The following is a 72,089-nucleotide window of genomic DNA, read 5'->3' as shown; positions in this document are numbered from 1 at the left end:
TCAGTATGTGAAATGTGCCAACAGGGGGGAAAATACACATGACTGGGTGTATTCAAATATAAAGCATGCCTACAGGGTTGTGCCTTTCCCACATCTGGGCCTTTCAGACCACCTGTCACTCTTGCTTATTCCTGCGTATACCCCCTTAGGGGAACAGGACAACTAACAACAATGGTTTTTAAAATGTGACTCGAGGAGACGCTCTCTCAGCTGCAGGACTCTTTTTCACATACCAGGTGGGATCTATTCCAACATCAGGATGTGGAAACATTCACACAGACTGTTTTATGTTACAGTATCTACTGTTACAACACTGTGACTGTGGATAAACACATCAGTCTTTTCCTAATCAAAAAGAAAGGAAATCAAGTCACTTCTCAGATCTCATGATGCAGCCTTCAGGCTAGGAGATAGGCCTCAGTACACCATTGCCATGGCTGAATTGAGAAGAGGCATCAGGAAAGTTAAAGAAAGCACCAAACAACAAAGTGGAGGACCACTTTTCTTCTATAGAGCCAGGAGGAGTATGGCTGTGCATTCAGCACATTACCAACAATAAAGGCAGTGGCACTGTACACACAAATGCAAGCGCCTCCCTGGTAGAAGAACCGAACAGCTTTTTTGCTCATTTTGAGGCCAAAACATGTTGATTGGTGTCATCTAGCTTGACAGTCTGAATGACCAGTAAGCCAGTTGCAATGATAGCTATTATCATAAAGTGTTGTGAGAGACTTGTATTGAAACATCTCCTTTCAGACCTCCCCCTTAGCCTTCGATCACCACCAGTTTCCTTATAAACAGGGCAGATTGGCAGAGGATGCGATTGCCATAGTCATCCACGCAGCTCTCAACCATCTGGAACACAGTGGAAGCTATGCAAGAATGCTATTCATTGATTACAGCTCTGCATTTAATACGATCATCCCTTATATACTGATCAGCAAACTGTCTGACCTCAGTCTGCTCACTCTGACCTGCAACTGAATAAAACAGTTTGCCACAAGAAAACTGTTAAGCTTAGAGCCGTCTCTCCTCTGCCATCACAATCTACACCAGCTCACCCCAAGGCTGTGTGCTGAGCCCAACTCTGCATTCATTATACACATATGACTGCACACCAGCTCATACCACAAATGGCATCATCAAATTTGTGGATGACGCAACAGTAGAGGGGCTCAGCTCAGGAGATGAGGGGACGTATTGTAATAAGGTCCAGAGACTGGTGAGATGGTGTTCAGTCAACAACTTAACTTTAAATATAAAGACAACAAAGGAACTCATCATTGATTTAAAAAAAAAACAAGCAATGACGCCCCACAACTCTTCAGCAAGGATGAGTGTATAGAAAGGGTCAAAAGCTTTAAGTTCTTAGGGATTCATATATCTGACACCCTCACCTAGTCTACCAACACCATAGCAGCTGTAAAGAAGGCCCCAAAGACACCTGCATTTCCTGAGGCTGCTAATAACAAATGGTCTGCATCAACAGCTGCTGCTGGTATTGTACCGCTCTTTTGGTGTCCGGCGTCACAGTCTTGTTTGCTGGCTGTTCGGCTGCTCATAAAAAGGCACTGCAGAGGGTAATAACAACTGTTCAAAAAAATCATTGGTTATTCTCTTCCCTCCTTGGAAGAGATCGCTAACAGCTGCTATGTCAGGAGAGCATCATCCATTGTTAAGGACTGTAGTCACCCCGGTCATCACCTGGTCAACCTGCTGCCCTATGGAAGGGGATACAGAACAATGAAGACCTGGATCACACGATTTAACTTAAATCCAACAGCAATACTTGTACCACTAAGTGTTTTTCTTTCTTTTATCTTGTCTCTTTGCTATTTATTAATGACTTTATGGTTGTTTTTACATATATATTCATTTTAGTTGAGCACTTGAATAGACATTTTGTCGTCCTGTTTTTACCTGTATGAGAATAAAAGGCACTTTGACTTTGACTTTAGCTGCATTTAATGCGGTCCGAGAAATTTGTACCAGGATGGGGACTGAGGCAATCTTGGTCATACATGGTACTATCATTGTGGGAATATGCTGTTAATGTATAGAGCATAGTAAGGGCACAGGGGAGCATCTAAGGGACACAGAAAATAGCATGAAAAAAATCTGTTTGGTGAGCGTTAAAAGTGTGGCAGCGTCAGATCCATGGCGAACCATCAGAGTCCAGGCTAAACCCAAGAGTAATAAAAATAAAAGAAAAAGAAACTAATTAAATTCAGTCACTTTTATAAACTAAATTAAAATAATGCATGGCTTTCTTGTATGTAGTATAACGATGTACTACAAACTTGTACCCATGTCTTTTGTCGAAATGTGGAGTTGTTTTGTAGCAGGAAAAACATTGACCAATCAGAATTTGTTGTATGCAGTCTCTGAGTGGAGTTTCTTGTACACAGGGCATTCATTATGTGAATCAAAATCCCTAGACCCGAACAAATAAGAGCAAAATCTAGATAGACAGTTTGATCAACCAATCAGGTTTGGAGTTGAGGTCAGTGGGTGTGGTAGGTATTCTAGCCAACCCCACAGAGTTGAGCTAAAGCTGTTCTGATGCAGTTGGCTATGTTGAGGACGAAAACAAGTGGATCTGATTCTGTTGCAGAATTATAATCGGCAGGTTCTTTGAGACAACAGCTCAATAAAACAATGGACTTTGTTTGAAAAAGCCGCTCAACACTTGAACAGCTGGAGCTTTCTCACCCCTTGATTTGCCAGCTGTTTGGTTAGCAGCTGGGAATGGGAAAGGCTATGAGAACATTAGCTGTTTACCGGAAACACAACACAAACACAAGAGCACAGGAGATGATCTAATGTCAGCAATCACCACAAAAACTTTTGGAGAAACGAGGACAAATTATTCTGTTGTGTTTTGTTTTCAAGTGATCATCAACGATGAGTCAAACAGTTCATTTCTGGCTCATTTTGCTGCAGTGGATGATTCTTTACAATAGGTAGTAGTCACTTGTTCATTGCCACTTTGAACTGAAAATCTTCCACCTTAGTCTACCTTACTTGGTCTGCTTTGCTCATATAACTGTTGAAAGTGTGATGTGTTGAAATAAGCAAAAACTTAGCAGGTCTGGGTGTAATTGTGTTGTGAGCTCTCTGTACAGAAGTCAACAGGCTGTGTGTGTGGAGGGGGGGGTGGAAGGTTTGGTAAGGTAGAGGAGGCCCAGTTGTGACGGGCACACTTTGTCATTGGCCATGATTACCTTCAGGTTTTCCAGGTTTGCTGCAATCCAGCATCAATCTAATAGGTCATGGCAAGGGATCTTCATCCAGTTGGTAAGGGGGCCTCAGCTGGATAAGCCAATCATTTATCAAATTATTTTCTCTGAGTGATTTAGTTTTAGTGGTTTTGGTCTTGCTTCTGTTTTTATGTTTATGCAGAATCCCAAAAACCATTACTGGAGGGCCAAACAAGGACGGAGATCGAAAAGCACAGCAAACCCTCTGAAGTATGACGTTGCCACACAAAAATACTGCTGGGCTATGCCTTCATATGTTCAATTTACTGCAGCCTAATTTCTTTAACTATTTTTAAAGCATCTTGTATGGGTAAATGTGATTCCTTGTCAGTTTTGATTAAATGTGAGTGTAAGTGTGAGGCGTGAGAGGTAGGGGCAGAAAATAGCCCAGAGCGAGACGCCGCGGTCAGAAAGAGGGATTGGACACGAGTCGGTTGCTGCTCGTTTCACGTCCTTCGCCTCAGCTGATGACACATTTTGTTATTGTCTGCCGCGACACACAGAAAGAAAGAAGATTCTTCAAGCAGTTTTGCAGTCGCAAGTCTTCATTTTCAAACCCAAACAACTAGACCAAATCCAACTTTATTAATAATAAGGGCGCACAGCTCTCGTACTTAGCCTGGAGGTGCTTCTGTGTCACGATTAGTCTGTTCAGGTTTCCACAAAGCTGAACCATTTTACCAAACCTATTTTTGCCTACCTGTACTTACTGTGTACCATTTGCTGTGTTGTTCACAATAGCCCGACAAAAGGCACAGGGAGCTCATCTTTAATTCAAGGCAAGCTTTCTCACACAGAGATAAATCCTCTCCCCACTTATAGTGGGGGAAAAAAGCCTCCAAGTATTCATCTCTCTCCATTCAGCAATTATTTAGCCTACCTGTATCCTCTGCAATTTTTATAGACGGATTCAATTTTGTGTTTCCGTCGGCATTTAGCTGATGCGTTCACCCAGAGTGACACCAAGTGCTTGAGCTCATTTCTCCTCCGCAGCCCCAGTGATTCCAGCCTGCGACACATGGCCAACGCACACTTGTCATGTTCATCTCCAAACAATCACATCAGGCTCGCAGCAGGTTGCAACTTATTCCAATTAACACACCTGGAAACTAAACATTTTCATGTTTGTTTGGTTCTTTTGTGTGTGGCTATAATGCAATGTGATTTCATTAGAAAGCCATTTTTAGCCCACTGATTTCATTTACTCTCTCACATGTCAGCGTGAATGTTTGTAAAAGAAAAAAAAAAATGCCCCTCTCTCGGAAAACATAAAATGCCAGCTGAGTGCCTCTGCGCTGGTTTGACATAACCTGATCTAAGTCTGTGCAACAGACACAGTGCCGGTGTCATTGTAAATCTGTCCAAGTTTGCTTTCTCTGATCAAGTTGTTATTCCTTCGCGAGGATCTAACGGCATGAAAGGCCTGGTATTCTCTGCATGAATCATTTAGATGAAAGCCTGAGGAGGAGGAGGGGGAGGGGGGAAAGGAGCATGAGGCACCTGATGTCAACTTTAATTAGAATCCAGTTTGCTCTGCGTTACCTTGACTTTGAAATCCAAGAGTCCTGCAGGGGGAAAGTGAAGACAGTTCTCGGTTACAGGATGTGATTAGACTATGTAATTTTGGTCACTGCTTGATGCCAAAAGAAAACAACTATGAAAAGAGATTGACAGCCTTTACGCAGTTAAACGCTTTTTCCCTTGAATGTAAATATTCGACGCATGCAAAGCAGTCCTGCAGCTGATTTTTAAACTATTAGCGAAGAGGCCTTTTCAATATTGAGGTTTGCTCAGGCAGCGTGGGGAATTTTCTCCTGATAGGTTACTCCTTCACACTTAACACCTTATCAACTTATCCCCTCGCTCCAAGCTGATATTCATGAAAACAGAAAAAGCGCAGAGAGTGGTGCGTGGCAGGGCCGCTTGGGTGCGTCGAAGAAAAACGTGCCTTTTGAGCAAACCCATGGGAGCCTCAAATCTCTGGATGTCCCCAGTGCGTCATGAAAGGAAGTCAGGGCACATCACCGTCACTTGTGTCTTAAATCTCACGGCTGTGCAGTGTGATGTGAGACATCAGAGCCCCACAGCTGCAGCCCCCACAGAGTGGAAGACTGACAGGGAAAAAGGGAGACACTTCCATCTTCCACACATTTATACCCATTTAGCAGTCCCATGTTGGGGGAGAAGACACGATTCCAAATGCCCGTTAAAAGTGTGTAAGCCTGGAGGAAATAAAGCAAGATCTAAAATCCATGTTCACTAATTCATACAGAATTGTATAGCAACTACAGCCGCCTCTGTCGAGCGTTAGGATTTCAGCTCAGCAGATGATGGACAGTGTGCTGCAATTTGGCATCTGCCTGGCTGTATAATTTTCAGTGCAGATGCAGCCAGCAGACAACATGTCATGTGCAAAAGAAGGAAAAAAAAAAAGCTGCAGGGAACTGAATAGTGGATAAATGCCATTCGGATGTGATGGTATTGATCGCTAAAACTCCCACACCTGGAATTTTACAATAAAATATCCTCCTCATTAAAGCCAAACGTCTACGCTCATTAAAAGTCTTAACTGCATCCAATTCACACCTAGTCTGGGAAGGTGGCATCAATTAAAATGACTTTGTTAATAATTCAGCCATGTGTCTCACTGAGAGCTTTTTGTTCCAGCGTGGTGCCGCTCGACGGGTTTTCTTACACAGGAGAAATTTATTCTCTGTTTGTGTTTTTGATTTGTTCCCAAAAAGTAAAATCATTATTTTGTACCTCTTATACAGCAGCAGGTTGGACTTTCAAGGATATTATTTTAACCCTGCAATTGTATGTTGCCTGCCTGCGGCAAAAGAAGAAAAAGGAAACACAAATGGAATTTGTTTTTTGTGCTTTAGTCAATGCTGGTCATCTCTGTGGCTAGTGCAGCAGAGTGAACACTGATCCATTTTATTCTGGTCCTTTTTTTTGTTTGATCTTTGTAGATAAAACAAATATCTTAAAGATTACCCAAAACACCTTTTAAGTTTTAAGTTTCGTCCGTCTTTAGTTAAGGGCAAAAAAACATGACATATTGAAGGTGGTGCCTATCTGACTGACTGTTGGAAACTAGTTGGTGACTCAAAAGTATGAGATGATGCAAGAAAATAGGTGACGCCCGTGACAAAATTTAGATGGTTTGAGAAGCCATGACTCTATTTTGAGAGAAAATTTGTTGGGTAAATTTCTGAAACGTTCAAAATTCGAAAGGCAGGACTGCTCACCTCTGTGACATCCCACAAACATTTACAGATATTTAAGGTAGTATTATTATTGGTAGTTTCTCACAGCCCAGTGAGATACCACTAAAAGCATTGAAATACTAGTATCTCACTAATTTTGGTAGTATCTATTAAAGGTAGTATCTCACACTGCTATGTAAGCTAATACTTCAAAGGTAGTAAAGGTAGTATGTCATAATGTCTTTACTAATTACTGATATCTGTTGACTGATAGTAAGAAAAAGACATTTGTGAGGGAGTCTCAAAAATGTCTTGAAACGTTGGTGGGCGTTCTCAATTTCTTTGTGTGAGTTGCAGAGGCTAGCAGTCATGTTGCTTGAGGTTTGAACATGTTTAAAAATCTGTGCGACAAATTTTCAAAACAGTCATATGATCGTTGCGAGTGTCTTGGACTCATTTCCAACCCATTTCAAGAGCACTAGATGGATGTAGTTTGACTCCTGCACAGGAGCTCTCATCTGACAGAAAACATCTGAGGCAGGTACGCTAGAATACGGTTCTGTAAGCAGTGTACACAAAAATAGGCTGTGATTTTTAAAAACTGGCCTTGAAAAACAGCCCCATTGCTTTGCTGATCTCTTGGTCGCAGACACTCAGAATTCAGTGAGGCTGCAGCTGAAAACTTCTCTGTTTTCTTCTAATTTTCTCACAGTTTTGGGTCACCAACTAGTCTCCAACAGTCACAATCCAGTGAGATACTAACTTAACATAAAAGGTGAAGATGTCACGATAACAAAGGAAATCTTGAGTAACTTAAGGCAGAACAAAGTAATGTTGTGTTTTATCTCAGTTAAAAGGACAAAGTGTTCGTTCTTTCTTTGCTACCAGATACGATGTTAGATACGCCTTATAATGCATTTGCAACAAAGAAATCTGTCATTTCACACATGTTGTTAGAGAGCCTCTCGCAGCTTTTTGTTTCTGGCCCCAAAATTGTTGCTGCTGGCAGATCAAGGTTAGAGTTGGATGAGAGCAAATTATTTTTAGTTTCAAAAGCAGATAAAAATGAATCGAGTTTTGTCTTAGAAATTGAAGATCTGGTGCGTTTGAACAAGCAGACAAGCAAGGGCTTTAAAAGAGGCAGAGTCTGAATGAGCAGTGGAACATTAGAAAAGGGGAATAAAAAAGAAAGTTTCTATTTTTTTCCACAGATGGATGATACTCTACACGGAAGCTCCTCTGGGAGTAATTCCCAATGGGCTGCGGCAGTGAAAGCAACGGTCAGTATCCCACTGTGTGCTGCACTTACAAGAGTCCTGTAACACATTCGCCTGTGTGTGTAATCCTTCTAAAAGTCTCCCGTTTAAGCAGAGCGGCACCAATTAATGAAAGTGTGTCTGGCTTAAAGATGCGAGTGTGATGGGGTTAATAAGCTGTTTTTAGCTGTGATAACTAAAAGCAATAATTTGGCATTTTGGGAAGTAATGCTTAAACACTGTGTTTGCCACAGCTAGATGAGAAAATATGATAATTGTAAATGTGGCTGCTAATTACGAAGCAAGTGCAAGGAGCTGGTTAGCTTAGATGAGCCAAAAAGACTAAAAGGAGAAGCAAAGAAGCTCTGTCCAAACGTCAAAAAAAAAAGAGAAAATAAAGAAAAATCTCACTTCGAACAGTAAATAATAAAGGGAATGGTATGATCATTGTTACAAGACTGCAGAACAACCAACTCAAGCAGAGATAAAGTCCTGATCTGACATCACAGTAATATGTGGTGTTAAAAGTCGGTAAAATTTCTATACCAGCATGTCTTTATGTTTCCCCCCACTGAGCTGTAGCTCACAGTTCCTGGCAGGTCGTCCACTAATTGGACTGAGTCAAATATGTCAACGTGTTCTTGGTGAAAGTACAGAACAAATGTCTCTGATATGTCAACCCAAACTCACACCAGAAACTATAATAAGTACATTAGTCTACAGCATATTACTTAGAAGTTTCACAATAAAAACTCAAAACCTGTAAAAAAAAAAAAAAAAAAAACTGGTTGTTTTTCTCTTTTTAAACATCTTCTTGCTATGTGATGACTTGAATGTTCAGTTTTGCTGTATAATTTATCATCCCCAATCAAGATTTTATTTTTATTGACCACTATCCACAAGCAAAAAATGGGTGATAATGTTTTGCCTGTGGGTGTGCACAGTTAGTAGAATATTTCATGAACCACTGGACATATCTTAATGAAACTTAAAAAGTTATCATTGAGAATGTATTTAAAGCTAATTAACATTTGGTGTAAGCCTGATTCAAGATGTCACCAAATACGACCAGACCAAACTGTAGCTTAACACCTGACTTACAGCCATTATTTGTATTGGTTAAGGCCGATTAGCTGTGTATATGTGTATATCCAATTATTGAGGATTTCATTAAAATCCATCTTTTGGTTAGCTATTTTGCTAACAGTCAAACACACATACACAGGGAATTACATGATCACTTAACTTTGATGACTGGAAGGTGATAAAAATAAGCGGGAGTGCTGAAACACAGAAGAGGTCTGAGCATCAAAGTGGATAACAGGACGTTTGTATGATTGCAAAGAATCTGAGAGCATATGTAGGCTGAAGCTGAGCCTATTTGCACACAAGCAAAGACTTTTATGTTTAATGGCAAAGTTTCCAGTTAGAGGAGCACAACAGCTGAACATGAAAAGTTACATTTCTGGTCTCAAATTAAGATGTGCCTATAGTTAAAGACATTACTACCTCTCCTGGTTACTACATCACTGAGGTTTCACATCTTGTTACATGATGAGGAGGCAATTGGAGCCTTAGTTCACCAACTTTCTAACTAGTAACCTTTTTCAGTCCTACACATTCTTCCAGAGTCAGTTTGCTTTCCTCCTTTTCTCTCATATTTGAATCAAGATCAGGCATAATATTTGTGAAACTTCTCTCTGGTTGATTATTTCTTTGTCACTTTTTGACATTAAATCTTATACTGTTGTAAAGCCTGCTTATTTTTACCTTAAATTGTGCTACATTTGTTAAGAAAATACCTTTCTGGGTATGTGTGTTGCAGCCATGAAAAGGTTCTATGCCAGTGCCAAACAGCTTCTTCTGCTATTGACTCTTGTTTTGAGCTTCTGGTACCCCAGGTGATGACAATCAGGTCCCTGATTGGTGCCTGATTGTCAGCACCTGTGAGCAACCAGTGGCAATCCCATATCTCCACAGTCTGGGACTGAACGCTATCTTCCAAGATGAGGTTTATCAGAGACTACCTCCAGAATTTGGGAGAGGAAAGGATTGAGTGGCCTGCATGCAGTCCTGACCTCAACCCCACTGAACACCTATGGGATCAGTTTGGGCATTCTGTTCAGTCCAGAGTGACCGACACAACCATGATAGCTGAGTTGTGACAAATGCTGGTTGAGAATGGGATGCCATTCCACAGCAGTGTGTGACCAAGATGGTGATCAGCATGATGAGGAGATGCTAGGTTGTTGTGGCTGTATATGGTTCTTCCACATGCTACTGAGGCCATAGTTTGTTAAATGAATAAATTGTTAAATTGGCAACGTGTCTTGTTTCTTCAAACTTAAATCATCCAAGCCAATAAACAACGTCTAACATGAGTCAATAGCCAAATGAGCTGTTTGTCAGAGGAGATTTGCCAAGTTTTTCATGAGCGTAACCCTCAGACTCAACTCTGCTGCTCAACCCACAAATTCATTTTCTTACCAAATGTGGCTCCATCGAAGGGGAAATAAACAGGCTTTCCAACAGTACAAGATTTAATACTAAGAGTCATTGTTATAACAAAGAAATAATCAGCCAAACACAAATGTACTTACTTTTTGTGCTATGTTTATTAGCTGTCGCAGTTTGCAGTTTATCCATAAATATGCACATACAGTAACATTTTGCAGTTTGTTTTTAATACTTGTGAAAACCTAAAATGATAATAAATCTCAGGCAGTTTTGCATTGTAAAGGACATCTTTTGATATGATTAATAGGTGCATGTAAGGCTCTGTATACAAATATGTGTGTGTGTGTGTTTTTTTGGATATATATTTTTAGGCACAAACAAAGCTGTATTAAACTCTTCCTATCCTGATGTGTGAGGAGCACTGCTGTTAAAATATTTGTTTTATGTCTGTAGGTTCACATTTCACTGACTGACAAATTTCCAGGAACAATGACTTTAATGGAATCCAGCACATATCAATGAATGTCTTCGTATGTACAGTAACATCCTGTGAATGACTGAACATAAATAAGGCATTTCAAGTATTAAAAAGAACCTACTGATTTCACATTTCTGGTGAATTCATCAGTTCCAGGGTAGCTTAGATGTTACCGAGTTAGATTCACAAAGAAGGAATCAAAGGCATACAAGTACCCTACGAAGAAAATGTAAAATGTGTCAAGACACACAAGCTGTATTTTTTTTTTTTTTCTTTATAAAACGTTTTGTTCACAAAGTATCTGTTTCATCTTCACACCATATATTTTACCTCATCAACCTTTGGCCTTGTTGGGTTTTCTATGAGAGGGTTTACCAACAGCACAAATAAAGTTTTCATGTACACTGGAAAAGACAAACATTTTTTGCACATAATTTTTACATCTGGCAATAATAAAAAAAAGACAAAAAAAAAAAAAAAAATCCTGAGGGCTGTCGACTTCCGCACCTCCATGTCCTTTGATCACTTCCTTTCACGTTTGGTATTTTGCAGCACTTTTGTCTCACTAATCAGTCACTCTCCGAACATTAATCCAAACGCAGAAACAGCCGAGCTCCATTTCAAAGTTGGAAAAAAACAAAAAAAAAGGATGAAAATAGATTTATTACAAGGTTATGACGAAGTTCCTCGCAGGCTGCTTGGAGCATCGGTATTTTCGGGAGCTTCAAGGAAGATGTGCTTCATGTATTCTACATCTTTTTACACTTTGATTTGAAAGTGTTCACGTTTCTTGAAGCAACAATAGGCTCATTGTCTCTTGTGACAATTGGTCCAATGACAGTGCTAAAACAAGAAGCAGAAGTGTGAATATCACAGGATTTAGTCTGGATTGTCTGGTTTATACTTTGCAAAGCAGAGTAATTAGAAAAGGAGAGAGAGAAAAAAATATTACAGCAGTTTTCCAGCACATGTTGTATAAAATAGCTGACCTTTAAAGCCGAGGTATTCCCTTGCATCCTCTTCACCAAATGTTAATATGTTGATGTTGTATATGGCTGAGTGTTCTGACAGAAAAGAAGAAGAAAAAATAATCAAAACTGTTGTTAAAAAGTCAATCTGCAGTAAAATTCAGTTCGAACAGCTGCTGTTTTGTGATTCCGCATAATATATATTGATGCATGTTTGTCTTTATTCTGGCTTCAACATTATTTCTGTGAAGATTTCGCTATTCTGAATTGTTTTGTCTTGGATGATTCTGAGTCTGAATAGTTTCAGGTGCGTAGATTTGAGCAATGAAAGAACGGGAGAACGGAACGCCTCAAATTAAAGCAAACGGAGGTTATTGGGAAGCTTGATTACCGTTTCTTTTCTTACTTTTGGCTGGCAGTCAAAAATGGTGAAAGGCCCGATCAGGTTGCAGTGACAGCATCTTTCAGAACTGCACTTTACTTTGGGCGTCAAGAGGAACAAGGTGTCAACACAAACACTACTGAATAAGAGTCACAAGTTTCAAACTGCACCGTAAGAGGCGGTTCACCAAGGAAACAACAAGCAAGACGGAAGGAGATTAGTGGTTTGGGTTTCCTACTTTAAAGCTGTTCAACATACTGTATCTGTTGTCATCAGCACATTCCAGTCATAAATAACAGTTTCCTCTTTTCTGTATTTTTGCAGGCTTATCTTTGATTTTGCCAGCGAACAATGATTTTGAGATCCTTTTTTAACCACCTATATCTTAGCAATGTAATGTGCATTGCTTCTCATTGATTGTGTGTCCCACAGTTCATAACTGGCAACTAGTGAGTTAAGGATTCTTTGCTTGGGTTGATGTGAATTGTAACAAACAACTTCAGCGACAGCAAGAAAGTCTGAAACAAACTGCAGCTTGATAGTCTTACCTACATATTTACCATCTACAAACAGAATTGCACTGACTTTCGAACAGAATGTATAAGGAACACAGAGTTGAGGTTTTAAAGGAAAAGTTCAGATTTTTTTGCAGTGGATTTTTGTGGAGTGGTTATAAACGGTCAGTATCTTACTTGTTGTAGATGCAGTAGCTCTCTGAACAACCATCAGTTTGCAGGAACAGAGCGATATTTGAGCTATCAGCTAAGCAGAGTGGGTCCAAGATCAACGTGGGTTGTTGACATTTTGAAACTACTAGTTCCAGTATGTTTTATCGAAACACTATTATTAACAATGCACCATTGTCAATTTGTCAATTGCATTACAGAAAAGTCCATTAATAATTAAACTGAAGACCATGCAGTTCTGCAGTTTGTCACGTATAATGTTCAGTGTGGAAAGTGTTGCAGAACAACACATGTTAAATGTAAATTGGCAAAGAAACTATCTGATGCAGAGGTAATGTTGAGCAAAGTCGGTTTTACATTGACCAGTACTGGTAACAAATGGCAGAACTACACGATCTTCAGTGTAAATAAACATCAACTACTATGTAAAAACTGATGGCAGCGTAGTTTATAAAAATAGAGCTCACAAGATTTGCAATGGGATTTTTGAGCCTGGAGTTGTTTTTTAGATGTCAGCAGACCACTTTGGTCTTGGCACCACTCAGACTAGCTGTTAGCTTGTCAGTTTGGTAACAAATAAACTATTTTCTTCATGCTGAGATTGTTCAAAGAGTCGCCTACAACAAGTAAAATATTAATCATTCATAACCTTTCCACAGAACCCCATTAAAAAAAGAACTACACCATCAAGGGAAACTTGGAAGCACCGCTTGCCGGCAAGAAGCTCAAACAGGACTGTGTGGCTTCCTCCAGTTTGACTTAAATCCCTTGAAAAACATGAGATACAGAGAGGGAAGAATTTTGACCTGTATTCTGTAGTTGCTGATGTTGGGAAAAGCTCATTTTATTGATGCTTTGCTGGTATCATGAAGGTTAGAAGTTAGCAACTCCACACATTTCATTTCTGAATGAGGAGCAAAACGTCTTCATCAGAAAAAAGTCCAGTTGCCTTATTGTATTTTCCTGACAAGAATAACTTAAAAGCCTTCAATTTTTCTCAAAAAATGACAGTGCACCTTATAATCTGGAGCGCCTTATATATGTAAGAAGTTGTAATGTTTTAGTATGACTTTGGCTAAACTACAAAGCTGCATCGCTTGCATTTATACTTGACTCTTACGTCGGCGCAGTATTCTTCCGTGAGTTATGAACTGTTTGATTATCTTTGTGATGTTTCATAGAGGGATCATATAAATGCCTATACAGTCGAACCAGCTCGGCTAGAGCAGCAAAAGCGCAGCGCGCACGGTCCACGTGAAGTTACAAAAATCGGGAGGTGCGCCTTATAGCCCGGTGTGCTTTATATATGACAAAAGTTTGAAAAAAGACCATTCAATGGTGAATAATCTACACGAACAATGCCATATGTTCCAATCTGAGGGTCGATTACATTTTGGGTTGATTAAAAGCAGCTTCAGCTGTTCGACACTGACTTCCGTCCTAAACAGGTATAATTACTGATAAAGATCATGTTTGCTGTGTCTCTTCCCACAGTTTGCAGAGGTTATCTTACCCTTGTCGTTTTGATCTTGTTCCCGGCGTAGCACATCCAGCCTGAGTTGTCAGGGAGCGTTTTGCACTCCTCCCCCTCCAGACAAGGCTCCATCTCACACCACCACTTCCCAATTACGATGGATGCTGCAGGAAACAAAAAGAAGACAAACGGCAGAGGGGATATGTTTAACTTTAAACAAACGTAAATTGGTTAGAATACCTAAAAACTTTTTCTTGTCACCTTTTATTTTCTCTGGCACAATGGAAATGTCCAATGTAATTTATGTAAAACTGCGTCTTTGTGTTATTTTTTCAGTTCTGTTTAACGTCTGTATGACATTAACAGCAAAATCACAGATATACATCATTTCTACCTGGGCTCGTTAAACCTGCTTTTTTTAATTAGGCTAAAATAGCTGACCTCTCATAAAAGTGGCCTGTAATAATTCTACTTTCTCGGTTATAGAGAATTTCCTTTCACAAAGAAGACAACGAACACAATCAACTGCAATTCCAACAATATGCATTGAAATGTCTTTCTTTTCTGTATGCCATTAGACATAAATATGGAGGGTGAAACTTTGACTTTTCATTGAGTGAGGAGGCTGGTAGGTGGGACTCAGACTTGACTTTAATGCACACCACACACTTTCCATCACAAGAGAAAATTGCTTTAAATACAGGGTAAGTAGACAGTAAATGGTTTGTAATGTGAGACAGAGGGAAAGAATCTGTCAGAGCTGACACGGAGAGACCTCAAATTCCCCCGGTCCGCTCAGAGATTGAGGTAATGTTTGCACAAGGATTTAAGATAAAAGCTGCAGGTGAGAGGTTTCCTGGGAGCCAATGTGTTTTTTAGTTGTGTCTCACCCGAGCACCAAATCCATTTCTCGCAAAAGATTGAAGCTCGATTGCAGATATTTGTCAAAAAAATGCATGTAACCATCATGAAATATCTTCTGAGTGCATATGTAAACAACGGGGTTTTTTTTTTTTTTTTGCTTTGCTTCAATCTTTTTATGGTATTTTTTTTATTATTATTTTTTATTTACTCTTCCCTCGGGTGTGTTAAATTCTGCCGTTGTGTTTGTCTTGTTTTGGAGTAGAGTTTACCCTCGCAGACACATTCTCTTGTCAACAGAATGCGAATGTGACATTATCCTCGCTTGTTATCTTATTTGGGCAAAGGCGTTGCATGGTTGACTCCGTTTTTGGGAGAGATTGAACAAATCTATCTTTGGATAACATGGCTGGGTTTTACTTTTCGTATAACGTGTTTGATGGAATTAAACAAAAGACAAGGAATAAATTAATTCATTCTCCGCCTGCGAAGAAATGGCGAAAGCTTTTCCACTTGACACCATGATGGACAGTGTAAAAAACAAAAGGTGATATTCCTCCAGCTGGGGCATCAGAATTTTTTTTAAAAAATTAACATAATGGGAAAAAAAATTGTTATTTCCATAAATACAATACAATTTTTAGCTTTAATTTTACATGTGATTTTCTTTTCTGTTATTTTAGTTGTTGTTTTACAGTTAAATGATGGATTTTATTTTATTTTTTTACATGTAATAGCATTAAAATTACCAATGTATGTGATAAAAATATTAACATGTAGAAATCAGGCCTAACTTTCCCAAATGCCTGTGTTTAATATTTGTCTTTTATTTTAGATTTGAGAGAGTTTTGCATATGTAATAAGTACTTACTTTAACAAATAAATAATTTGATTTGCTGCCTAAAAAAATGACAAAACACCGTTGTAAAACTGGGTTTATAGTTACAAAAGCACATTCATCCATTCATCTGAGAACTGTGTTTCAGGTCACGGAGGGGTGGGGGGGTCACCAGGTGGGAGGTGGGGTCCACCTTGGACAGGTGGCCCATCGCAGGGCCTCATAGAAACAAACAACTACATGCCCAAGCTTCATTTAGAATCTCCCATTAATCTAACACACGTTTTTGGGCTGTGGGAGAAAACCAGAGGACTCAGAGAAAACCAACACGTGCACCAGGAGAACATGCAAACTCCACACGAAGGCTGCAACGGGGACTTGGATCCAGGACATTCTTGTTGTGAGCCAGCAGTGCTGATGAACTGCCTCCCTATGCAGCTGTGACATTATTTAGAGCTATTTTTCTAACTTAAATGTTGTATTTTGAAAGTTCACACATTTGAAAGTAAAAAAAAAATATATATATTACTGCTGTTCATAACAAAGCAACGTATTAGAGATGTGAAGGTTAATTAATTTGTACGGATTCACAGAATAAGTAATATGAATGGATAAATAGAGCACCAATGCATTGGCTCTCAATGCCTTTAAGGACCAATGTATCTTACAGGTTTTGGGTTAAATCTAGATCCATTTGTTACACATGTCTTTGTACCTATAAAATCCAATTTGTTTAATTATTAAGGAAAAAGTCGGTAAGCAGGTTTGTTTCTAAAGGCATCCACTTTCAAAAACAAAACAATGTAGGTATGTTTTTGTATGTACAACTCTCCTTCTGATGTTATTCCTGCTGTTTAGCAGTATTGTTGTCTCATTAGTGACACCTACTGTTCAAGAGGAGAACTGCAGCAGAGCTGATATAAACGGCTACAGACACTTTGAACATGTGCTTCACCCTGATCACAAAGATCAACTAATAGTCCAGAAAAAAAGGTTCACTTGTGTTTTAGCATTTATATAATAGGAAATGCATTTTGCTGCTCATTGCTGAGGTAATGAGTGTGTGTCAGGTTTTATGAACATGAATTGTCAATTTAAAACATTTCATTTTAAAACAAAAAATGTTTAGTTTCTTGTCATTTAGAGGTATCTTGGTTTCTTTGATCATTGCTCTATTCTGCGTTGTTCAGCTCCACTCATCAGTGTCTCTTTCTGTAATCAGCTCACCTGTCTCAACTCAGTAATCACTCCTCTCCGTAAGTGACCTACCAGGCGTGTTTCTTCCTCTGTCAGATCCTTTTGTTAGCCCCTGAGTATCCCTGTTTCTGTTGTTTCGTGCTTATTTTTGTTGCTGCCTGGGATTCTCGCTAGTGATGAGAGTTTAGGTTCTTGTCTGAGATCTGGAGCATTTAATTCGGATCACCAAAATGGCTCCCTCAGGGCAGTTATTGTCATCACTAATTCTTGAATTTCAGTTCAAAGATGACTAAAAAAAATCCTGATGTAATATCACTTAATCTAACTTTAGATTTGTACATAAATAACTACACTGGAACTTACAAGTTGGTATCATCAAATTCTAAATAAAATAATATATTTATTCATCTTTATGTTTAAAAAAAATTGGTTCAAAATGGAAATTTTACATTTATGCAGCTAGCTTTTTAGATTACTTATTACAGAACTAGATTGTAAATTAACAGTCTAGTTTTGTAGTTTAATGTATTTAAAATTCAGCTAAGACCTGTAATCTAGACTGAAACAGTAAAATTATTTTATTTTAAAGATACCTAACCTTTTAATGTTAAAACACTCACCGTCAACACACGAAGGCCTGTTTCTGGTGGTTCCAGCCACCTTCCCCGGCAGACAGGAACACTTCACCGTCTGAGACCGCTCCTCGATTCGATTCTTATTACAGCATCTGTGAGCAGCTATTACCTCGCAGGTGCCCCCCTCTGATAAGGAGAAAAACAAGCAAACGTCAGACTGCATTAAGTCAACATCTTCTTTCTGAACACATCACCATTAGTAAAGCTCTCCTCCTACAGTTTGAGGAAGTTTAATGTTGCTGTTTGGAGAATTTATATTTCAGGCTGTACTTTAGTCAGAAATATTGCCCTTTTTCTAAACAGTAAAGATGATTTGTTGAACTGAGCAGTATATTTTCTTTCAGACCAGCTTCTCCAGCAGCAAAGCCTTTTACTTTTTGCTCATTATAACAAAAAAAAACAAGTTTCTAATGATTCTGTCATGAACGGTGGAGATGACGGAGGCGAACCCAGAATGCAGACTCATTTTAAAGAAAGAGAAACTAATTTATTAAACTAAGAAAACGAACAAAAACAAAAAGATGACGTGGCAGCAAACAGATAAGAACTAAATAAAAATACATAAATGGAACAGAACTCAGAAAACCAGGAACACGGAGCAAAGCAAACAAGAGAGACAAACATCAAACAAACCTTAGACAATGGACCAGCGAGGTATGGAGAGAAATGACCGGGTTTTAAAGACTGGGGATAACGAGGTGAGTGGGAACAGGTGGACTGATTGCTGAGTCGGGACAGGTGAAGATGGGCGTGTCTGACAGAAAAGTGAATGACTGGGGGAGAGTGAAACATGAACATGAGACAAAAACGAAAAGTACAACCAAATAACACAAAAGAAACAAAACAAAAACCATAGAACTAAAATCAAAATAAAACAAAAACAAAACCCAGAAAAACGCCAAATCACCACTGATTCAGGAGTTTGGTTTTTTTTTTGCCCTTTATGAAGAACCTCTATTCCTTGTCAAATTCCTTTTTGCTGCTACAAAAACATTCATTGTTAGCTTCATTACATGATCCTCAAGAGATCCAATAGTTCTAGGTCTATAAACAAATATACATATATTTAACAAGCAAGAAATTTGACAGTAAAAATCTAAAAACATGTATTTCTGGGGGGGATCTTTAACTAAAAAGGTGTTTTATTTCTGATGTTTCACACGGATGTTTGAATGCTCAGTTGTGACAAACGTTCAGAACAATTAGTAAGTTTAGTTTTGGAATTGAGTTTTATAGAAGTAAAACAAACAAAAAGAAAACCAATCACGCTGGTTTTCCACCTGTAAAATGTTATGCTAATTTTGCAATTCGGCAAACTAAGACAAGGTCCATTAATATTGTCTTTTATGTGCTTAACCTACAGCGTCTGTTTTCATAAACTGTTCCTTTTACACACACACACAAACGTGACACAACATACAAGTTAAACCAGTAAACCAGAATATTTATTCTTGTGCTTTTCACTCTTTAAGCGAAGTCCCTGCAGCTTGTTGAAAGTAAGAAGATTATGAATAGAGGAGTTTGAGTGCATGGGGGGGGGACATGTAATGGCAGATGAAGACACCTGCTTAAAGCTTATTTTAATATTAACACTGGATCCACCGTGCAATTATCACCAGACTCCTGGTTGTGTCCTGGAGGATCAGAGGTCTAGACCTAATGAATGCAACCTGCCTTAACCGCTGGCCTCGACCACCCACTGCGCTCAGCCTCTCCACATATGAGAGCTGTGCAGTAAAGGACCATCTGACAATTACAGCCGTCAGCGTGACACGAGATCAAGGAGGCTGCGGAGAGCAGGAGTGCAGAGAGGCAGAGAGGTGGGGTGTGTGGCGGGTGTGTGTGTGTGTGGGGGGGGGGACATTTGGTATATTGCCAGCAAAGTGATTCAAAGTTATGTTTGACAATGAGCTGTGGGTTTGTGAAATGCGTCATGGCTAGATTTGCATATCGCTTTGCCACATTTGAATATTTTGGTTTGTCAGGTCCTCTTGACGCAGAGAGGTTTTCTGAGCAGCAAAAATCCATCCCTGCGCACAGCCTAAAGTGAAAACTTGTGTTTAGAAATGTAGACTGCACTTAATCTTTGTGGATGATCTGATAACGATCGGAAACTGCTGGTGGATTACTTGGTATTTGGAGAAGAGCCTGCACAGAAGATATGTTGCTACAAACTGAGACCCCGGTTCCCGAGCTCACCCTGCAAATCTCCAGTTTGCTTTCTGAAGTTAATATTAAAGGTCTAGCATTCCTTGAAGGATTACATATTACCCGATGCTACAGTTTTAGACTTGGATCATCCTATGTCTTCAGAGTTGTAGCTGTTTTGTTCAAACCTTGATCATAACATCAATCCACGATCTCATGTGATATTGGGAGTTCACGAGTGTGTTGAATGACTCTCAGCTACTACCACACCAAAATGAGCTCAATATCTCTAAAATTGACTGAGTTAGAGCCATTTTTGTGTAAGATAAAGTTGATTAGCTGTTGCAGCCATCTTAAACTGGGTTGACTCCAAATGCTAATGAGCTGTAGATGGAAATCCAATGATTACTTTCCAACAGTTTTCTTAAAATCCATCCAGTGGTTCATGAAATATTTTTGCTAACAGACAGACAGGGTTGATGCCAACTGTTAATGCCATACTAGTGCAAACAGATAGTACTCAAAACGTGTTAAAAATCACTCTCAGGTAACAGATCAAAGTTTTACAAAAGTAAAACGTATTAAAAACCAATGTTTCAGAGGTAAAATAATCATTTAGCTTCAATTTAAAGCTCAGTGATCTTTAAAGAAATAGTTCAGATCCTTTTAAAGTTGGTTTCTTAGGAAAACTTATGAACATTTATTATCTTACATGTTGAAGATAGCTCCCTGATCGACCTCAATATGGAGAAGTAATGTTTATTCTGACCAAAATAATGAGCTAACAGCTAGTCCAAGCAGAGCAAAAAGGTAGTTACTACTGATTTAAATCACCTTCACTCTAAAAAAATTAGGAGATCTTGCAAACACTGTTTTATAAATCTTTGTGCTACAGCTAGCTGCTGCTTGCAAACAGAATTCATTGTAAAAAACTGCGTAAAGCAAAACCGATGATAGTGTAAAGATTTATAAGATGACATTAGTATGGATAGCTTTGAATTTTTTGTGATTGGGGTTATTTTATGATGGTAGCAATCCACTTTGATCTTGGGCAGCTCAAACTAGATGTTAGCTCGTCAGTACCATTAAAAAACACCTTAATTCAACAATTAACAGGTGCGACCAAATACCTTTGTCTATACAGTGTTTTAATCATTCGTAGCCAATCCAAAAGGCCCTTTACCAAGACACGCCCTTTGAATTTACTACTGTGAGTCCAACCTGTTTCCATAATAACTTCTTAATTAGTTTAATAAAAAAAATGTTGTTAACACTGTTATTAATGTTATTTTTTTTAAAGTTGTATCTTTTGTAAATAATTTAAGAATGCTTAAATTTGTAATATATGGGTTTCTAAACACTTTACAAAGCATTAATAAGCATTCAAAAAACAAGTATAAAACTAGCAAGATCAAATGCTGGCCTTTAATTCAATCATGTAAATGTTTTTTTTTTTTTTGCTTGTTGCCTAGCTTACTTTAAAAAATAAAAAAATACCTTTAGATGTTAAAACAAACTCTACATCTACAAATGCACATAGTGCTAACATTCAGGCAACTTAATGACAAATGTTTGAAAGTAAGTACTAATAAGTAAGTAATATCACTGTTTGGCAAGTAAACAGTGAGAATAAAGTGAACAAGTAAAGGTTTTGCTTACATTTGGGCAAAATCTGACTCATATGTGCTTTTTTATCTAACGCCTTGTGACACCATAACAATGATTTATTAGGAGTTTACAGCTTAATTAATAACAGTATCAGTATCTACTCATTTATAATGTATAAGGTTTCCCTTATTGTAAAGTTGTACCTTTTGAAGTATTTAGTGTTTAAATAGCTTTTAACAAAATAAATACAGATGGTACTAGTCATGGATTACCAAAGTGTGAGTACATAAAAAATATATTTGATAGTTGTTGATCACTGTTGCGATCCCACCGCCTGTCTTTAAAGTACAAATCCAAATGGAAGTCACATTAAGTCTTAAAGTAGCTTAGGTCCAATGAAGAAAGAGAGAGCCTAGATTTGTGAGCCGTCATGTGAGCTCTGGTGGGGATTAATTAACACTGAGGCCCCTCCCCCCCTTGACCTTCTGGGTAGAAGCAGATCGCTCGGCTTGTCTGTCTTTAATTTTACTGCACTGAATTAGAGGTGATTAGATCATGATCAGGATGATTGAAATCCTCCCGGGGTTTTGTTTTGCTCCTGAGTTGTGGGTGGTGTGTGTGTGTTTAGTATATTTGTGGAGCCTGGCTGTAAGTCTGCTCATGCTGAAATAATTGACAAGCTCTAATAAACAGAACCACTGAGCTCCTGACGAAGGTTGAAATTGGATAAGGGAGTTTTAAGAATGTAAATTAAGAGTCAAATTATAATCCAAGGCGAAGGTTGGGGTTAGGAAATATTTGCGCCTTGACGTGTCTGTGAAGTTACCTGACTCCTGGCCCTGTGCTGCAGAAAACATCAACAGCCTTTGGTTTAAATGAAACAAAAATAAAAATAAAATCCTGATCTTGTAGTCGGTCTGCGGGAATGTTGCATATGCTGTCTGATGCACTCAACAAAAGGGCACAACATTAATCGTAACGTGCCAGTGGAAGCAGTGGGGCATCATTTGAAAACAACAGCCTACAGGGGTTTGTTCTTCTTAATGCATCTCCTTAATTGCATAAGACAGCCCCAGATTTCTTCTTTGATCTATTAAAAACACACTACTCAACAGAATTAACTTGCATTGCTTGTTGCTAGCAAACGAAGCGCAGAACGAGGATACTCTATATTTGGAAACCATCACCCCTGAAGAATATATTAAAATCAAATAAAAATGCAAATCAGTGTGGTATTTCCAGCCGGCAGGTGTAGCGGGTACCTTTACACAAAAGCAATGCAACACTGATTAGCGCTCTTCAAGTTCGCCCGCGATTCCAGCCCTGCGAGTGCAACACGCTTCATGCTCCCAGAGCCCGTCTTTGCATTCTAAATATTTCAGAGGGAGAGGAAGGATAACATGGATGGATTGGAACACTCTCCTCAGGTGAGAGCTGGAGCCATGCGAGGGTATAATTGTTTTCTGTATTTCCATTTCCCCCATTATCAGGGACATTGAACAAAGTCAGCCTCCCCGATAACAAACACCTTCTTGCGTGTGCACCAGTGTGTGTTTGTGTTGCCTTTCCAGCAATATTTTGACTGCCAGGGATCAGGGGTCACACACAAATTGTCTTTCATGAGGTCACAGGTCACAGGAAAGCAGGAGGTCACAACTGGAAGTGCCCTGTTTTCGTTGCTTCCTTTTTCTAGCCTCTTCATTACTCTGAGGCTGGAAACAGGCGCTGTCAGGCAGCAAGGTGACCACCACCACAATCTGCACCCAACGGAGCACTGCTCATTTTCTCTTCTGGCTGAGATGGAAAAATCATGACTTTGTGCTTTATGTAGCATCTCCTCTTTCATGGTTTTCTTTTCAAAAATGATTCATTTCATCCACTTAGTTCTTGCTTCTTGGTTCGATATGATAAAATACAATCCAAAGGACATTAAACGTCTGCTGTATTGATTGATGAAGTCCGAGGTCCCAGTGTCTTTGGTCTTTCATGCAGATGGTTTTAGGTTTTGATTAATTTTTGTGCCGCAGATGTCAAGCCCGAATTAGAAGGCTCCCAAATTACCAGAGAGATACGATCACAGAGGAGAAAAATGGCCTCACAGAGACACCGAATACCAGCAAAGCCATCTGAAAGAACAAACCAAGACATAAAAAACAAACACGAAGAGATTCAAAGAGACACGCATGACGCAAAACGACCAAAATGAAACGCAAAACACCCGTGATGAGATGCAATACGACCAAACTGACACATGAAAATATGGCCCAGAAGGAGCGGAGAGGAAAACCCTAAACTGAGCCACAAAACTAAATTTAAAACGATATAAAATGAGACACAAATACCCCAATGGAGCAGAAATCAAAATAGCACCAGGGTGACACCAATCTAAAAACATAAACTGCTAATATACCAACAGTGATACACATTGGCATGGTTAGTTGTTTATGTGTGTCTGTTTCAGTCAAGGTGTCTCGGTCCTGAGCAGGTTGAGTGGGATGTCTTTACACCCCCGGGGGGGTGGTTGTTGTTTCATAATCACTTCATTTCAGCATCCCAGAAAAGACAAACATATTTTACAGCCACAGAGAGGGAAGTAAAGTGAGCAAAGTGCACTCAGTATGTAAAATACTTTTACATGGAGAGGGAAAGAAAAACAGCCTTTCAGTTCCACGAGTTGCTTTAGTTCTCTCCAGATGTTCAGCTAAATCATTTTACTTTAGAACTTCATTTATAACCAAATTTTTCCTCTTTAAATACAAATAAAAAGTTTCTCTCTCAATATTTTTTGGGGTCTTGCAGTTTACTTTATAACCTGCCACCAAAAGGCAAATGTGGAAGATAATGTTTTTGCCCTGACTGTGTGTGTTTGTTTGTTTCTTTAAAATCATCTTATGTTGTTACCAAAAATACCTCTTTAACCATTAAAAGTAATTGGACGTACGTCTACAACTGATTAACATTTGGAGTCAACCTGATTTAAGATGGCTGCCACGGCTAACTGACCTTAAGAAACGCAGGAAAGATTTAAACTCAGTTAATTTTACAGATATTTAGCTAAAATTTGATGTGGCGGGAGCTGAGCGTCATTCACAACACATACTCCGAGCGTGACATGTTGCGATATTGCACGAGACTGCACATCATGTTCTTGTCAAGGTTTGATCAAAAAGCCGCAACTCTGTTATTTTTCAGCATGAGATGATCTTAGTCTAAAACGCTGACATGAAAGGCAGTGGGTGATATGAATTCCTTCAAGGAATACTAGGCCTTAATTTATTTCAAGAAATACTCTTAGATATGTGTCTAAGAAAATGTCAAATATTGAAATCTTTAACTTTTATTCAGTCAGCTCAGATCTCCATTTATGTCTTCAAATCGCAGACACTTTTGCTCTGCTTGTGAATAAAACTGTCCCAGACCTTTTGGTTTTGTGTCATCGTGTTCTTTCTTTCATTAGATTTGATTTGTTTTGTTGGTTGGGTTTTGGTAAGTTTATCTTTTATAGCTTTTTTTCTCTCCAGTTTTCATGTTTTGTATTAATGCCTGTCTTTCTCAGATGTTTATTTTTTATTTTTTGCTGCCATGTTTCATCTCTTACCTCACTCTCCTCTAAGTCCTCCTTATGTTTCCTTCACACAAGATGATGATCCTGCTACGTTCTCCAAGTCCTAGAACATGGCTGGATTCCAACATGTTTGGGGTATCTTCAGTGTGAAGGAAAGTACGACCCTGCTAAGTTCTTAGTTCTCGCCAAACAGGTTTTCCTGCTTTTTACTACGTCTCAGAGACGCCTTCCTGCAGCCTAACCACCTGCCCTGGCTCAGCTTTTTAAGACCCCATTAGAAAGCAGAAATGTCCTAGAACAGGGGTGTCCAATCCTGGTCCTCGAGGGCCACTATCCTGCATGTTTTCCTTGTTTTCCTGCTCCAACACACCTGGTTCAGTGGTTTAATTCCCTCTTCATGTTCTACAGAAGCCTGTTAATCACCCATTGATTCCAATCAGGTGTGTTGGAGCAGAGAAACAAGGAAAACCTGCAGGATGGTGGCCCTCGAGGACCAGGGTTGGACACCCCTGTCCTAGAAGAATGTCACACTACTGCCAGGGGTATCACGTCTGCGCTAAGTTGTTCCCATGACCATGATCATGGTTGTAACCAACATGAGACCAGCATGGTCAGTCGTGCTTTAAGCCTCCCGTGGCCTTCGGGTCAAATGGACCCGAAGTTACAACGGCTTCAGGAGGGTTAAATTCCAGCCGCACATCACTGATATGCTGCAACTGCTGCCACTATGCTCCACCCAGAACATTAAAACGCTACCACCATGATGGTAAACCACCCCAATCTCTCTACAGAAGTTCTGTGTATGCTCAAATCCACAACCTATCACACTAATCAAAACATAGTCTCACGAACATAAGAGCACATAAATATTGTTTTAAAGGTCGGAATTTTAAAGAAAATCTTGAAGCTTTCCTTTGTGCCTCCACCTGTTCTTTATACATACCTAAAGACCCTGCAAAACCCCGTAAAGATCAGCCACATTCAGCTATTTGTTTTTATGAACATAGCGGGGGTCATCATCCAGAGTGAGGGGGCCCTTATGCTTATCAGTGTTTATACAATTATAGCTTTTTTTCCCCCTAACAGTTTTTTGTCACCGTCTCGTTTCAGCTTATATTTTATGTTCTGTGTCACCGCAAAGACTCAGCATGACTTTATACCTTTTCAGTGCTTTATTTAGTTTAATAAAAGTTCATTTCTGTCATCCACCTGCCTCCAGACCCCCTCCCCACCTAAATACCACTGCACAACTTCCCATGACAGAATTTAAATTAAACTACCTCCAGCTGAACTGGTAATTATTACAGCGGTAATTGTTGTTTTTATTACTTTTACATTATCTAACCATGTTCCCTTTCCTGGAGATGTGAAATGCTTCAAGAGCTGTGTTGATTTTTTTTTTTAAACATGAATAACTCATCTGAGTTGACTGAAGGCTTCAGGGTTTTATTATGAGAGGCAGGATAAGAGTCTCAGTTAGGAAACTTCCGGTTCAGATTGGAGTTTTTTAGTTTCACAAAGCGGGTGCTCGTCTCACTGAGGTGTGTCGCCATGACAACCTATATCCTGGGAACCATGTATAACTTGCTCCAGAACAAGACAAGAGATCACCATGTGTGAACACATTACTTAGCACCCAATCAGTTTTACGGGAAAATAAAAAATAAATAAAAGGAACATCAATGTGTGAATGGTGAGGAAGACTTTTTTTTTCTTCATCTGTTTTTCACTGAATTAAACAGTGAGAAGCATCATTCTGAAAAACCCCAACAGAAAGGAATGCTTTCATAGTCTTAAAAAATCATTGCTCAAAACTTGTTTCTCTTGATATAACAATGTATTTTAAAATTATAGTTAAATTTTAAAAGATTACTCTGTGTACTTCTCATAATATTTATATTATGTCTGCATATTCATGTTGGTAATATAATCTGAGAAAAGGGGTTATGAGCTAACCAAAGTCACCGAACAACACCTTTCTGTATTTCTATTCATCATTTTTGAGCCTGAATGACACAAGAATCAATCAAACCTTGGTGGCATATCACTGTAACAAAACACTGAATGGTACATTGCATATTTACAATTCATGGTTTCTTTTTTTTTTTTGACAGATTTTGTTTGTGTTTCGGCTTCAGCAGATGTGTTGGTGTCAGTTTGCGAACACAATAAATTTTACATTTTGGGTCACAATTGCATTTTGCTTTCGTTCCGTTTTGTTAGGAATCTGCAGATCTACATTATGTGATTTGCCATCTGACGAAAACAATAACACACATAAGCAAAGTCAGAAAAGTAATTATGATCACCGAGTTGACAGAAATGCAGTATTTTTAGGGAGGTTTTAATTGTGAGGGCTGGTTACGCTAGATAAACAATAACGGCCTCGCATTATTCAAGGAAGGCAAATCGCCTGCCACCTTTAATGCCAAAGTTTTAAATAAAAATCAAATATTGATGAGGCTACAGTCATAGCTGTTTTGGCCAAATGATGTTATGTGCGATCTCCTGTGATATTGTGATAGTGCGTATAAGTTGAGTACAGATTGGAAAGTGAAGATCATCCATGTGTTTACACAAGAGTATATGTTGGAGATGGTTAGCTGCTACTGCCACAGCAAATTTAGCTCAGTATCTATAAATTTGACTAACCATTTTTGCGTTGGCTAATGTGTATTAAGAAAAGTGATAAGTTATAAATTTAGAAGAAATTGTCAGACTCAAGCTGAATAAAACAGAAATTAGATCAGGGTGAGATCATTGTGTCAGCTGCTGTTTCCGATGACAGTAATGTGCATCATTATACACATTACTGTGGGAATGAAGGGATTTCTAATAAAGCTCTTGTTTCAGGCAGCAGCTCACTGTCAGCCTCTCATGTCGAACTGTAATAACTTTGATTGAAGCTTGTATACACACGCGCACACATACACACAAGATAGTTTTGTAATAATCTGTGTAATTTATTATATTTTGCTCAGGATTGGAACGAAGGAAGGTGTATGTGTTTTTTGTGGCCTCGACTGAGATTCAAATCAGTAATCTCTCTGTGAGACAACAGAGGAGCACATCAGAACTTCAACTTGTAACATCAAGTTCATTAATAAACTCAAATTATAAAACTTTATGAACAACAAAAAAACAGAAGAGAGATAAAATGAGGAAAACCATGCTTACATGAATCCTGAGCTCAGTTTATCTTTAGTATTTTATTTTGTTCATTTTCAGTCTATATAAATTCAGTGACAGCTTTTTTTTATTATTAAATCAAAACATATAATAATTCTGTTTAAAAAAAAATTGAATTCAGATGGCCTTTTGTGAAATGTGACATGAAATGATTGGGTCGGTGGAAAAGCTATAAACAGTTAATATCTTACCTGTTTTAGATAGCTCTTTGGATGATCTCAGTTTAGAGAAGTAAAACAAAATTTTGAGCAGAATTACAAGCTGACGGCTAATATGAGTGGAGCTGAGACCAAAGTGGATTGCTGGTGTTCATTGTTAAAAACACTGTAGTGATTCATACAAATGCCTTTTAATAACCTTTATATTATTCTGCATTACATAAAAATGATCCCCTGCAGCCAAAACGTGCATGTGTGCATGTGTTGTGTTAGCAAACTCATAAACCAGTGGACAGATTTTAATGAAACTCTCTGAAAGTAAACACTGAATAAACATCTACAACTGATTACATTTTGGAGTCAAGTCAGTTCAAGTCAGCTACTACAGCTAATCAACTTAAGCCAACAAAAACTAGCTATAACTTAGTCAATTTTACAGATATTGAGCTAAACTGTAGTGTGATAGTGGCAGAGAGAAACTCTGGTAGCAGCAGCGAGCTGTAGCACTTTCAGTAAGGTCTTTGTGCAGGAATATTGTAGCATTTCTGCAAGAATAATTGATAATTGTTAAAGGTTTACATTACTGTGTTTTGTAGGTGGGCATGGCAGGCTGACTGGAGGACAACTGAGCTGAGGGCAGGTGAATAGTGACACAGGAAAGACAGAAAAACTAATCACACATAACAAAACAGAATCACAAAGATGACAAGAACACAAGAATGACAACATGAAATCAAATACAGAAAAATAACTCAAAAAACTCAAATGGTGATACCCTTGTGATATTTTATTGACTGGAGCTATTCATTTTGCTCTTGGCTTGACTCAAATGAAGCTTTAGCTGATCAGTGTGGTCAGAATTAAACTTTATTTCTCAAAGTTGAAGTTGTTCAAAGAGCTATCAACAACAGGTAAGATATTAGTTGTTCCTAACCTTTCTACAGAGCCCTATTTCAAAAGCTCTGACCTGTCTCTTTAACTTCTTCGAAAGGCATTCATTTAATTAAAATGTTCTATGTGAAAACGTTTGAGAGGATTTAACTGCAATGCAGCATCGACTCAAATGACAACACCTGCCACAAGTCCAGCCTCAGCTGCTGGACTCCGGCACAATGTGTGAAGCTGAAAGCCAGCAACCCTGGATCAAAATCTGATAAGTTATGGACAGCGAGTCCAGATGAAGGCAAATGCTGTCAAATCATGCATGACATGAACGCGTAGCCACACTTCTGAATTTCTGCATCTCTGCTGTTCTGCCTGCCTAATGAATGTGAACAGGGTTCATGTGGGACCTGTAAATGGTTCTTCAGACGTGATGAAACAGCCATTGCGCTGAGGAAAATGGTCAGTCTGTCTCAATAGAAATGTCACTATGCAATAAGTATGGAATGACTCGCTGTCTACTGTAATGAGCCCAGACTGTGCGGCTGTCTCTGGAGACGCTGATAGCAAGTGTACCCTCTGAATGTCAACACTCCTCTGCCATCTGTTCCAGGAGCCCCGAGTCTGTGTGTACACGAATAAAAATATTATATGAGCAATTTAACAAGGGAGTCTGAACACCATCTCTCATTTAGTAAAAGCCTGATTAATCTATGTGAAGGACTTGAATTGAGCAAACACAGCGTATAACCGAGAACAGCGCTAAGAGTAGTCACACTCTAAGCGGAAAGCCGTGGGGACTCAATTTAGCAGATAACCAGGTTTTCTCCTTGGATTTGGATTCAGGTGACTGGCAGCTGGTGACACCATGTGTACACTCGGTGCTGAATGTGTGCGCTCACAGACAAGTGCCATATGACAATATATCTTGATAAGCGAGTGACATTTGAATCTCTCTAAACAAGCACCGAGCTGAGTCCGTGTCACACGCAACTCCCTGCAAGTCCTGCCGTCCCCGTGGTTAATTATTTGGGGGCTTTAAAGACATTCACCGGAGACAGCACGCCCCAATCTCCAAGCCACGACACTACGTGTATTAGAGCACCGTGCCTGTCACCTTTTAATGGAAAAATGCGGCCAAGGTGACCCCCTAATAGGCTCCACTCTCTTCTGTGCATGCCCTCTGCAGACACCCAGACCAGCAGGGTATACGGCATTTCTGTCACTGACAGGAAACAGCAGCGCCAGATTAGAGAATGTCAAATTAATGCAGATGGAAGACAGTGAGAGGCACAACACATGTGACTGCATGGTGTCATATTGAGTGACCCCCTCCCTCTATCTTCTGCAAAAACATCTGAGGTCCCAGCAGTACTGTTGTTATTCTAGACACAAATGTTGAGGTGAAAACGAGTGACATATTGCTCGATAAACTGTGAGAGAAACTTGTTTTGCGGGGCTTGAGGAAGCGCTGAGAACCTGTGTGTTGCTTTAAATGATTAAAAAAAAAAGGACAAACTTTTGTACTTTCAGAGAATTTACCAGCTGCATCTGAGAACCACCAGCTATTAAAGGCATCAACACATGTGGATTAAAATACTTTTCCAACACTTGTTGAAGTTGCGTGTGAAATGCAGGAAAAAGATTTTAAAACAATTTACAGGCAAAGAAAACTACCACTACTGCCTGCTGTGACAAAGCAGAGCCCGTGACAAATAAGAAATGCTGAAATTTTTGATATATGGCTGGTGGTTTTGACAGCATGTCACACAGGGAGGCTGTATGATTGGTCCTGTGCACTGGGCCAAGAATGGGTGATGCTTTATTGAAATGCAAAAATGACTCCTCGCAGAGCTGAGCTGGTGTTGTTTTAAGATGCATGAAAACTGCATGCAACAGAGGAATCAGTGAGCAGGATGCAAACAGCGGTTCTCATTTGCTCGGGAGCTTCAAAGCTCTTTTTTTTCACATTGTCACAAATACAAAGCCTGAACACTGCGACACTGGTCCTGATCAAGGACATTAAATGCTGCTGCGACTCTCAAGGTGCTCACAGATAAAAAAAAGGGCCTATAGTCGCTTCATTGTAGACATGTGTGGCTTGTCGATAATGACAATCGCAGTGTAGCTTAACATTTGCATTTAATAGCATGTCTAATAAATATAAATACACAAAAGTAATCTGTATAGATTTTTCTCTTGTTGGGCACATTTACTTCAGAGCTTTCTGGGAAAAGTAAAAAAAGAAAAAGAAGCAGGAAAGTAAAAATATTCCTCCCGTCAGTGTGATGTCATTCATTTTTAAATGTCAAGCTGCTCCCCGTCCCTCCATCTACCACCTTTCTCCTGACTGGCAAATGTGTAGGACTGGTATTTCATATTTAAGATTGCTTGTTCAGATGAAAGAGACACATCGAAGGGGAAGAAAAAGAAACAGACAAAGGAAAGGAAAGTTAAAGAGCTTTTAGAGGCTGTTCACCTCTGGTTTGAGTTCTGGTCCTTTCATCGGCAGCCAAATGATCCTCACACGTGTGTTGTTTGCAACGTTAAAAACCTGATGACCTTTTAGGATGTGTGCCACGTACTTTGAAGAAACAGTGATCCGAGGGGGGAGAAAAGGGCACATATGTCATTCACCATGACACTACACTCACAAGATCAACATTTTGACAAACCCACAGGAAGTTCTCAAGCAAATGTTGGTGCAATCAGATAATGTAGCGACATTCTCATGTTTCATCTGGTTTAATTACAAGGTACAGACTTTTCTTTTTGATTTCTTTTTGCAGCACGGAACTTGTAAGGTTGCATTTAGCCCCTCTATCATGTTGTTCATATTTGTCGAAACATCATATCGACACTTTTTGTCCCTTATGTTCACACATGCAGTCTTCAGTCTTGGCAGAAAACGTAATTGGATCTGTAGTGTAAATATGCCAAGACTTACAGCACACTAAGGAACGGGGAAAAAAAAGAAAAGGGGAAAAAAAAAGCTAAAATCCACCATAGAGCCCGATAAACCCAATATTAATTACTTTGCTTATTTCTGATACTACTTCCCCCTTGGAACCAATTAGTAAGTTGAGATGCTTCTTTTCAGTTTAATGAGGTCTAAGTAATGATAATGAATTTCACATTCCTGCCAAGCATTTTAAAATAGGCGCTCACAAAGGCAATGCCAAATGAAATGATCCGTCAAGCTTAGTTCTGATTCTGTAAGAGCTTTTCCTCTCAGTGAGAAGATCCTAAATGAGGAAACAGGATCCAACATTCACTTTAATGAATGGGCAATAATTAAAACAGTCATTCTTCCTAATGGGACATTTTGAAGTAAGGTTCAGTGGGAATTTTAAGGAACGATTAATGTCTTACCTGTTGAGGGTAGATCTTTGAACAGACGTTTAAAGTGTTTTAGCCAACAGTTAAGTCCAAAAGGCCATGAAAATAGTTGATTGTTTTCCTAAACCAACTCCAAATGCAAATATTTTACAGCTGTTTACATGGAAGCTAATTTACAAACTTTTACACCTCCGTTCATTTTGTGTTACACGTAGCTGCGTTGGGTCATTAGGTGGCCCACTTGCTGTCAGCTAGATTAACTACAAACAAGTAAACACGAAACCCATAATGTTTGCTATCTAAACTTTCTTTTTTGATTTTTTAAATATAAATAACATTTTTCTTTAAAGTGCAGCTTGTATAATACCAATTTGTTTTTTAGCTCCTGCTTCGCTGGTTTTCACCCTTCCTCTTTGGGAGTAAATGTGGTGCAAGGCTTACTCGTTACAGTACACAGTGTGTTGGGTTTGGAAAAATACAAATACAAATTATTTGTAAATTGCAAGATTTGTTGGTCAGTGGGGAAAACTTCACCTTGCCCAATAAAACACAATTTCCTGTTTCTGGCTGGTTCTCTGACGAGTTTGTCAGACAGTTAGCCAATCAACACCAGCACAGAGCTGAGCGGGTAGTCTTTTAATGAAGCGAATCTGGAGATAAAACTCAAAATAAGGCACCAGCTATAAAATAAATTGTAGATTTAATGCAGTTTGGTTCACTAAGAAATTGTGGGTAAGGTTTAGCGCGTAAAACAAAGTCTCGGCTTTCCTCTTCTATTTTTGGGAGGAGATGGGATTGCTGAACCAAACTGAAACATCTTGCTGAGAGTATTATAAAACACTGGAGCAACAGTCAGAATGGATCTGAACTCTGTGAAGCTGGGCTTGAAATGATGCCTTTGGCTGAGACGTAGCCTCCTAAAATCATTATAACAATGTCTTCACCGCCAGACAGGAACATTTTCACTTTAAGAAGATTAAAACTTTTTCTTGGAATACCAGGGACAATCACAACTAAGCACACTATTCATGTTATTGATCTTAAAGTCAGCTGACTAGGGTCTGCACGCTGCATTTATTTTTCATTTTTAGAGAGTCCAAGCATTCATTTATCTGTGTGAACTGTACATATGAAACGCCCAGAGCAGAACTGCTCACAGAGTGCTGTTGGTCATAATTCAAAATAATGAAAGCACAATCTTTGACACGTGTTGTACAGCAACGTAAAGGTCTGTGAAATGGTGTTGTTTTTTTTTAACAGCTATAAAACCTTTTGAGATTGGAGCTGGTTTAAGATGGATGCAAAAGACTTGAGTCTCGGTCACATTCGGTTCTGTTTGGCTTGTCAGTTCAGTCAGGATTAAAGTCTATTTCTCAAAACTAATTTTATTCTATAAGTCATCCACAGCCAGATAATACAAGTGCATATATGACAAAGTTGGGAAGTTGCATAAAATGTAAATTACAACCGAATGCAATGATTTGCAAATTTTAAACCCAAATCTTATTCACAATAAAACACAAAAAAACATGTCAAATGTTTAAACAAATAAATTACCTATTTTTTCAGAGAAATAAAAGTTAATTTGGAATTTGATAATATCTCAAAAAAGTTGGGACCAGTCCATGAGCACCACTGTGAAGCATCCGCTCTTCTTTCAACAACAATCTGTAAACATCGAGGAAATGAGGAGAGCAGCTGCTGTTTAACAGTGCTGGGTCTTTCCTGATGAACTTCTTGCTGGATGGAAGCACATGTTGTTCTAAAACCAGTATATACTTTTCTGCACTGATGGTGTATTTCCAATGTATAATCTGTCCATGCCAGAAGCACCAATGACCCTCCATACCATCAGAGAAGCAGGCTTTTCAATTGTGCTCTGATAACAGGCCGGATGGTCCTCTGTGGCATCTGTGGTTTTCAAAAACAATTTCAAATTCTGTTGTCCTTGTTCCAACTTTTTTGAGGGCAAAATCAAAATGATATTTTTTGCCAAAAAAGGTGCAATTTCTTAGTTGTAAAACTTGATATGTTTACTGTGTTTCATTCCAAATAAAATGTGAAGATTTCCAAATCATTGCATTCTATTTTTATTTACATAACACTCCAACATTTTTGGAATTGGGGTTGTAATTTTATTTTGCCCTTCTCACAGAACGTCACTTTAAAATGCCCAAAATATTCCCCAAATGTTAATGTTTTTTTCTGAGGGATGACAACGAGATGAAATAGTTTTGGATTCACAGCACCCAGTTTTAACTGGATTTAAATAAACAATGTGATAAATAATTGGGTCTGTGAGTTCTTAAAATCGCATCCAAAATGCATCCCGAGTGGTCAGCAGTCACAAGATAAATCCATTCAGGAGCTGCCACACCTTAAAAACTCCTTACAGTGACAAAGAGGAAAGGATAAAACAACTTGTGACAAACATTATTGTTACATATGATGTGGCTCAGCAAGGAAACTGAGCACCGGGGAAGCCTTTTACCCTGACATGAAGCACATTTGCTGCAACCATCTTCAGTGAACACATGACATAAGGGTCGTCACTTTCCAGTCTAACATTAACAAACTGTGTCGACACGAGCTATCATTAATTCAGCAGCAGCTTTTGTTCCAAAGGGAAACTGTTGAATTAAAGAGGAAGAGTGCTCACAAATGAACCCACTTGTGTAACCACTGACATCAGGAGTTACAGTGAAACGCCATCATGGTTGGATCTTTTCCAGCTCTTGTTTTGATTCAGGAAGAAAGAGGCTGACGATGGGACTTTTGTCATGTTATTTTTAAAGAGTAATTTAAAGAGCTGTCACAGCTGAACAATATTTACTATAACATAATGTCCTTTAACTCAAAGGGTTGAAGGGCTGGACTCCAAATGGGACAACCTTCCGGCTATAAACAGTACAGATATACTGCAGGGCAGTAAAATGCTTTAAATTAGTGCAACTCGCTCTGCTGTCATTGAGTAATGAAAAGGTGGGTCTACGGGGTACAGGCTCGCTGTACCAAGGGTGTGAAACTGACACAAAACTGCCCCAAAGAAACACCAAACATTCACTACAAAAAAAGGAGAAAAAAACTAAAAAAATATGTGAAAATTGCTCCAAATTATCACACATTAGTGTAAAATGAAATATTGAAATCCTATTTGCTTTGTGTCTTTTGCAATTTTTTGATCAGTTCTCTGTTTGTGCATCCAGCTGTTGAGGGAGATATTTATATATTTATATATGATTCATCATAAAATATTAACACTTCCTGCTAATTATTATACATTTATTATATGGAAAGAATTAGCAAAAGACAGCTTTAAATTCTGCTTCATTAATTTAAAAACTGTCCTTTTTTTCTCTACTTCTGTCACTTTTACTCAAAAAACCCTTTCAAACATGCTCTGCTGATACACAGACAGCTTCCAGTAATTAAAGTTTAACACTAATTACACATCACCATTATGTTTTAATTATTATAAAACATTAGGAAGACGACAGTTAATTTGCTGTCACAGATATATGTTGCTACAGAAAACCAACCTCTGTAACTTTCCAGAACATTCAAAGTAAAGAAAGAAGAAGAAAAGAAAACACTCATTTGCTTTGTTGTCTGCACGCAGCACACAGAACGGTATCTGTAAAAGCTGAGCTTTGTTTGGGACTATTTCTGGATTAAAGCAAAGGGAGAACTTTCATCAGGATTCAGCATTTCAGACTCTCTTATCCTTGAGCTATGTAAACTGTCACAGATTCGTAGTTAGAAAAACGCTCCTAATTACAAACAAAACCGGCACCTAAAACAACGAGCTGATGAACCCATGAGGATGCTCGGCTTCGCGCACCCCAGAGAGACGAAGTGGGCTGAAATAATCAACTAATGTAAACAATGTCACACCGAGGGGAAATCTGGTCCTGTCTTCTCCAAATGTTTCAAACAGTAAACCTCTTTAACGTGCACTCTTAATGATGTCGTAGCGTAAAACTTGGCCAGAGGCTGCATTTCATGCACTTCAAACTCTAATATTAATGTGCTAATTTTGTGATAGGATGCTGTATGTTCTTAAAGAACTTTATGGTTTGGTGCACAAAATATTTGCTTGCTGGTTTCATCATTCAAATTCCCGCAGCAGCAGCGGCAGCAGCAGCAGCAGAGAGAAGCTCTTAAATTTTTTGTGTGCTTGTGAGTCAACAGTGAATAAACTTTAAACAAAGAACTGGGTGTAAATTTGAGATTAGGACAAGGGTGCTGCATTGTGCCTCTTCATTATATATATATATATATATATATATATATATATATATATATATATATATATATATATATATATATAACAACCTTTTTTTATTTATTAAACACAGCTCAAAAATGTTGAAATAAACCAGCCCTTAACTTGGAGTACTTTACATTAAATTATACTACATTCTGTAGGATCACAGAACGTCTTTGAGTCTGTGTGTGTTCATTTGTCTGTCTGTCAGCAAAATATCTCATGAAACAGTGGATGGACTTCAATAAAACTCTTCGACTTCAGAAAGGAATCTCTTGATGTACATCTACAACTAATTAAGTTTTGTCATTTACAAGGCTTGACCAAAATGGCTGTAACTCTGACTCCTTTTTATTAAAGGACTATTTTTGTTTAAAGCTTCAGCATGAAAGGCGGTAGGCAAAATGCATTTCTTCAAGGAAAAGGAAAAGGAAAAGCAAGCTGGAGGTCAAGATTTTCTTCTCTGTAACTCAGTGATGGTTTGCAGCCTAAAGAAATGCGAAACACTCCTCCATTAGAAACCCGTTGGTGGGACTGGATGATCACGACCTGAAACTCTGTAACTATGGCACTGAGGTTTGAACTTTGACACATAAATTAAAATCACCTCAAGATTTACTGGAACACTAACGGACATTTGTGAATCTGTAAGTCCCCAGGAGTGTTTTCTGTACAATGAGAGATTTATGGATCTGCATTTAATTTTAAATCAACTTTTATTTTTAAAGGTTCATTTAATTCTCAGCCTTAACCAGCCACTGGGTCAGAGAAACTTTGTTCTAAAAGTAAAATATTTGACTATGATGCTGATGTTTTATGGCATTAAACACTGTGTGTGTGTGTAGGGGTGGTGGTGGTTGGGGGGGGGGGGTTATTATGTCAAAGATGGTTTTAGATGGATTTCTGAAATTTGACTGAGAAGCCATTTTTGTCACAGCTAGTTCCCCTAAAACATGGACAGTGCTATTTATAGAGTCTACAGCAACAAAGAAAAAAAATCTCATAATTTTCTTAAACTTAAATAGTGTCAACAGTGATGACTTTTTATGACATAAAGGCAGGTTGTGCATGTCACTGTGAGTCTATAAAGAGCCCGGGTACAGCATCCTCGGAGGGGCACAGGCTGCACGCAGCATCACCTTCAAAGTCATCATCTTACTCATACTTGCAGAGGCTAATTGTGCTCTTTACTGCAACCAGGCTTTTGCCTCCATGTCTTCATTATGTATTAATATTTGGCCTTTTGACGTGACTGTCTTAGTTACCTCTGCAGCTCAGGTCAAGGTTTCTCCAAACAAGAATGTCTGTATCCATATGGACTTTAATGTATTTGTGTTGTAACTTCTGTCTTGAATTATTTCTTGCTGAATTGACACATTGTCACAAGAGCCACACAAATTAGCAGGAGGATGTAACACTGGGACTACTTAATATACCATATGTGATTCAATGAAGGGTTTCACTCAGGTGGGCTGCTCTGAATTCATGTTTGCATTCGCTCCTTAACCTAAAAGTTTGCCCCCGCACGGCTGAAAGTCCACATTTTTTGTGGCTTTCAGCCTTTTAGATTCTGCCAGAATTGCTGCACTGTGACTGTAAGCCTAGCAGAATCTTCTGCAGGTAATAATGGATGTATATGTGTTCAGCATTGATTTATTCACTCACTGTGTTTAACCAGGGTGTATTGGAAAAGTCTGCCTTTAAAAAGATTTAGATCATTGGATAATACTTATGAGTGTATGGCGTAGTTCTTTTTTAGGTTGTTTTATTGCACAGACATGCAACATTTTTTTTATTAATTCAAAACTGTTTGCATTAAAATGTCAGGGTCATAATGAGTGGCAGGGCACAACTTTGACAGGTCACCAGTCTACAACAAAGTAACAACAGAAACACAACAAACAAATAGGTACACAAACACACACACATGTGCCAGTCAATTCTAAGTTACCAAACAACCCAATACATGTGTTTTGGGGCTGTGGGAGGAAACCAGAGTACCTGGAGTGACCATGTGCAGTTCTATTTGGGTTTCAGACCACTGACTATCCCTCAGTGAGAACAGTACTAACCACCATGTTAGTCAACTTTTCTTACATTATGTCAGATATAAAACTCTCAACTCCTGGATGAACCACTTTGATAATGATGTTCAAAACTCAACAACTGCTGTCACCTCAATCCAATATCAGAAAGTGATAAGGTAAGAATACTTGAGTGCGTTGTATTATTAAATTGGCACACAAGAATCTAACAATGTACATTACCCTGTAGCCTCTCTTCAGAAACATTTCAACTCAACTGTGATTGCTCTCTGTGGGTTGACAAGTTTACAGCACATATTTCTTTACTCAAAGCTCTACTAGTATAAATACAGTAGAATCAATGGTCATACACACAATCTCTTTCTACGTCTTCCCTTTTTCATGTCACAATATTTTCAGTAAAGGTCTTTGCCGTTCAGCATGTATTAGCTCCCACATACTGAAAGAACTGTTATTACACCCAGTGCCTTTATTTCTCAGCACTTGTTTGAACAACAGAAAACCCTCAAGAACCAACTCATGAAACCATACCACATGTATAAAACGTCAAATTAAATTTAGATTACTATGAAGGCTAACAGCTGAAGTCAGCAATAGTATACACTATAGTTAGTGTAATCTGATTCTGCAAGGAGGCTTTTCAAATGACCATCTACATCTCACAAAGGCTACCACTTGCATGCCAATTTTTTTAAACCATTATCTCACATGATGTGTTAGCGCTCAGAGTATGTAGTAGAGATGATTCTCAGCTACTACAGCATCAAAATTTCAGCTCAATATCTGTAAAAATGACTGAGTTATAACCATTGTTTCTGCTGGCTAAGGTTAATTAGCTGTGGCAGCCATCTTAACACAGGATGACTCCAAAAGTTAATCAGTTGTAGATGTACGTCCAATTATTGGTTCCTAAAGGCTTCATTAAAATTTGTCTAGTAGTTCATGAGACAGATAAACAAATGTACATGCAGATAAGGCAGTTACATATTTGCCCATCTTTCATGGAGATGGGTGATAATCGGTCATATTTAATTTTGACAATATGAGATAATGATGAGCTTCGCAGCAGAAGCGCAGACTTTTCCATCCATTCAATTTCTTATGCTTATCTATGGTTGGGTTGCAGAGATAACCGGTCCAGGAGGGAACACTGGGGACACCCCTCTTCAAAGCGACACTCAGATCGGAAAAGATACAGAATCCCTCCAGCCAAGCCTGGGTCTCCTCCCAGTGGGACAAACCCAGAAAACCTCCAGAGGAAAGTGTCCAGGAAGCATCCTAGTCAGGTCCAAGAATCCTCTCAGCTGACATTTTTCAACAAGGAGGAGTAGCGGCTGTATGACAAAGCTCCGCATCTTATTTCTAAGGCTGAGCCTGACCACCAAACAGAGGAAGCTCATTTCAGCAGCTGGTTGTATCCAGGATCTCGTTCTTTCAGTCATGATCCAAACCTCGTGACCATAGGTGAGGGTTGGAACATATGGACCAATAAATCAAGAGGTTCACTCTGACCTCAGAATGGGACTTGAACTTGCTTTCTGACTATTGAAAAAAGATTTAAAATGTGTTCAGAAATACAACCATTAATGCAACATTAAAGTAACAGACTGGTCACTTTTGGAGTACCCATAGTAACACGGCCATTACTCGGATAAAACAAACAAAAAAAACTGTAGAGGTTTAAAATGATGTAGCCTGAATTTAATAATAATATAAAAACAATAATTAAATAAATTAAAAAACAACAGACCCTCATTTGGTTAGGCATTAGCCTAGTCTGGATGAAGTCTTCTACCCTTTGCTCCGTACTCTCTACTCTATGACTGATGTCACGGCTTATAAGGTTGTTGATAACTATTTGACAAAACATCACTTCAAAAATGACCACACTATCCCTTTAAGTTAAAAATGTATACATATATACAAAAAACATGTCATTAGCATATGCTTACAGAATAAAGGCATAGTTATTTTTTGTTTGCTTTTTTTTTTGTGAAGAAGAGCCACAAAATTGTGCTTTAACAAAAAGATTTGTGTTGCTATTTCATAATGACCCAGCATATGTAGTGTTAGAATAATGAACATAAAATCCAGTACTGTGACCTACAGTTGTGCAGTCTTTATCAAACCGATGAGCCGATGAACTGCTCGTGCCGTTAACACCTCTGTTATTAATATATGGTGATTCTGGCTGCGGTACAAAACAGCTGGCGCGCTTGGGAGGAGAGAAAGCCAGCTAATTAATTATGCTGTGGGCCACAAAAATTCATTCTGCACATAAGTGACGGCAACCCGTAGCCCCCCAGTACAGAACTGGCTGAAAGACTTCAATTAAACATGCTGTTTAAACAAATATCCACAAGCTTAGAGGAAATCTTTCTTATGAATAATTTATGACTTGAAAGAGGGGAATAATCGGGAAATACTAGAATGTGTAAAACCTATTTGTAGCTCTGAGCATACAGTAATAATTAAGCTACTGATTGGCTCTCGGTGAATTCAAGTGAAAGTATATTTTTTAGGGGCTAACCAGGAAAATTCTATGAATACTTGATTGCTGTTAAAATGTGATAAAAAAAGGGAAGAAAAAAAAAAAGCTCTGCCGTTTTATAGTAGGAAGACATTTCTGCTTTTTTTTTTTTTTTTTTTTTTTTTTACAGAGTGGCCAAAGGCTTTTGAGCATCACAGTAACATGTGTAGGAACATCAGGACAGAGTGGGCTCGCTCAGCTCCAGCTGTTCAGAGGCCTTTAGCTGAGGCTGAACGCCACCTCCCATTGGCGCTGCAGCGCGGCAGCAATGACATAAGTGTGAGCACGGCTGAGAGGAGGTCCAGGGGAGGGGTGGAGGGAGATGTATGTCAAAATAATGCGCCTCCAGGATGCATTATATAAGGCTATTAAATTGTCAGTGTCTAAAACAGTGCGTTGAGGATACAAGCTTTGTTTGTGACAGCTGAAAATCCATTTCTCATGTTTGTTTCAGTGGAAGCTTTAGCAGCGAGTGGTTCTTTTCTTGGAGGACAAAGGAGAAAAAAAAAAGCCCTGTATCTGTAGTCCTCGCTAAATCTCCAGAAAGAAGCACATAGAGGATTTTGTGTGCCATTTACTCTCTAGGGGGACAAAGAACCTATAGGAAAACTGCACATTTCATCAGAGGAAATATTGTTTTTGTTGACATTTTATCAGTTTCTAAACACTAAGGCATCTTTAAAGTTTTACAGGGTGTAAAAAACAGCTACAATCTATAAGAAAAAGTGATTTATACAATCTAAACCTATGTTTCAGCTGGTATTTGCTTGTACTGATAATTCGTGTATCTCTTTGTTCAGTGGAGCAACTCCTCTTGCACAGGAGAACGGCCAAGTTGCTGTGCAAAAATGAGCATAAGAGAGGAAAACTGTTCAGAGAGCACCAAAGTGGAAGAAAATAGAGAAATCAGCTGTTAAAAATACATGTAGAAATGGAAGACCATAGAACAGGCAACGGAGCATGAAAAAAAGAAGAAGAAGCAAAAAAACAGAAAGAGGCAAAGAAAATTTGGGCAGAAAATAAGATGAAGCAATGTTATGGTTTCTCCAACAAGGAATTCATAGATTAAAAACTAAAAAGCTGAAGAATGAGGGCCAGGATGAATCATTTCTCCTTTGCAGGTATTTTTTTGCCTAAATAGATGCAATTTCTTGCCAGACTGTTTGTGGCAAGTATTGTTAAATACTCCTAACTCTAATGTGTTACAGACTAAAGTCTAAAGCAACAGATAAGCAAGAGATAAGATGTTTTTAAGTGGGGTTTTGTGGAAAGGGTGAACAATTAATTATTACATGTTATAGATCGCTCTTTAAACAACCTCACTTTGGAAACATAGAGATTGAAAGTGACAAGCTAACAGCTCATCTAAGACCAAAGTGTAATGCTGCCATCAATCTCAAAAGAAATTCATTGTGGTTCATGCAAACACTGTAAAATCACATTGGTATTTACATGGAATCCTATGATTACTTCCGAATAGCAGTAGTAGCAGTCAGCTGTAGTATTTCTGGAGCAGCCTGGGGCACTTTCTGCTGGTATTGTAATAGTATAAGGGTTAAATAGAGGTGCTGTAAAGACTAATGAAATAATATTTGAATGAACATATTTGAGACCGGAGTTGTTTTAAGATAGCTAGTTCAAGAAGCAGTGGCAGCCATCTTGAATTGGGTTGACTTCAGAAGTTAATGAGTTGCAGACGTACAGCAAATGATTAGTTTCTGACAGTTTCACTAAAATCTGTCCAGTGGTTCATGAGATGTTTTGTGAACAGTCAATCAGGGTTGATGCCAAAGTTTTATGCAAAGATGTATTGCTATGTGCAGCAGTCAAAATATGTGTTGGGGATGACATACAGCTACTACCACACCTGATTCTAGCCTAGGATCTGTAACCTTGGCTGAGTTATAGCCATTCTTGTGTTGGATACGGTTGATTAGCTGTGGTGGGAATCTGGAATTGGGTGGACCACAAAAGGTAATTAAGATGTACATTTAATGATTACTTTCTGAAAGTCTCAGTACAATATATCCAGTGGTTCATGAAATATTTTGCTAACAGACAAATAGAGTTGACTGGGACAGTTAGCATGTGTTGGGGATGAATCTTAGCTACTACCAAATCAAATTTTATGAAAGTTTCATTAAAATCCACTAACTGGTTCAGAGTGGGGCCAAGACCAAAATAGAATGCTGATGTCTGAAAACAATTCCCATCTCAATACAAATTTATAGCAGTTCATTCAAACACTTTAACATCACACTGTTATTTGCATGTTCTGTAAAAGCAAATAAATGGCATTTGCACGAGCTCTTATTATTACTGTTTTGGTTTGTTTTTAGATTTGAGTTATTTTACAACTGCAGCTATTAACTCAGACTAGCCAATAGCCACAGTTTCTCCACACTGAGGCTATCCAAAGAGTTATCTATAGCATGTAAGATATTATTTGTTCATAACCTTTCCACAGAACCCCACTTCAAAAGATCTGAATTATCTCTTGAATACAAAGGGTGATGAAGAGTATAATAATTCTGGCTGGAGCACGAGTCCATCACGAGTGGCAGTGGAGGAGGAATAGTGGAAGACACCAGAAATAAAGTATTTATGACTTCAATTTGAATACAGTGCACACTTACAGCTGAGTTGTGAGTTCATGTCCTCGGGTCCGCTGCTCTGCATATCTCATCTTTTTAAACATGTTCACTCAAAGCTACATGGTTTCACAGCAACTACAAGATAGGAGGTAATGTGCACTTAGATGAAAGTGGGTGACCACTCGGTTCTGAACGGTTTGACCCGACAAAGCCAACTGTTGGTGAGTTCGCGAAGGATCACCTCAGGCGGCCACTATTGTTTACCGTCCTTTCTGCCAACACCTCCACATGGTGCCCTGCATCACTAATAGTGCTGCTTTTTCTGCATGAAACACACCGGTGCTCAGCACATTCAAAACACCTTAGTTCTCTTAGCACTGAAGCATTTTTTTTTTACCAAATAAAGTATGATTTGTCATTCCTGCACAGCATATTTTTAGATTTAAAGTGCAAGAATTTGGGTTTAAAAATCATTGTATGTAGGAGGCTGTTTTTTTTTGTTTGTTTGTTTTTTTGGCTGTTGTTGTTTGTAAGTCAATGTTTTAGACACGGAAAATTGACCATCTGTGGCTTCCTCTGCACTCGTTCGAGGGTCGAGAAATGCACGACCCCAAAAGCAACATCTCTGCCCACTTTGTGAATGCTCGACACACACAATCTGTTCTCTTTTGAGCACCGTTCACGCTCTTTGCACCAAATAAATACAGCACCTTATGAATCATACCGCAGAGAGCAACACTGTCTGCAGCGAGAATTCAGAGAACAGCCCTGAGCTTATCTGAGAGAGAGTGGCAGGCGGCAATCTGTAAGCAAGGCTGCGGGGTGAAAAGCAGGGCACCTTGTCCGAATCACTGAGCATACACAAGCACCTACTCTAGGGTCATCTAGCTAATGGACTTCCAGACACACTTTCTTTTCCAATATGGCTGTGCTTGGCTAGAACAGGTGCCTGCACAATGTCAAAAAAAGAATATTTGAATATATAGGTAAAACAATGCCATTGTCTGTCTTAGTTTTCTTAGCTACAACTTTATTTTTTAATAATGATTAAATCAAGGAATTCGTGTGTGTTTGAAGATCTTCATATTTCAGCAACTCCTCAAAACCCCGCACAGCAACGATTCTGATAAATCTCCCTGTGGATCTAAATTTCTATTGGCAAGGACACGACTGATCTCTCGCCCTCTGTAATCTTGATTTCCTCTGGTAATACCCGTCACCGTGAACTTGTGGCATTTCGCTGCCTTTGATGATTGGCCCAATGGTCTGCAACCAATGGCCTTCTTGCCACCAATTCACGACCCGTCAACCCCAATCCTCCCACCAATCCACCAGGCACACAACACACAGCACAGAACAAATGTCCCGGCGTCAGAATCAATCCAGACAGGCTTCCCATCCTCCTCTCATAAAACTGGCATCTCATTTATCGAGGAGTGAGGACTATGGTAAATAGAATGACACGGCTTTTACACTTTTAGTAGCAGAAGGGTCCTAAAGGATTCAAATTGTTTCGCCTTGAGCCCGATTTCTTCAGAAATCTACCTGAATGCACATTTGAAACATTAATTTTATTTGCTTTCGGGGACGCGAGACCACTTTTGAGGACATATCCTATTTGTGAGTGTCTTTTTGTATTTTCTGCAACGTTATTTTTTTCCCCTCCAATACACACGTGTGCACATTATAGAATAAGGCTGCTGGAGCAGGAAGTCTTCAGACTCACAATATTGAGTGGATTGAAAAGACCTCTTGCTGATATGCTTGAGGTGTGAAAGAACAGTGAGGACCTGCACACACACACATTCAGCTTCATCTCCCTTTGAAGTTCTGACAGCAACTCAGCTTCCTCTCCTCTGCTGAATCCTGAGATCATAATTATTTACCATAACCGGGGCTAATGAAAACAAAAGTTTGCTCGCAATGCTTCGGTCATATTCTATTCAGCGCAATTTTTCCGGGGACACAATTGCAAGGATCAGATTGAGAGAGACCAGTCTAGCATGAATATCAACTGTGATTCATTGTATATCGGTGCGATCTTATGAATAGAAATGCTCAAACTATCTGCTGAACATCTTAATGAAAACCATCACTGTAAAATGCTGCCGCTAAATCATTTGTTAGTTAACTGCTGAAAATAATTAATGAGAGGCAGTGGCTGCAACAGAAAAGATGACACAGGCTGTTTCTTCTTTTTTATTATTATTATTATTATTATTATTATTATTATTATTATTATTATTATTATTATTGTTGTTGTTGTTGTTGTTATACCTGAACCTGACAGTCTGTGTGTGTGAATTATTATTATTATTATTATTATTATTGTTGTTGTTGTTGTTATTATTATTATTTGTGATTTTTTTTTTTAGCAACCAGAGCAACAGAGGGACTCACCGATCATGTGCACTGTGGTTCGACCCGGCCTTGTCCCAGGACGATGTTGGATGGTGTCGTAGAAAGTGGCCTGACACAGCTGGATGGCAGTCAGACTGAGCCAGAGGCACAGGCAGAGCAGCCAGGACATGACAGGACACATCTGCTGAGGACCGGCAAAGGTGCAGTCAACATCGTGTTCTCAACCTTTGACCTCATGACCCCAAAATCAAACCACACTCGTATCCTGAGTCATGACTGTACCGCACAGGCAGGCACGCACAAGATTCATGCTTTTTAGAAGATGTTCGCAAGCACTTGTGTCAATAATGCCTCACAGTGGAGTTTTTTAGTCACTGAGATTACATAAGTCTGAGTTTTTCACTTTTTCTTCCTGGTTTGTTCCTGTCTTGTCCCTAAGCCACAGCACAGCAAATGTGGAGTGATCCCGGAGGAATTTTTTTTTTCTCTCTCTCTCTCTCTCTCTTTCGCTCTCATTCAGCAGCAATGTCCCCTGACAGGGCTGACTCCCTTCAACTCCTGAGCCGTGCTTGTGCATCCAAACTAAAATCAAACTTATAGAAAGATAAGATTTCACAAGCAGCTGGCTGCCGAGCCTTTTCTCTGTCTGTCAGAATAATGTGACAGCGACAGGGTGTTAACAGGAATCAGAAAGGCTTGTAATGCTTCACCCTGCTTTTTCAGTCGAAAAAAAAAAACACTGTCTCACCAGGAATATTTCTGGTCATTGAAAGAAAAAAAGCTATAAATCTGTAATAGTTTGAAATCTACAAACTGAGCACTAAATGCACCCATTTTTTAAATCTGAAATTATGTTTTTTATAGAAGTTAATTTCTGTACGTTAGGATGTGTTTGAGAACATAAAACTTTTATCAAATCGTAGAGAATAATGTGGCAACAGTTCACTCTTTTCAGATGTTTGCTGAGCTTTTATATATATTAAGTGAAGAAGAATGACAATACATTTAGGCTTTTTCAGTAACTGTCACACACTTTACACTGCTTTTTTTGCCTGTTTTGCTTTTTAAAATGCATAATCTGTAATATTTACATTAAAAAAACAACCCTATTCTTTAAAATCATAGCTTTATTTTTGCACAAAATAGCAAAAAAATGACGTCTTACCTGAACAGCCCAACACACTTTGTACAAACGGCTCAACAGAATGTGATAAATCCATCCATATTTCTACTTATGCTGATCCCATCCATGTAAGTGTGAATGTGGCTGGGAGGAAGGAACTCCTGTGACTCTGCCTCCCTGCTTCCACACTTTGATAGCAACAGTCCAGTGACTCAGAAAGAACCGTCAAGCCGGAGTCAGGAAAATAAATTTAAAGCTCTTTTCAGTCCCACCTTTTGAAATACCACTGCTTCACCTTGAGGAGGAGCCCCCGCTGACACTGAATTCATTTGCCCCCTCGCATTTACAGGCACGTGCCGAGTGCTCCTTAATTAACTGTAGTGGAATCTCTTCTTTCACCGTCTGCATTCTTCCAGTGAGAGGCAGCCTGCGAGCAGCGGCTCTCTCGGAGTCCCTCCTCAGCGAGCACTGAGAGACAAATGCTCCCGTACAGCCTGGCTGAGTGGAAAAACTGTATCACATGTCTTAAAGCCAGACTGCCTCTGGATTAGAAGGCATAGTGGGACTCCATCTAATCATTTCCCTCTGATGACTGCAAAGCAGAGAAGCTTCTGACCAACTGATTAATCATTTTTATACATGTTAAAAAATCGATACAAACATACCTTTTAGAAAATAGGCAGAAAGTCATTACCTGATTTAAAAAAAAACAAGTGGGCAAGAAAAGGCATAAACCCTCAGCTTATCTTGTTCTTGTTACTAACTGATAGACTGAATAAAGCTGGGAAATAACGTCTTTTCTCAGGCGCATTAAAAACAGGACTGCATTTGGAAACAACAAAGTCCACCCATAGACAGGTAATCTTCACCTACACTGAGGAAGTTCTTCAGCTTTGGAGACATAATGATGAGTCTATGAAAGGCAGGGAGGTGAGGGCTGATATTTGAAGTAAATAAGCAGCATACTGTATAAGTGGGGAAACAGCTCAGTCGTCCCTGTTTTCTGTCACCTTTACTGCATGGAGAGCTCTTGTTTGGAATAGTGATTTTTCTATCACTGGCACACAGAACATACCCAAGGTCTGCATCTCATACTGCAATCTCTACGGCATAAAGACTTTGCTTTTTATTTTGAAGCTTGCTCAGAAAGGCAGGGGTGCATTCCCAGTTCAGAATACCCACAGCGGAGCTACTCTACAACGCTGCATTAATGTCTGAGAGTTTGGCAAAAGTGTGCAGGGGATTGAGACATACTGTACTAGAGGAAGCTAAATAACATAAACTGCTGACTTCTTTTGAGAGGAACACTTTCCAGAGACTGTTTAGTCATTAATTGTTCGTGGATCCCAGCGTCCCGTGTAGGCTTTGCGTTTTGACAAGTTTGGAGTGAGATTTATTCAAGCCATCTGCTTCACGGGGAGTTTGCTCCGAAATTTATGGACTTCTTGGAACAAGACAATTTACTTTCTCCTAAACAGAGAAATACGAAATGTCCTCATGGCCTTGAGAAACACAGATGAGCAAAGGTGACCAGGTTCTGCACGGGAGCAAAGAAGCAGAAGATCAAAACAGCAAATGAAGAGAAGATAGAGGAGAATTTTGCCGGCTGTAACACGAGGCAGGTGTGGTAAGGAGTTCTGTGCTGACTTGCAACCAAAGTGCTTTGAGCGTACCTGCTCTTGGACGATGAACGGGGCTGGTTCTGGTCTGTAGAAACTGGTCGGTGCTTGGACAGAACTACACCCCTGAGAATGCAAGATGCTGTAAACTCGGCCACGTGTTGGAGCTTACTGGAACTAGACATTAATTGTCTCCACTTCCCCGATATGCTTATTGATTGGTGACTGAGGAAAAAAAAACAAGGAGCTCAATCTATACAGAGTGCAACTAATTTTTATTAAAAGTACTGTTACCACACAGTGTTTCTGGAAACTGGTTCAGTGGCACATCACAAACTGCCTTCGTGCCACATTCAACCCACATCAGTTTGCCTGCAGAGTAAAAAGATCCACAGACGACTGTATAATCACAACCATTCACTGAACCATCTGGGACACCACGGTAATGGATTTTACACTGCCTTTGTGGATTGGTCAGAGAGAATCATCACATGTGGGTGTAAGCAACAGTAGTTCTGCAGCAGCACACATGGACTCACTTCCTTGTTTTATGAACCTAGATGCTGTATAGGTGTGGACTTTTTGAACCATAACAACCTTAAAGGTTGTTCATGGGGATGCCTTACTTTCAAAGACAGCTGAATTAATAGCCACACTCCTCTGATAAAGTACTAACTTTGGACAACTATTCAACAGGACGTCACTTCAGAAATAACAAGAGTATCTATCCCTTTGAAGGAGTGTGCAAATGATTTCTCATGTGTTTTCACAAAGGTGTTAGAGCGTTCTCCATTTACACCCAACCTGCCTGAAATTATGTACAATCATCCCACGAAAAAAAAAAAAAAAACATTCTCTGAAGAAAACGTGTGACCTTCATCCTGTCTCCATGAACATGGACTGTGTGGATAAGGTCAGTGACATCCAGCTCCCAGGAGGGCTCGTGGAAGATGACCCTTCCTGAAGGACAAACACAGAAATGCGCAGAAACATCTTTGTCCAGCTTCCTGAAGAAAGTGGAACCTATCCTGGTCATTAATTTGACTGGTTTAAATTTGGTTGGGCTTGTTTTCTGCTTTCTTGACGCACCTGGCCCTGACAGCTCCCATCTACGTTCATCATCTCACTCACTTTACGTTCCCTTTGCCTTTGCCTTTCATCAGGTCCCATTGTTGTTTTCCCGAGTTTGAGCTGGAGTTCTGTTTTTGCTTCATTAATAGGAGTTTTTTCTTCATTACCGCGCTGCCTGCTCGCTTGCCAGCACTTTGGTCCGTTTACTGTGACAGTCACAGAAAAGCTACTGCTAAGATGTGCTCAGCTACTCCATCTCCACATGATCCACCGGCTTCGGATCATTTATGTTATTTCACACGCTACGACGAGGAGAAAACGCACAACAGTCTGTAAATTGTTGTTATTGAATTGGATCTGCATTGTGTTCTTTCATTTGAATCAAGGAGCTGCAGGTGAAGATGGGGGAGGTGGAGATTTTTGTTACAACAATATGATTTATTTGTTTCCAAGAATTCTATCCATGTAAGATACAGTATTCACAATCACTTTCTCCTGAACTGAGAAAAAATGTCAGAGCCCATGAATAAAAATCAAACATTAAATAATTAAAAGAAGAATAGAAATTAATTTATGTCACGTGTTTTAAGACCTCGTCTAACCTTAACAATGGAAAATTAAAAAAATACACTAAATTTTGGCTGCTTTACCACTGTATTTTTTGAGAGCACCAGTAAAAGACAGGAGTGCGGTAATTAAAACCCAAAATTAATAAGAGCTCTCACACTACAGTTTTTTATGATTGCTCGGGCACAATTTAGAAAACGGTCTTTTTTTTTTAGAACATTTTCCAACCACACACCCAATTAGCAGAACATCGCATCTTTTGCGCAATGAAACACGTTTGGTAAGAATGATGCACTAATTTATGAAAAATATATTAGTCACCCCATCCAACACATTGTTCATATATTCAGATTCTTCTTTAAGAAAAAAAAAACAGCTAAACTATTTACACACTGATGTGCTAAACATAAAACCCTTTAGCACTTCTCCTTTCCTCATGATTACTGCAAGTGAGGTATGCAGAGACGGCACAAAAATAAACTCATCAGCCACAAGAATAACGCCGCAGACTGATGAAAAGATTTATTTCTCTCCGTAAAATCAAGCCAGTCAACATTAAGTCAGAACACAATATATTCCACTTTTCTGTAAGGTCGGCAAACAATTGTGTGAACAAGTATCGCAAAGAATTACTACATCCTACACAATTACAGGAACTGCAGGTGAAAAACAAAACAAAACAATGAAGCTCTGGTCTAGACGTCGTTTCTTCACTTCGCTGGATCTGGTCATAAGATTTCGTCACCATCACAGGTTTTATTCTTATTTTCAAGGCATCACGGGGAAAAAACCTAGTGTGTCGGAGCCATCCCTGCACAGATGGTGCATCAAGTATATATACTTGATTGGTGAGTTCCCGGTGAAGCACATACCTGTTAGAACACCTGCTGGATGGGTTTAACTAATCGGTTCATCGCTGTGATCATTTGAAAATGACAAATAAATGAACAGATATTTTTCTGCATTTAGTGTTTTGAAAGAAACGCACGAGGCTGACATTGCGCTTGTGGCTGTGCAAATCTGGGCTGGAGATTTGCTACTTGAGTGTAAGGCTTTGCAATCTGTAGGAAAACTTTGTGTTTTAGTGTGTAAGAAAAAGTCAGATAAAGGTTTAAATAATAAAAAAAAAGATTTCACATCAGAGGAGCAGAGGTTGTCGCCAGTAATAATGAATGTCATCGAACTGAAGGTCATAATTTCTTCTTAATTTTTTATTTATTACTGTTCTTTCTGCTCCTAACCAAAAAAAAAAAAAAAAAGTTCATGTGAAGCAGGACTGCATTTCCCTCGTTAAAAACTTAAAAATGTTGCAGTGGTTGTAAACGAATGTTGAAGATTTTTGTGTCGGGCTGAGGCCTCTGTATTTAAAGATCTTGAGAGCACCTCTGTCAGAGACCCTTTCTACCCCCAGATATTGTTTGTTTGAACTGCTGCCCCCCCGGGAGGCATTTTAGCTCCGTCAAATCACAGACAAACAGACTAAAAACAGCTTCTACCTCAGAGCCACCGCGGGATTCAACTCTGTCAAACCCTAAACAAACAATGCATCATCGATAAAACGCTTTATTTGCTTTACTCTGAAAAATGGCTTGTGTGTGTGTGTAAGAGGGGGGAGGGCGAGAGAGAGAGAGAGAGAGAGAGAGAGAGAGAGAGAGAGGGAGACAACCATCTGTACTGTGAAGAACTGCTATCCAGATTCAATGCTTTTGTACAATTCATTCATTCATTCATATTTTTTTTCAAAGAAAGTGATGTTCATACAGTTTATGTTACTAAACTGTACAGGAGATGTAATCACTGATCTGCCATGATGTCATGAGTCACTTTTCACTGAAGGCAAAGGGGTGATAATGTTTTTGCTTGTGTCTTCATTTATCTGTCTGTTAGCAAAATATCTCATGAATCGCTGAACGGCTTTTAATGGAACTCTCAGACCATAATCCTTGCATGTACCTCTACGACTGATTACCTTTTGAAGTCAACCCAATTCAAGATGGCCGCCACAGCCAACTGACATTAGAGAACACAAAAATAGCTCTACGTCAGTCAGATTTTTAGCTAAAATCTGATGTGGTAGCAGCTGAGACTGATCCCAAACACATCCTCCAAGCGACACACACTGCAACGACAACTCTGATTAAATCTTTGGCTTTCACGCTTAGAGTCAACTCTGTATTTCTGTTAGCAAAATATCTCATAAACCACCAGACGGATTTTAACGAAACTTTCAGAGAGTGATCACTGAATGAACATCTACAGGTCACCACAGCTAATGGAGCTCAGCAAACACAAAAATAACTTTAACTCAGTCAAATTTACAGATATTGAGCCAAAGTTTGATGTAGCCGAAGACTAAAACTCTGGCATGAAAGGCGGCGGGCGATATGCATGCCTTCTAAGAATGCTAGGCCTTTAATTAGCATTGTAACGTACTTCTGAGTTTAACAAAAGGGAAATTATTTTCCTGCATTTAAGGAAGATTACATTTTAATTTGATATTTCTAAAATAAATAACAGCCTCCTTAAATGGTATGAAGCTGTGAACACTTTAGCCAAGTAAGAAATCTTTATTTCTTTATATCTTTGGGAGATTTTCAATCATACTTCCTTCAAAGGCCTCTCAGTTGTGCGAGATTGTTGGGCTGTCCTGCACACGCTGATGAGTCGAGGTCTGTCTATAGATTGTCCATTATGTTTAGGTCAAAGGACTCCGAGTGCAATATCAAACCCCTGAGCTTTGCGGACCTGGAAATGCATTTAGGATTAAAATTCGAGATTCTGTTTCGTCTTCATTTTTCTTTTCTTTTTTTTAAAGTAGCAGAGCGATTGATTTCCAGAACTTGCGAACATTAAAATGAATCAATTATTTTCTCCACCAGTGATTTTGCTTTTATGCAAGCCAACATTTTCATAAATGTTAAATGGAACACAAGCCTGAACCCTGATTGATTCGCCCCGTACCTGACAGAAAGGGATTTTTTTTTTATGTTTATTATTGTTTTTTTTTTATTATTATTGTTAAAAAATGCCAAGAAGAGACACTCTGTAGGGTGCAAAAATCATTGTGTTTTCTTAAAGCTTTTTTTGTTTTCCACTTCATGACAAATGTCACAATTACAGGGTAAGACTTGGATCATGGGGACACAGGAGCTGCTCTTAAATGGTTCGTTTTTACACGTGGCATGTGTCATGCTGTCTTTTTGTACATTTGCAGGTGAAAAAAAAAAAGAACCAATTTGTTGTTTTAGAATTTGCTTTTAAAAGGGGGAGAAGAAAAAAAAAAGCTGCACCAGAACATTTTGGTTGCCATATTAAAAAAAAAAAAGCTAATCACCAAAAATCCACAAAAATAAAACATATTATGCTACATAAAAGCATTTACAGCATCGCAGAGACTGGTGAGACGGAATGTCTCTTTTTCCTTCCTAAAGGGAAGCTCAGTTTATCCTATCGTTCAAAAAATAAAATAAAATAAAAAAAAAAAGATTCTGAAAAAAGAAAAATGCATCAAAGCACCTTTTCTAGTCTGGCTTTTACCATGCCTTTCACTTAGATGCTTCCAGGTCATTTCACTCTATCAGGAACCTTTCTCAGCAAAGAAAGACAAGTCACTGCACACAAAAACTATTTCTCTGTGAGTCCATCTCTCAGTACTTTCTCCCCTGTCTTTATGGATTCAGTGCCAAGCCCACTAATTCTCCTTGAAGAAAGAGCTAATAAAAACATCTTACAGGGGTGTAGAGTAATTGTTTTAAAGGTAAAAGGCCTAGTGCTCCATTTCGCCCAGCGCCTTTCATGCCAGAGTTTTAAACTAAGATCGTCTTATATTGAGAAGGACAGAGCTGTAGCCATCTTGGTCCAGCCTTGTGAATGAAATCACGCCTGATTTTATGCACTACTGTGTTTATTTCAGATGTGAAAGCACTCCTCATGCTTTGGGGATGACTCTCACCTACTACCACAAACAAATATAGCTCAATATCTTTAAAATTGACTGAGTTATTGCCATTTTTGTGTTCTCTTTGTTCTAGCAGCTGTGGCAGCTACCGTGAATTGCACTGACCCCAAATGTTAATCGACTGTAGATGTACATCCAATTATTAATTTCTGAGAGTTTCATTAAAGTCTGTCCAGTGGTTCATGGGATATTTTGCTAACAGACTGACAGGGCTGATGCCAACAGTTAATGCCAATGTTTTAGTAAAATTATTGAAAGGATAATTAACAATCTAAGTGTGCATTTTGTGAAAACGCTCCCCCTTAAGCACACTAAATTTTAGCTTAATAACTGTAAAACTGGCTGCGTTATAGCCATTTTTGTGTTTACTCTTTCCAGTTGGCTGCGGCGGTCATCTTGAATTGGTGGGACTGCAAAAGGCATTGAGTTATAAATGTATATCAGATGATTGCTTTCCGAGAGTTTCACTGAAACCTGCCCAGTGATTTGTGAGATATTTTGCTAACAGACAGACAAAGGCACTCAAAAACATCATCGGCTTTGGCAGCGGGCGAGAACAACCTTGGCACTGCTTTTTTTCTTTCTTTCTTTCTTTTCAAATGTCACATTAAAAGTATTAACAGTGTTTCATGCCATGAACTATTTTTGGAGGCAGAGATCAATTAACACTTTTACTCGGGAATATGTATGACAGAAAGGTGTGTAAGTGTATGGAAGTAGTGTTTGGAGCAGTGCTTATTGTGGGTGAATTCAGCAGAACTGAGGGATAAATAAAACCTGATAATAGCATGAGACAGACTCTGAGAACCCTTAAGGCTTGTTGTTTGTTTGTTGTGTTTTGTTTATTCTAAAAGGGTGGGGTTTGCAAATTTACAATTTATGGTTTTAATATGGTTACCATTAATATTAATGTTAGCCGTGTAACATAGCTCGTAACTAATCACGAACACTGATGTGCCGAACAAATAAAGAAAAACAGCCAATGTCTGTTTTCCCTGCTGTGCAACAAACCGATCAAACGTTATTTTTTCCTGACCAGCAGACCACCAGTTTGTGTCTGAAGCAGATTCATACACGGCTGATTCAGTCGATTCCCTAAATGCTTCTGACGGCTGCTTTCTGAGAGGTAAACTGGGGAAAAAAAAAAAAAAAGAGGATGACTATTTTTTGCTGCAAAGTTCACAAGAGTTGTCTTTTAAATCTAAAACGGTGCGTACAGAGATGACCTGGAAGCAGACGGCCCGTGAGATCCCGCGGGCTCCTCGGCCGCGTGTTACACGCCGACCCGGACCAGCTCAGAGGCAAAAAAGGCTTCCTGTATTTGCAGGAAAGACATGCACAAAGTCATCCTTTTTTTTTTTTTTTTTTTTTTTTTTTTTTGACAAATAATGGCTGCAGTAGGCATACATCTAGTTTTAATGCCTGTCCGGTTCCGTGTCAGATTTCCCTTCCCAGTGGCGTGCAAGATAAGGTGTTTATTGCTGCTGTGTCTGGAGGGTGGCGAGGCGGAGGGAAAATGTCAATAATTCGTTCGTGTTTCGCTTTGGGTGGGAGAACTGGAGATGTCTCAGGAAGAACTATGGAGAAGTTTTCCGTTCAGCCTCCCCCTCAGCTGTGCCTTCCCTTGTTGTTAGAAGTTCAGCTGCTTTAGGGGGCAAAAAAAAAAAAAACACATGACATTTTATGGTGATATTCCAGCTGATTACAATGACATCATGCCCAGGGGGCCGATTTCTCTCCGACATGGAGAAGATGTCATATTGCAGATCATGTCATGTATCGCCATGTGTTTGGGGAGTGGAGTGGATGGATGGGTTGATTTCTGTATGGATAAAAGTCACATGCTTCTACAGGCATTCCTGCTATAATATCACCAAAAAAAAAAAAAAAACAATGAGAAAAGCGACATAAAATAAACCCTCCATGCCTTTTCTGTTCCTTGCAGGGCCCTGACACGAGAACAACAAGTGCCGCGCAAAGATTCGAAAACGGAGAAAGATATTATCTTGCTGTTGGTTTAACGACCCGGATTCCTTTCCCCCCGCGAGATCAATAAATCACCCGCCACTAAGCGTCGTACAGTGAAACGGTGAGAAATGCCTTTCAGATGATTCATTTGCATTTTCATTGAGTGTTTTTGTTTTCTCAAGCATCCACTGCTCCTCACTGGAAAGGTCACTGGGAAACGGTCGCTGTCGGTTTTATCTGCCGGAGCCAACTCTCGAGTTCAGCGAAGTAAGAAATAAGATTATCTTTATAGAAGGTAGTGTGAGAATCTGGCCTTTGAATCTGATTCAGTGGAGTATTAATGTCTTAGAGGCTGGAAGCGGCCCAGACTCTATTAGAATAACTGAAGTCTTGAATGGGATGGCGTTTTTTTTTTTTTTTTTTTTTCCAATTCACCGAGCTCCTCATGTTTAATGGAAATTGAGCATTTTCCCTTTTACATTGGTTGATCTTAACATTTAATAGATTCTTTAAAGGATATTAGTCTTTTCCTATTATAACTTTGTCTTGGATAAGACCGAGGCACGTTTCTCTCAGGCGAAACAACTCATTAACTTCACAGACACAAACCTGAGAGTGCAATACGAGAGAGCTCAGGTGAAAAGCTGAATAAAAAGCTTGCAGTTTTCCGGCATAATGCACGCCTTCTTCTGTGATGTTCATAGACTTTGATTTCAAATGGGGAAGAAACAACAAATGCCTTTTTTACCCTCATTATTTCCTGACTCTGACTGACATTTACTGGAAGCTATACGATTTGATCCTACCATTAAAATCAAATGTCATTGCGTGCGCATTATCAAATTTTCCAAATTAACAAAGAGAGCCCCTAAACTTGGACTAAAAATAATGGAGCTGTAGCATGTGGGCGTTTCGACGTAAGTAGTCGTACTTTTAGCCGAAACTGCTGATGACAGTCTCCAGAGAGAGCAGATGCTGTTGCCTTCTGGCTCCAGGCTTCAACGCTCCAATCCGGTAAGTGCCTCTGTGCCTCCTGAGATTTGCTATTGTAACAGCCTGCTTTCTCTCTCTCTCTCCCTCCCTCACGTGGCATCCAGGTGAAGAAAAACACAAGTACAATCTCGCGCTTTTATTCCTCCCTTTCTGAAAATGTCATCAGCAGTCAGCCGTGATCTGGGTGAAGTGCACAGGTGTGTTAACAATTGAGATTAAATGTTCATGTACCATGCACGATGTGTGAGTCTCGCATTTCGACTCTTAAAAATTGCGCTCTGATACGGAGTTGGGGGGGGGGGGTGAGGGAAATTACAGTTTCTTGACAGAAAGCAATCTTGCTAGAGGACATTTTCCTTCCAAAGTCACAGTCAATCATTTCCAGCGCCTTTATTGTGTCCACCTGAGTTCCTGTGTTTGACATGGCACTCCCAAGTCATGCTGGCTCAGTCATATGATGCATCGAGTCCAAACTGTGGCTGCTGATGTAATTGAAATTGTCGGTCTCCTCCCCATGACGTGTTCATCTCCTGCGCCGAAGCAGTTGTCCTTCACGTGTTTACATCAGCACCTGAATGAGGTGGACATCATCACTCAGCCATGTTCTCGTGAGTGGGATATTTGTAAAGAAGATGAAGGTGGAGCTAAAACAGGTTTTTTTTTATCGTTATCACTGCCAATCAAAAAGCCTGTTATGCAGGGATTTCATCCTTTCAAAAAACTAGAACTTGATGCGTTTGTAGTGTTTCGAACAGGCTGCTGCGTGGGAAAAAAAAAAAGAAGCTAAGACTACATAATCCAGGAAGAACTCAGTGAAGAATATGACACATTTTTGCTCTGCAGCGTGAAAGGGATTCAGCCCAAAAAAGTTAAAAAAAAAAAACCCGGTCTAACCTGGTGACAAGGTCAGAGTGTCTCGTGGAACCTTTTGTGGAAAGCACTCAGCACAACAAATGGAGCCTAAACTGTTTGATACCTGCTGTTTGCACTCTAAAAGCAGCTCGCTGGAGTTGATTATGGATTCTTGCCCTGGCACTCTCCATCTCAGAGTATTTGTTCTGGGCCACTGCTGACTGGATATGACTTGAACAGCTGGAGGAGCCTCACCAGCTGCAATTGGCCCCCCAAAAAAAGACTTTCTGGAAAAACAATATGATTCTTTCTTGCAGATGTATTTAAATATATATATACATATATAAATGTCAAACTCAAATTAAGCTTGATCTTTTTTGTAAATACCATCAGTGTTGTTTTTAAAAAAAATCTCTACTAAAAAGGGAGTTTATTTTTGCTATAATAGCACACCTTATAAAGTTCACTTCTGAATTGTGTTTGTGTCCATGTCTATGTGTTTTGTGGATCTGTCTGTTAGCATAATATCTCATGAACCACTGTGCTAATGACCGGATGCACATATACAACTGATTACATTTCGCACTCAGGCTGATTTAAGATGGACGCCACATCTAAATAACCCTAAAGCACACAAAAAATGGCTATATCTGAGTCACGTTTACAATTATTGGGCTACAATTTAGTGTGATAGTAGCTGAGAGTCATTCACAACACGTACCTTTAGTGTGACATTTTACAATAAAGTTACATCTCAGGAATAACATCATTGCATAACAAAACCGCAATAACTCTGATATTTCTCAACATAACATCATTAAACATTGGTTGCTGATGGCAAAGTAAAGAAAAGGTCTTTTCAGTCCATTTACTTTTGAAGCTGTCAATTTATTTGTCACTTTTCCTTTTTTTTTTTCTTTTCGGGATTTGACCGAAACATCTTGACACTTGCAGTGAGCGTAGCTAATGTCATTTTTGCTGCAGCTTTACAGTCTGTTGGTCAGATGGTTGGACCAATCAGATGGCTGCTTACAGGTGCACAGGTTTACCCACCCCACATCTCTCTGTTGTCATGGTTTATCAAATGTCAGCTGTTTGACAAAGGCAGACTTCTACTAGCTTATGATGCGATGAATTATGAATATATGAATTCAGGGATTCTGACCACTTTGTGGGAGTCAAAATATTCTTTTTAAAGAGCTGCATCCAGCCCACAGGCCGCCTGTTGAACAGGTATAGTCTAGATGCTGTATAAAATGGTAAAATAGCTACATTTTTGTGGATATGTTTTTTGGAGCTTCAGAGAAAGAAAAAGGCAGATTTGTAACATGCTGTTAACACCGTGATCATCTATGGGTGCAACTTTTATCTTTTCCTATATCTAAACAATTTTATTTTGTTGTCAAAATTTTGCCAACCTAATTAGCAACTGAAGCAAGACGTAAACTGGAAAACAGGATTCACACATAAGAGGTGTGGTAGCACTGGATGCTGTTAGGTTTCCTTTGTAATTAAGGTGTTAAAGCACTGAAGCACCCTTATCATGATTTGCCCATTATTTTTAATTTCTGATCTGCATATGTATAGTTTTGAATAAAGCTCTATTTAAAAAACATAACAAAACACATGACTCAGTCAGGAACAGTGTGCATGATCTTTAGTGGTGGTGCATTATATGAGATAATATTTGCAAACAAAACATTGTCAGATTTTCACCACAGACAACAATGTGATCTTGGTGAAACAAATGAAATAAACACGTCTCTCTGTAGCTCAGGCAAACTACACAATAGAAACATCATTCAAAGTTTAAATGGGTCACAGAAGGTTAGACTTTATATAACTGAAGTGGTAATTTTTTTTTTACAACCAAAGTTTAAGTTTTATTATTTTTGGAGATTTTTACCATCAACTGTTCAACTTGGAGTGTGATAAATGTCACACTCTAAATTCTGAACTGTCAAAACTTTCCAAAAGCTTTGCAATCATCTTACTTCCACAAACTTTACACGTCTTATACAATTTATACATGAAAACATAGATGATTTTTGATGTGGTTGACATGTGCAAACACATGAAGGATGCAAACTACACAAAACAAATGCAAAAAAAAAAAAAAAAAAAAGAGAAATAAAAAAACACCAGCACGTTATAAAAGCTGGAAAAAGGAAGTGAGGTGTCTGGGCTACATCTGTACTGTGTTGCGATGGGGCCTGACTTTCAAGTGGAGACATTGTCTTCAGCTACAATCCCATCTTGGGAAGTGGATTTTGTTCTCCTAAGCTCAGGTTGTCGAAAAGCAACTGCACAAAGACGAATATGGAAAGTTATCTGTTGCACGTCTGAAGACCCCAGCTTATCACCATAAAGGGAATTGAATGTACTTGAATCCATACTGTTAAGGTCCGTCCCAGTGGGACGTGTGTGTAAGTGTGTGTGTGTGTTATTCTACAACTGGGTGTGGTAAAGGTTAATAAAAAGAAGCAGCCCCAGAGAAACAGAGGATTTTTCACTGATTGGGCCAGAAGTCCGGATTCGGCACAGACTCTGTTATTTTGAATAAACTCTCACTGTTCAAGAATAACTTATGTCTGTAAAGTCTTTTCTTTTGATCAGTACATCGCTGCTGCAATTATGAAGACCCAGAAGAACGTCCGCCATTTGAAGACACTTCAGAAGCTCCACAAAAAGAGAGCGCACCGGAGCACCAGGGGGACCCGAGGTGGATTCAGCTGTGTCTTCCTGCTGGCAGTGAGACGTCAGTCAGCTCAGCTCGATGTCTCCCTCCTCCTAAACACAATGGTTCACTTAGGGACCATCAACAAATTACCGAACCGATGACACCTGAAAAACAAAAATTAAATGACCTGTATGTCATGTTAACCTCTGACTAAGAGTTAATGTTGGGTTGTTTTACTAGACTGAACAAATAAAAGACACACCCACCTAATAAAACAATTCAACATTAATTTTTCATCACCTGGTCTCAAGACATGAAGGCTATTAAGAAAACAGCATTATTTTTTCAATAATAATAATAATAATAATAATAATAAATAAAATCAGCTAAAATTGGGCGTGCCTTAAAAATGCCTTTGCATTTTTTCTATATAAAAGTTCCCTGAGATGCTGTTTGTAGTAAACTGATGCCATATAAACAAACTGAACTGAACATAATAAACAAAATCTAAATATCTTTGCATCATAAGTATGATGAGCATTTCTTTTTCTAATTGGTTTAAATGAGCAAGAAAAGTTGGTCACCTAATCAACAAAATAATAAAGCAAATAGAAGGCAGACAAAACAGGAGGTTTCTACGTGTTTTTAGCATTTTAGGAATTAGTCAGCGGGCTAGCATGCTTTCTACTGGAGTATACAAACTTAGCATGAAAAATGTCTTAAAGGAAGTCATTGACATTTAGGAAATAGCTGCAACTGAAAGATCAATTCCTCTTTTATTTCCACCCTAAATATGAGACAAAGCCTTTAGTCACAAATATAACAGCAGCTAATTTTGCACTGAAATCAGAATTTACTGTTTGTACTTGTCCAAGTCAGCATATAAGGGATGCTGTTAAAGCATAATTTTCCAGTTCTTCCTGACAGTTTTAATGCTAATCTGTGTCCAAGTCCCAGCCTCATAATTAGCAGGCAAGGACCAGGGTTTTTTCCAGCTGACAAAGGTATTAAACACCACACAGAGTTGTATAATTTGTTGAGTAAGACAAAACTTTCTCCCTTCAACTCGTTCACATTTTACGCTAAAGTTCATGTGGCAATTTGCTGCACTTTTATTTGAAAAACTGAAAAAGAATCAAGTTTGTCATCACATGATGCTCAATTATTTAGTCCAAATGATGTAACAAATCAACATGGGAAATGCTTGTTAAATTCTTATACAACATACACACAGCAGTTACTATACAAATACAATCAACTGTTTACAAAACAAAGTTAAAGGAAAATGCAGCATGTAACGCAACAGTTTTAAGATGATGAAAGCAAAAAAAATAAAAAATCACAAGATTTTTTTATTTTCTTACTGTCAAACTTTTGAAGTGAGCTTCATTTCACTATTACTGTGTTCACTATTTCTCCCCTCCTCCACAAGCATAATAGGAAAATAGCTAATATAAAAACTGAAATTGTATTCTTTCCTCTGTTAAGAGAGATGATTGCATATCAAGTTGGCTGGCTGAAGTACCTCCGGTGTATGACTCCTGTGTGGTGGGAGAGGAAGCATTTTTCTTCCAGCCAATGGAAGAGTGAGTCAGGTTTATGACTATGGGGAGCAGAGGGTGGCCTTTATTTCCCTGAGAAGAGTCATTATTATTGCCCTGCAAATTTATGGCTTGCTTCTGGAGAGAACCTACCAGCAAGAGTGCCTGTCATTTCTCTCACTATCTTATGCATTATTGATAAGTTAAGGTCCTATCATCCATTGTGTGGTATTGCTATAACTCAGCAGCTGAAAACAACATATACAGTACACTGTGGATGTGTAGAGTGAGCCTCACTTTTGTTCTCTGCACTTTATGCGACACTTCTTTGTATGTAGATGGCAAAACTTATTAGGACACATCAACACATTACCAACTTTTGACCAAAGTTGTATAACTTAACAGGAAAATTCAAATCTTTTTAGAGTGGGGCTTTTTGTAAAGGTTATGAACACTTAATATCTTACCTGTTGCAGATGTCTCTTTGAGCCACCTCAGTTTGAAGAAACAGAGTTTAAGTCTGACAGAATAGTGAAGCTAACAGCTAGTCTGAGTTGGACCAAGACCCAACTGGATTTCTTTGTATTGAAACAACTTCAATCTCAAAGTTTTTTGCAGCAGTTCATGCAAATGTTATTTTATAAACCTTTAAATAATTTTGTATCACATGGTTATTTATATAGAATTCCATGGTTGTTTGTAAGCACAAATAGCAGCAGCAGCAGCAAGCTATAGCAGTTAATTCAGTCTGGGACACTTCAGACAGAAACATCAAACTATGACATAATATTTTGTCTTAATAAACATGTATTGCAAAACCAATGAGAGTACAAAGGTTTACAAAATGACATTTGTCTTTTGTCAATATTTTACAATCTTCTTTTTTCTTTCTACTGTTTCGTTTTCAGGGTCATCCTCCTCCATCTAACTCTGTCTTCTGTGTCCTCTGTCCTCACTCCCTCCATGTCCTCTCTAACTGCATCTTTGTCTTTTTCCTGGCAGCTGCATCTCTAACCTCCTTCTACCAATATCCCCACTGTCCCTCCTCTGCACATGTCCAAACCATCTCTAACTTTATCTCCCAGTCCTTCAACCTGTGCTGTACCTCTGATGACCTCATTCCTAATCCTGTCCATCCTTGTCCCTCCCAAGGAGAACCTCAACATCTTCAGCTCTGACACTTCCTGTTCTGTCTCCTGTCTTTTTGTCCGTCCCACTGTCTCCAAACCAAACAACACAGCTGCTCTCACCACTGTCTGTAGACTTTTCCTTTGACCTTTGCTGCCACAAATCACTCCTGAAACTTTTCTCCATCCACTCCATCCTTCCTGGACTCTCTTCTTCACCTCTTCACCACACTCCCTGTTTTCCTGGACAGTCGACCCAAAGTCCTTGAAGTTCTTCCCCTTTCTGACCTCTGACCTCCTTGTAGCCTCACTGTTCCACCTGCCTCCCTCTCATTCACACACAGGTACTCTGTCTTTATACAGCTGACTTTCATTTCTCATCTTGTGCAAAATCTTTTACAATGTAGATTGGATTTTTTAAAGACAACAAAAATCCACTTTTAAACCGACCAGTTCCAAATTCTGACATCTTAAAACAACTCAAATACAATAAAATAGTGTGGTTTTAATTTTTATCTTAAATTCAGATCCCTGTTAATGTTAAATTACACAGTTATTGTCACAGCGGGAACATCATTTTATTTCTGCTGGAAGTGTCTCAGGCTGCACTGGAAGTGCTACAGCAAGCTGCTGCTATTTATTCTATTTATTATTTTTACTTAACTGGCTTTTCATAATATACTGTATGTGAACGTACTGTACTATAATTGGAATGATTTTCTTTGTATAACGCCCTGAGATGATTTTTGTTTCTATATCAATAAAATGAGCTGACTTCAATTGAAATGTTTATGGTCTGGCCAAGGAAAGCTGCATTATAAATAGACTTAAATAATTATTTCACTAAGGTAGAAAAAAAAAAGTTTACATGGGTTTTATGTTTCCTTCAGCTCACAGAAACTTTGTGAAGCACAAACATAAGCTTAAGGCAAAAAAAAGATGTGGGCTGTAATGAGTGTGCTTATCCACCTTCAGACACTCCTGTTTGAGCACAAGAGAGTAGTCTTTGTTATTGTTGTCTGTTTTATTTATTAAAAATAAGTTGATCCTGGGCTGACAACTAATTACAGTTGTGTTTATTCGTTAATACACCGCTTAAAAAATTAAAAATTCCACATTCAAATGTGATGAACGCTGATTATCGTGTGTTTGCAAACGCTTTGCCAGAAAGCAGCTGCCCTGCTTGGCTGTGAAAGAGGAACGTGTCACGTAACAATAGGGAATATGACAAGGGATTAACAGTGGCAGTCTTCTTCTGGTAATATATTAGGGTAAATGACTGCCATTAGTTATATAATCAGCACTTACACGGTGGGATAATTAGATCATCATGTTGTTAAAGAACAATTCACATCAGCCACTTTCAGAAAAGAATCCACTGTCTCTGTCCTTCACTTGGATGTGAACTCCGAGAGGAGCCAAACAGAAAGACACCTTTCATTTTCCTCTCGTACTGACAGGAAATATGTCGTTTTAAGGTGGCGTGTGAACGCACGCAAAGTGTAGCTGTGTGAACAAGTGTAATTATACACATCATGATCCCTGCGCAGTACTGAACAGGTTAATCAGCGGGGTTTTATTTGGCACCTCCCACATATGCTGCCTCTTACTCTGTCTCAAAGCTCCTGTCACTGAAGGACCCTTCAGACCAGCACCAATCATCCTGTTTAGACAGCTGAGAGAGGCGCTTTCTGAAATAAAATAAAAAAAATAATAGAAAGAAAAGGATTGTGTAATGCTGCCTGTATTTGCAATCATGCTCTTCACTTTGTGTTGATGAGGTTAATTTCAGTTCTTCTGAGTATATTTTGCTCATTTGGTTGTTTATATAAGCTGTGTAATCTAACTGGACAAAAACCCAACAAGTGTTTAATTTCAAATCACTGCTTTCAATGTGTATTCTGAAATGGTGAATTGATTAGGCTGGCCTTGTTGCCTAAATTAGTTTCCATGCCCTTTGGTCCTTAAAGTATTTTGTTAGAACTGACCTTTAAAGAGTCATGTTGTGCCTATTTACAGATTTGAATTGTTTTGTTAGGGTTTATGTGCCTACATCTTTAGAAAGCATACATTTTTATCTCCCGCCGTCGAAGAAGAAGAGACAATAATGTTTTTGCATGTCTGTGTGTGTGTTGCGTTAGCACGACATGAACCGCTGGACTGACTTTAATTTAACTCTCAGAAAGTAGTCACTGGCTGATGGATGAGTCTTCATATAAATGTGGAAAAAAGTGTGATCAGTTATCAATTATTATCAATTTATCGAGCATGAATTAAAGCTTTGTGACTGACCAAAGAGCATAGCGGCACTGTGGCATAATAAAGTACTCTTGTACTTGGTAAGTACATACTTAGCGTACTTGGTACAGCCGAGATCTTTTTCTATCTTGCGGTTGCCATGGTGACTCAAGGCATTGTGGCTCTATTGATGATAGCTTTTTATTTAACTCGTGCGCACACTTAACTCAAGGTTAAAATACTCAGAGTTAATTAACCTCATCGCAATCAGCCTTTCTGGAGCCGGAAACTCAGTTTCCCCACTTAGAGTACGTTAACTCAGATTTATTAGACGGACTCAGAGTTTGTTGAACCTCCTGTCTGGAATACCGCCTCAGGTATCGGGAAAGCTCGATGACTCGTATTTGCTCTTCCAAGTCCAAAACTGCAGCTAGTGTTACATAAATAACACTAAATTTGAAAATATTGGGAAACTGTGGGCAGATGCTTGTTTTAACTATTGTTTAAGGGCAAGCAAATGATGTAAAGGTCAGACAACGAGCAAGTTGTTACTGGTTGTTTATTTTATTTTATTTTTTCCTGGGATAGAATAACTCCTTAAGAATGAATGAAGAAAGGCCTGGACCCTTATTCCTCAGTACAGGACTGATTTATTGGCCCAATAAATCAGTCCTGTACTGGGGGCACACTGTGTGGGCCTTTCTCGATGCATTCTCATATAAGTTTCTGCAGCCCAGCACCTTTATCTGTCTTGAGCGCATATTACCTCTCCTTGTGAAATAGCTCTTGAGAGAACTCTTGTCATTTTAGTATTTTCACAGCAATGCCTATAGAAGAAAAGAAAAATTTCATTAGTCCTGATTTGATTGTGGCATTGTTTAGGTTGTGTTTACTGTAGGTTGTGATAAAAACATTAAAACAATATGGGAAATGTTTGTCATTTCGTTGCAAGAACCAGTTATTCTGTCAGATTTTGACACACTTATATAAATATGTATATATATATATATATATATATATATATATATATATATATATATATATATATATATATATATAATTACCTTGTTTTTAGAACATTAATAAATTATACAGAATACTACTTTCATTACCTCAAAAGAAAATTATCAATATAAGCCCCCGATCCCCCTCCCCACCGCCACCTTCCTAAAAACAAAGAAACAAAAACAGAACAAATAAAGAAGCAGAAAGATCACACTAATCAGACACACTTTCATCTGGTTTTGGCTGATTTGATTTTGCCTTTAGTTCCTGTTTGTCCTTCTCGGTTTCCTCAGTGAGTTTTTCTCCTGCCCTGTTCTCACCAGACGTTCGATTGCTTATTATCCCTCACCATGCTCTGCTTGCAAATACTGTTCGGGGCTTTTGCAGTGCAGAAATGCTCCATTGTGAGTATAATGCTCCAATTGTGGATCCCAGTGTAAAAAATGAATCAAAGGACACATAACATCAAAGGCCTCCTCACACCAAAATCTATAAATATCCTGCACATATTTCCAGTGAAAATGCTGTATTTTTAATTTGCATTTTTAGTTTGCATTAACAGCAGTTGTTTTCTTTCTTTCTTTCTATCTATCTTTCTATCTATCTTTCTATCTATCTTTCTATCTATCTATCTATCTATCTATCTATCTATCTATCTATCTATCTATCTATCTATGTTTACTTTCATCAAAGTTTGAGGTCTTCAAGTTACCTAACTTTATTTCCGAGCACCTTGTTTGTAGAAAAATACAAGTAACCCTCCATCTTTAACTTTGACACCACCTCACACCAAAATCTGGCCCAGGGGTAATGTTGAACCAAAAGCCCTGGCCCTCGGGCCCAGATGCAGCCCTAATTAAGGCCTGAAAATTGACAGGGTTGTTGGCCTTGCTCGTTGTTGGCATGATAATGTAAACTTGCCCAATCGGTGGTTTTATAAAAGTATTCACCTGGTGTGTTCTGCTGGTGTGGGTTATTTTTTTGTTTTTGTTTTTCTTTCTCAGCTACATACAGGTTTCAGTCGGCTGCATCCCTCCACCCCTGTCAGTAAATGACTGAGTTTGTCTTTGCGACAAATCTGTCTTCAATTTTTTTAGAGCTGATTGGAGGACAAAGCTTTAAAAAAGCTCTGCCCTTCTGCTGCAAACAACACCAAACCTGTGCCATGCCATTCTCCCAATCTTATATTTAATAATTATTAGATTGTGGAGTTACAAGCTGTCCTATTTTCTTTTCCTTATTTTAGTTTTAATTTATAGAGGAGCAGCTCAAATCCATTAGCCAACTATATTACTGATTTAAAGGTTTCTACTTTATCTTTTTGTTTTAGCCAGGGCTCCAATTTTCCCATTGGATGGTATTGTTTTAATTAGTCTTATTTTAAAAATGTGAATCTTTTGATTTATTTGTGATGCAGGAACCATAATACTTCCCACAATACCCACAACCAGATTACAAACCAGCATCATGGAGGAGTTTTCTGTTGCTGTAACTTCATCAGCATGAAACATTTTAAATTGGAGCAAAAAGTTTTTCAGTCCATCATCTGAAGTGAGTCAATTGTAATTTTAAAAAGAATCAATGAACAACCTTAATACAAACAGATTTGGGCACATTTTGTGCTCAAGTGTGCATCACTGACCACAAATTGGAATGGGACTGTAGCAATAAATTTTATATAGTTTAACAACAAAAAGTAAATTATGGCAAAGGCAAATATGGTAAATGACATAAACATGCAGAGGTTTTATGCACAGAATCAATTTTTGTTGTAGTAAGAATCATCTTGAGATTTGATTTAGAAAATTGGTTTATTTTATCATTTCTAATTTATTTCCCAGATACAGTAAGTTTGGCTTTTAACATCAGTAACTCCTCAAAGACTGATTCTTGTCTGAAATAAATCCGAGGAAAAAAAACAAACCTAATCTTGTTCATATATACCCTGCTGGTCACAAAGGCATCCTGTTGCAATTTCCTCCTGGGAGAACCAATAAGGTCTCCTTTAAAGACATTTTATTGAGTTGTCCATATGGTTTATAGGTTTCTAAATGGTTCCACTTCTATTTAGGAAAAGAATGGGAAGTTAATCACACACCTTTGGCTCAGCGAAGCAGCTGTGACAGTTGAAAACCCCATCATGTCAGCCAGACTGTCCTTGAAACACAAAAAACCTTTGGGAACATTGATTTACCTCAGCCAGTGAGGCACCCGTTCACACTTACAAAGGCCAGTGTTCTTTAAACCTTCTCGGCTCAGGCGAGCATCAATAAAATGACATAAAACACTCTGGTTATCAAAATAAGTTAGACATTAATGCTTCCAACATCCCCAGAGAGAGCTACCATCACCGCCGCTCCTCTTCTCGTTGACAATTTCATTTCAAGATAATGACACACTTAATTTGTCTTGGTCCTATAGCCAGAAAGGAGGAAAATGAGACAAATTGGTAACAGAATCCAAGTCTAATAACGCTCCCAGTGTGTAATTATACAGATGTTGCAAATGAATCAGGTACTGTATACGGGTTTGCAGATGATTTGTGCCATCATGTTTCATCCTGCTTTTCGTTTTGAGGCACGGACCAGCCGATACGCCTCACTTGCTCTTATAATTATTTCTGCTCCTCTTCCTTCTCCATGCCCAGTCTCTCTGTCATGCTCGCAGTCTCAGCCGATGCCTGGACGTCGATCCCTCAGGACTCGCCACTGGAATGCCTATTACAGGCTTCTGCAGGGGATTGGGAACTATCTCAGATTCAATACAATTTTCCAAATCACGACTGAGGAATTATATGAAATCTTGCGACGTTATCACTCGGTTCAAATTGGTCACTCAAGTGTGTTGCCCTGATAGACTGATAACACAACCCACTTATCATCCAAATGCCATAGATTATATCTGAGTGCTTGTGTGCACAATGTGTAAATACTTCAGTGCTTACAAGGGGTTTGTGTCATCTGTCCTCTCTTCAGCTTTTCAACCAAATTTGCTTATGTAGCATTGTAATTCAGCATAAAACTCAAAGGATAGATTGTAATCCGCATGGCAATCCTTGTGTTCCTCCTGTAAAATGCACACAACAGCACCGCTGTCCCCAGACATGAAAGCTTTAGTGGTTGCCTGTATTCCTCAGATAAAGAGGAACAATGGCTCTAATAAGCAGCAAAGAGTCTCCAAAAACCAGTCTTTCGGCATGCACATTTGTTCTCACAAAGGCTAAATGTATTTTGAGTGGCAGATTAAGGATATTGGGCAGAGGCTCTTCATTGTCGACTCTGAAAAGTGGGGTAAATGTGTGTTTGGGTGATAATTCACACATTCTTAGGCTTGACGGCGGACGTGAAAAAAAAGCCGCTCTGCTCTTGGTTTTGGGGAAATGTGTTGCCCAGATTGTTAATTATGGCATGCATAATCTCATTAAGTCCTTTTGCTTTGCGACTCAATTTCCTTTACAAGCATTAGCCGTGATTGAGAGTTTAGGGGTTTAAGGTCCTCTTTTGTTTGAGTTCAAAACATGTCCATTTTCATGCAAGCTTTGCCGTGTCCCACTTCTAATCCACTTGGAAACCTCAAGTCCAGCAGCAGCAGCAGCCACATTTCAGCCTGTATGCTTGAGTGTTTAATATCAGATTTTTTTTTTTTGCCCCGTGAAGATGTTTGACATTCTTGCTTGAGACTTAGGAGGTATATTTTTAAAGATATGATAAGAACATTACTATCTGTACCTTGTAACAATCTGTCTAAACTTGGGACAGAATAAATGTCACTGCGCAAATTCTGGGACAGCATGAAAGGGTTCACTTGTAGTGACAAACCTACAGAGAATCATCTGCAAAAATCTGCTGCTCTTCTCAGCTTTACAGACTTTTATTTCAAGCTCAAGTGCATCGTTTAGAGGCTTGCCCTGCAACTTTAATGCTTTGTTTTCTCTTACTTCTTTCGCCGTGCACCATTTTAGTCACTGCAGCAGCTGTTACTTTAGGGAGGAGGTTAAACAAAAACATTACCTGCTCAGCACCACCAAGCATCCGACAGACGCTGTGAGGGGTTATCTGATGAACACAGTGGAGTGTTCAACAGATAAGGAGCCAGATATTTCCCCCAGGTATTGGTTTAGACAAAAAAAAGGCAGAAAACAGAACTCTTTCTTTTGTAGTGTTTCCTAATTATGTATTCTAGGAGCACAACTCACTAAATAAAATCTGTTAAAGTAGCAACACAATAAGCTGAAATGTCTATAAATAAACACGAAAGCTTTATAAGACTAATTCTGAACTTGGTTTTATGTTTTGTTATACATTAACATTTGACACATTTGTAGAGGAAATGTTATAAAAATCGAAAATTGGAGCATATTTAATGAAAAACAGAAACATTTTCTGCTTCAGCAATGTTTGGCAAAGTTTAGGCGCCAAAACAATTAATTAGTCACAAAACCTACACAGTACAGTGAAAACTGTGGACTCTCAGGTAAAAGACAAGCAGCTGTGCTTGTCTGAATTTCATCATAAAACAATACGGCAGCGTAAGATGCAGGACAGTATACTTTATTGAAAACTGTAAATTTCACAGTTGGGAGCTGTTTTTTATCTAGGATAGATTATTAAAACCAACATATACGCCGTAAATGTGTTTATAAGTGTCTTTAAACAACACAAATACTGTAAATCTAGCAACAGAAACGGTACAAATATCTTTCAGTTTAAATAAATACGATGCAACTTCAAACCACTTTACAGAATTTTATTTAAAACCTCAAATACACATTAATTTACCAGCTGTTGTGGTTACCAGAATTTCCCTTTAAAATATATGGTGGCAATGTATGACACAGTACAGTGAAAACTGAAAGTTTTGGTAAAGTGGCGGCAGCAGTGGTCGCCACAATTTCACCGTAAAAACTCTGTTGACCTTATTGTGATACTCCAGTAAAAATATGGAATTTACAGTAAAATAG

At 38.9% G+C, this 72,089-nt stretch overlaps 1 protein-coding gene across 2 annotated transcripts; it reads right to left on the bottom strand.

The window, feature by feature from the left end:
• Window positions 1-11,377: 11,377 nt before the first annotated feature.
• Window positions 11,378-47,977, bottom strand: LOC108231999 (chemokine-like protein TAFA-1). Of its 2 annotated transcripts, none has more exons than XM_017409449.3 (6): window positions 47,553-47,977; window positions 46,427-46,571; window positions 17,687-17,827; window positions 14,210-14,334; window positions 11,650-11,724; window positions 11,378-11,503 (listed from the first exon to the last, which is right to left on the bottom strand). In XM_017409449.3, exons 2-5 carry the CDS (start codon window positions 46,566-46,568, stop codon window positions 11,692-11,694), a joined length of 441 nt encoding a protein of 146 aa, XP_017264938.1. In that variant the 5' UTR covers window positions 46,569-46,571; window positions 47,553-47,977; the 3' UTR covers window positions 11,378-11,503; window positions 11,650-11,691. The 2 variants fall into 2 exon arrangements, with proteins under 2 accessions (XP_017264938.1, XP_017264937.1); XM_017409448.3 differs by having other exon boundaries at window positions 46,427-46,568.
• Between the last annotated feature and the right edge of the window lie 24,112 nt (window positions 47,978-72,089).

Source organism: Kryptolebias marmoratus, linkage group LG8 (genome assembly GCF_001649575.2).
Source record: "Kryptolebias marmoratus isolate JLee-2015 linkage group LG8, ASM164957v2, whole genome shotgun sequence".
NCBI classification, from domain to species: Eukaryota; Metazoa; Chordata; class Actinopteri; order Cyprinodontiformes; family Rivulidae; genus Kryptolebias; species Kryptolebias marmoratus.
The sequence above is the reverse complement of the archived record's forward strand: the minus strand, read 5'-3'. Positions and strand labels throughout refer to the sequence as shown.

Coding starts and splice junctions, on each gene's coding strand:
- LOC108231999 (XM_017409449.3), bottom strand. CDS start 46,568: ATGTGTCCTGTCATGTCCTGGCTGCTCTGCCTGTGCCTCTGGCTCAGT. Junction 17,828..46,426: donor AACCACAGTGCACATGATCG/GTGAGTCCCTCT, acceptor TCTCCTTATCAG/AGGGGGGCACCTGCGAGGTA. Junction 11,725..14,209: donor ACAAGATCAAAACGACAAGG/GTAAGATAACCT, acceptor CTTTTCTGTCAG/AACACTCAGCCATATACAAC.